We start from the raw sequence: 70,656 nt of genomic DNA on the forward strand, positions 1-70,656 counted from the left end.
TTTTGACAAATTTTTTACGACAGCCAATTTTAGGACTGTTGACTGTGCTAATAAAATATTTTACATTTATTGGCTTCATTTTAATTTTCATTTTTTTATGTCATCAAGTTAGGATCCACAAATAATCGGGGAAAGCATGCTTTAAAGCAATAGTTCTAAACCTTCCTAATGTTGGGACCCTTTAATACAGTTCCTCATGTTGTGGAGACCGCCAGCCACCAAATTACTACGTTGCAACTTCAGAACAGTAATTTTGCTACAGTCATGAATCGTAATGTAAATATCTGATATTTCCTATGCTCTTAGGCAGCCCCTGCGAGAAAGGGTCCTTTGTCACACTCCCAGGGGATCCACTAGTGGAGAACCGCTATTTTAAAGGGTGAGGGGGCGGAGAGTTCAGATAATAGAGTGCTTACCTAGCAGCCAGGAAGCCCTATGTTGTCTGTCTCTGCCACAATGTGGTAACAATCATGTTGATAATCTTAGCACGCTAGAGACTGGGGCAGGAGGATTATTTTTCAAGGTTATTTCAGATACACTGGGAGAAATTCAAGGCCAACCCGGAACACAAGAGAAGAGTCTGGGAAGGGGGCGGGGGGTACTTATTACTCTCCGAAGCACTACTGGAGAGAAAAGCTATTCACGTCGGGAAATTCTATCAAAGTAGATTCTTCTAGGACCTGGCTACCCTTCATAAGACATCGACTATCTCCCCCCCCCCCCCCTTTTCGTTCACTTTGTAATATAGTTAACATAATGTCAAGTATAGGCAAAGAGAAACTACTAGCCCTTTCAGACAGCAAGGTTATGTCCCTGTAGAAACAGAAGGTGCGTGAGCCTTAGAAAGCACGCCCATCTCCTCCCCGGCCAGCAGCCAGCCAAAGCTGTAGCTAGCCCGGGACAGGAAAAAAAAAAAAAAAAGTCTCAGAACTGCGCGTGCGCAGAGAGGAGACCCGCTGGGGATTTTAGGATAACGCCACGCCCCTGCTTCCTCCCTCAGCCGCGCCCGGCGCCGGTCCGGAGGTGGTCACTTCCGCCGCGGCGTGCTCACTGAATCCGGGTCAGCTGCTGCCTCCGGGACTGCAGCTGAGACCGTCCGGGAAAAGCTGGGCCCCGTCTCCACAGCCGACCAAGGGCAGCGGGCTCTGCCCGGCGCCACTTTCTGCGACCTGGCCGTCAGCCCCACGTCGCCGGCCTGGAGGGGCAAAGAGGACGAGGGGGCCGCGGCTTCCTCCGGGGTGAGCGCAGCCGGGGTAGCGGGCCGGGCTAGGGCGCAGCTGGAGGGCTGCAAGAGAATCCGCCAGGCCAGGCGGGGGCGGCGGCCGAGGACTGTCGCGTTCGCGTTCCGGGTCCGAGCGCTGCCGGGCCCCGCCCTGCCTCGGACGCTGGTGCCAGTCTTGCGTCCCCTTCCTTTTCCGTCTGTGGCCGAGAGCCTGGGGCGGAACCTCCCGGTTCCTGGCTTCCCCTAGCCACGTTTGTTCCGTGTTCCTAACCGGCGTCAGTCCGGAGCAGAACAAAGAAACTTGGGCGTGTAGTGCACCCCGTAGCCTCGGGAAGGTGGACGCAGACAGCATACTATCAATCATCAGGGCTCTTTTAAACCTTCCTTAGTGTGATACCTAGGGTAGGGTGTGTACGTCAATGCCCGATGCTTGGTTGTTCTCTGACACTTAACCTCTTCATTTAAATACCGACCCGGATGCTTTGGATTGCTCTATGCATCTGATGCCACTGAAGAATTCTAACTAGGTCTGTTCACGTTCAAGCAGAAACTTATTTGAATCTATAATACATTGCTTCGAAACTTCCTTTGTCCTAGGAACTCTTTGAGGACACAGCTTTTGCAGTATTAAGGTATTTCTAGTGCATTCCATTTGCGATTGCATCTTAGTATTGCTTTCTTTAGCATCACTTTTATTTTCATCAGGATGTTTTCCCTCATACTTGAATTCCCACCTTCAATGAAATGCGCGTTTTCTTATGATTTATTAGAATCTTTTAATTGTAAAATTTTTCTCTCTTTTATTTTTCCTCAAAAGTTTTTTTTTTTTAATGTGTCTGTGGCATGCGACTGCAGAGGGCATTGGAACCCATTGGAACTGCTGGCAATTATAGGCTGTTGTGGGAACTGAAACAGGGTCCCCTGAAGAGCAGCAAGGTTGCTTAACCACTTACCCATCCCTCCAGCCCTCACTTGTAGAAACTCTGTAATTCCTGAGTGGATGTTTTCTTCAAATTTAGAGTTAAAGTTATCTAATTAAGTCACCCATACTTGAAGTTACCAGTGTTTGGTTGCCTTGCACATTTTTTTGCTTGGTTCTTAATCAGTCTTTCTCTATCTCTCAATGCTATCATTAGGTCTTTTCTAGCTGTAGCTTGATGTTGCTGAACTAGGAAATGTGGCCCATGTGTGCATGGAATAGGAACTAAGTTACCATAAACATAGTCACATCTTTGGGTATACCTTTCACACTAAGTATACCCAGATCTGGTTTTACAGACCTATTTGCATGGACAGATCTGCTATAGTTCTGGGAATCGGGATGTGGGGTCTGTCTTTTCCCTCTTGTCTAAGGTTAAGGGCTAATAACATTGCATTCCCACATTTGTTGGTCAGTAGAAGCCCTAACTACGCATCAGTTTTGAATGGGTATAGAAGTAAGGTAGAATACTCTTTGGAGCAGTGCTTCTTTGTGTTCTCTCTGTAGCAATGAGAGAAGAGGGCGTCTGAGAACAAAAGTTATGTCTCTAGACCAAGAGTGGCTTTGGCTGGCACTGGTCAGTTCTTGTGTTAAGATTACATCCCACGAAGCAAGCATTATCACAGATAGTCCTGACTTAACATTGTAACCAGCTTCTAACAAGCAGACTCTTTGAGATAGGGTGTTAGAGTTTAGTCTACTTAAAGGTATCAATACATCTCTAGTACATTCTGCACACTGATAATTTAATAAATCTATTCTTAGAGGTGTTTATCCTATGTTATGTTTTTATAGTTTTGAGAGAAGTTAGCACCATTCTAGTTTGTTGATTGTGTGTATGTGTGTGTGAACACTGTTGTGGAAGCATTTTGTCCTTGAAACCTACAAGGGGAGATGACTCAGTGAGTAAGGGCACTTGCCTAGAAACCCTGAACCCCTGAGTTTGACTCCCAGAACCCACATAAACCAGCTGTAATCCCAGCAGTCCTATAGCGAGATGGGAGGAGAAGACAAGAGAAACTTCTTGAACTTTATGGCCAGCTAGCTTGGAGCTAGCAAAGAAAGTAGAAGACAGACCCTACCTCAAAATAAAGTCGACAGAACCACAACTAAAAATTGTCATTTGCGTGTGTGTGTGTGTGTGTGTGTGTGTGTGTGTGTGTGTGTTTAAAAGATAGAATTTTAAAGGGAACAATGACAAGCAGGTATGAAGGATTTTTCCAGGGACTTTTGTGGACTTTTGTGTGGGCATATAGGCTGTCCGTAATAAATGAAAGTAAAGGAAGCAGAACCTTTCGTGTTAGTGCAGGCTTCTGCCTTTGTGTTTGCTCTCAGCATGCACAGCAGTTACTTAAACCTATCTTAGCAGCAGTGTTTAAAGTATGTAACCGTAAAGTTACCATGAAAACTGTCAAGTCACAGCCTACATAGGTCAAAATAGGATCCTAATACTTCATTCTGTCACCTTCCTAAACTGCTTGTAGCTTCCCTCCTCTAGCTTGTTTGGATAGGGAGGAGTCTATCATCTTTGATTTTTAACCTGACTAGGGGCGAAGGCTGTTGATTTCATTATGACTGCCTCATATAACTGGCATAAAGATATCCTAACAAGCTGCCCAGATACAGATTATTTCTGTGGAAGTATGTTATTTTGCCAAGTAGTGTATTAAAGTACTATTTCTGTAGTCTATAACATTTTAGAGTTCTAGAAGCAAAACTGGGAAGGCAGTGGTCTTGGGAGTCAGAGGCATCCAGATTCTCTCAGAGCAGTTAATGCTTTTTTCAATGCCTTTCTTGCTGTTTCCTGTTCCTTCTGCTGCCTGGTGATAAAGTGCTTCCAAGAACAGAACTCGATTGTTGGCTTTGTTTTCATCTACCTAGTCTGCTACCCCCGTCGTTCTTGGTGAAATTGTGGAGTTAGTCTATTTCTCTCTGTTCCTTCTTTGTTAAACTAGCCTGATAATCGTCCCTCCCCATAACTAAAAATCCATGATAATGTGTGTGACCAGCACATGACTGAGAACATTAGTAAAATTGAGGAAGTTGGCTGCAAGGGCTCAAGGAGTTGGGCTTCCATGTTTGCCTGTGCTGTGGAGAATGGAACCCAGGGCCCCAGGCGCTGAGCAGTGTCTGAGCACCAGCACCGCTCTCCAGGTTTACTTTGTAACAGGGTCTTACATAAAGGCTCAGGGTAGCCTTGAACTTGCAGTCTTCCTGCCTCAGCCTCTGAGGGAGCTGGGATTACAACCCTGTATATAAGGAGCCCCCTTTTTGTTGTTTGGTTTTAGTCGTGTTAAGACAAGGGTCTAGCTACATAGATATCCCAGGCTAGTCTCAATCTCAACAGTAATCCTCTTGTAGGCCTCAAAGTACTAGGATTACAAACCTGAGCCTTCATGGCAGTTTTGAAGGAGTTAGTTTTCAACTAAGAAAGTAATAAATGCTAAGAGAAATAAGAGAAATAAAGAACAACTTTACCAACAGTAATTTACATTGTATATATTTATGTTCCCAAAAAGTATTTTCATAACATTTTTAAGGGAAACTCATAATAACTATTTATATAATTCAGAAAGCAAAAGAAACTTAAGGGTTGACCAAGGCCTGGCCCAGTTCTGGTGCACCGCCACTGTGAAGCCCCGTAACGTGCTGAGCATTGTGCTGATGTTAATGTATTGATTACAACTGCCAGTTCCTGCTGTTACTTCTGAGATTTTTTTTTTTCTGGTTATTTAAAAAAGATGCCCAGAATATTCTGCTTCTCCCCACCCCACCCCCAGTACCCAGGAGAAAGGCAGGACAAGACCGAGGGAACTGTTGTGGTTATTTACCCGCACGTAGTTCAGTAACAGAACGTCAGCACGTTATCTTTTCTTCCCAGTACTAATAAAAAGGTTTGTAAAATTGTAAGCCCTTTGAGACTTTCCCAAGTATAAGTAAATACTCAACCTGGGAGGCAGAGACTCTAGTCATTCATTGAGGAATGAATTTAGTTTGCTGTATGAAACTTAACAATTCAAGCATTTAATTTCCTTTAGTTTGTTTTTAGAATATCATTTGATATGAATGTGAATAGCTCTCGTCTATTAGAAAGGTTTTGGGTGGTGTTTCGTTTTGTTTGGTACATGGTTTTTTAAAATCGGGTATTAGAGAAGGACGTGGGTGCGCTGCTTGGGCATGCTGCCCTTTCTCTGTGTCAGCCACTCGGAACTACTACTTTGTTTTTGTTTATATTTATTTTTGTAGCTCCAGTTATGATGTATGGCTCTTAAGAAAAATTCAAAGGTAGCATCCTGGCCAATACCTGTAGTCCCAGAACTCAGGAGATTGGAACAGAAAGGTCACAAGTTTGAAGACAGTCTAAACTGAAGGGCAAGGATGTGTCTGAGAGATTGAGAACTGTGTCAATGCTGTCTGTAGGAACTTGCTCTGTGTTACTCTGATGTAAACGAGTTAACACTCAGAGTGCCTCCGTGTCAGTGATCTGCCACCTGCTTCTGTTGAACTTCTTACCAACTGATAGTCATGACTTTTTAAAGATTTGTTTGTTTTTTATTTTATGTGTGAGTGATTTGTCAACATGTTTGTGTGCCACATGCATGCCATACTCTCGAAGGTCAAAGAGGGTATGTAGCACCCCTGAAACTGGGGTCTCAAGTGTCATGAGGGTGCTGGGAACTGACCCCTGAGCCATCTCTCTTGCCTCTCTTCATGACTTATACTGTACTTCAGCTGAATTATTCTGTCAGACAGAAAGTGAGTTGGTGCAGAAAAAAACAAGATTAGCGTTTAGGGCATGAATTAAAATAGATAGTTGCACATGTGACAGACAGCATCAGTAGATGGGACACCGAGTTATGAGAAGGGCGTGGCACAAATGGGAAGCACATCATCAACCAGTACAGTCTGCTGCTGGACAGGCTCCACACACTGAGTAGACTAAGTGGCTAGCAGTGGTGAGAAGGAGCCGTAAACACTGCAGAGCGCTGGGCTCCGGTGGCTGTGTCTGTACATGGAACGCACTCCTGTGCTTCAGGATCCACCCTGTGCAGAGGGCAGACAGCCAATTTGTTATTCTATAGTAGAGACGCCATTTGTCTATCTGCAGTAGGTCAAGTCTCATAACCAGACCACTGAGCTAAAGCCTCTGTGGCTGCTGGCATGGAGATGCGAGCTGGAGGGGAGACTGCTGCACCTTTGCAGCAGATGAAGGGCAGAGGTGGAAATGAAGCTGTTGCTCATCTTTCTCCCCCAGGACCTCGGCTGCCTGGATTGCCAGGAGCTGGAAGTTGACATTGAGTCTAGGCTGAGGATGGAAGGTGTGGAACTGAAAGAAGAATGGCAGGATGAAGACTTCCCAATGTGAGCGGTACTTTTTATTAAACAGATTTGGACCAAAGCATCAGGATTCCTTTAATGAAATGTCAGCTCATGAATGCTGGGCTTCTTTAAAGAGAAGGTTACAGTGATCACTGGATACTAGGAGATGAAAGTTATTTTCTACCAAATATGTGACTGACTTATCTTTTCACATTTATTTGAATCATTTCAGCTTCAGGTTTTAGGTTTTTGTGCTTTAAGCTAAAGTCTTAGGTTTTTGGAGGAATGGGCTATCAGCTCTCTGAAAAGTGAATGGAGTGCCAAGCTGGTAGGATCCACTTGTAACCCCAGCACTGTGGAGATGGAGACCAGATCCCCAGGCCTACCTGCCTGGGCCATGTAATTAGTCCCAGGCTGGTGACAAATGCTGTCTCAAATGGTGGACAGCCCCGAGGAACATCTGAGATTTTCTCTGACTGCAACACACACACACACACACACACACACACACACACACACACACACACACACACACTGGTTTGTAGAACTTTTGAAACATAGCTTTAGTCCTTATAATTGTGACATTTTAATGGATCTTTGAGCTTCAAAAGAGTTATTTTTAATTTCTGGAATAAAGAGCTTATCTATGTCTTCTAGACCTTTACCAGAAGATGACAGCATTGAAGCAGATATACTAGATGTAACTGATCCAGACAGACAGCCTGGTAAGAATTTGTGTTACTTTTGAATACATTTCTTTACATATATAGAGAGAAACCAACAACATTGAGCCCCCCATCCCACCCCATAGAGGGCGTCAAAGGGCAAATTTTGGAATTCTTGAGAAATTTAACTTTATAAAATAGTATATCTTTGGTTTTAGAAATTTTTACAAGGAGCAAAAGAGACTATTTAATAAGAAATGACAATAAAGTCTGTCTCTGTTGTTTCAAAGGAAATTGGTACTTTCTTGATCTCTCTCTTTTTTTTTTTTTTTTTTTTTTTTTCTTTTTTTCGGAGCTGGGGACCGAACCCAGGGCCTTGCGCTTGCTAGGCAAGCGCTCTACCACTGAGCTAAATCCCCAACCCCGTCTTGATCTCTTGACAAAGAAATAATCGTAAATAATTCTTTTAAGAAGAGACAGTGCCACTCTCCAAGTCCACTCAGACATCTCACAGTGCTTATAATTAGTTCCCTGAGCCCACTCTCCTCTCCTGGACTCTGGGCGCTGCACTCAGGTGCATCCACCCACACATAGACACACATGTATGCACATACTTAAAAATAAATTGGGTCTGGAGAGATGGCCTACAGTTAAGAACACTTGCTGCTCCTACAGAGAACCCAGGTTCAATTCTTACATCCACATTGCAGCTCACAGCCATCTGTAACTGCCGTTTGGGGGATCTGAGGAATTCTTCTGGCCTCCTCAAGCACTGCACAGAAGTGGCGTGCAGACATAATACGCAAGCAAAACACCCATACACACAAAATTAAAACAAATACAATGTATCTACTTATAAAAGCAGCAGCCGCAGTCACAACCAGGTTTTATTAATTAATACTTTGGAATTTCCTTTTAAATGTTTTTCTGAGGAATGAAGTGACTAAAATGTCTGAGTAGTCCAGTCTTCTTCCTTGTTTTCCAATTTCAGGCTCGTTAGAAGTTAATGGAAACAAAGTACGGAAGAAACTGGTGGCCCCAGACATCAGCCTGACCTTGGATCCTGGTGAAGACTCTCTGTGGTCAGATGATTTGGATGAAGGTGGAGAAGTTGACCTGGATGGCTTAGACACCCCCTCAGAGAACAGTGATGAGTTTGAGTGGGAAGGTAATTCACTCTTTATATGAGCCTTGTGAATGAATGTTTATATTACACAGTGTTTACCATGGTGTTCTCTTTAGGAAAAATAGGATATGGCCAAATCTAACATAAAGCCTGCTAAAGTCCATTGAAGGATTTTGTTTGAAATATGTTATTTTTTCTGCAGTTCCTAAGTTTGTTTCTAAAGTAGAAGATTCTGAAAATACTTGAAGTTTTCAAGACTAGATTATGCAGGTAGATTTCTTTTAGTTTAGTTTTGTTTTTCCTTACTTCCCCAATATTGTATAGTTTTGATTTTTCATAGTTGCTTCCAAAGTATTATCTAATATTCTAGTATATTCTTGTCAGTCAATCGAGGAGGGGAAAAAAGTCCTCAAAGAGACATAAAAAATAGACTAAAAAGCACCTATGGGGCTGGGCATAGTGGTACAGCCCTTTAACCCCGGCCCTCCAGAGGCAGAAGCAGAAGGATCTCTTGAATTCTAGGCCAGTCTGGTCGACATAGTGAGTTCAGTGACATTCAGGACTACATAGATCCTGTCACAAATAATAACACTAACTATGTAAGCGTGGCAGAGAAGGTGCTGAGGACAGCTGCACCTGTAAAGCTGTGCCTTGAGGAGCGAGTGCTCAGCCCCAATCTGACACTGCTGCTCTCCTATTCAGTGTTCAGAGGCATTGGCGTGTGTTTTGCTGTGTGTGCTTTCTAGAATTAGGCAGTAGTTGATTGTGATTTTAGACAGATGTTAATAATCTTTTCATTTCATCTTTAAAGTGAATTTTGCAACAAAACTGTACTTAAAAGAGGTAGACAATAGGTAATGAAGAGTGATACTCTGTAGTTTTTGTTCTTTTTTTCCCTTCCCTGTTTTACTGGTTCAATAAGCAGCCCAGTAAGAAGCAATCTTTTATACAGACACTGAAATAGTTTTCTGCCTGTGTGTTTTGTCTCTTCTCTCCTTAACGCTGCTGTAGTCATTTCCTGGAAGGATATTTTCCGTTAACAGCTTTGTCTTGGAAACAACTAACATGCAGTAGGTTTCCCCTCCCCCCATCTTTTGGTAAGGACTATCGTACTAAAGTTTTGAAAATCATTCGTTTTAAATCAACTAAAGCGCAATCTGCAAACATAAATTACACGTAATCATTGGAGCTTTGGCTGGTGTTAATTTGTGTAAATTTTTGCATGTGTTCTTCAGAAGTCCATGTCTGCTTTATAAAACTGATCAAAGGGAAAACAATCGCCAAGTAGTTAACCACTTTCTATCTCGTATTACAATGTTTTGTAATTAGTGTATGTGCTAAGAAGGCAGTTGGCTCTCGGGTAGTTACTGGCAGTAAGCTGCGTCAGTAACTCTAGTGGGCACTGTTGTCCTGAATGGAATCTGGAAAGGCACATGAGGTGCTGAGGTTCCGATTGCTCTGTCTTTCTTAAGCCTGATGTAAACGTTGCACTCTAACGTAGTGCTTTGTTGAATTGGGCAGCAGAAAGTTCAAGTAAGCTGATTTTAAAGACATAAATTGGCCTTAAGTAAGAACAAGCCTTTTCTTGTTATAAAAGTGATAATGTCAGCTTATATATTAAATTCTCTGTAAATAATTGTATGTGGTGACGTGCACCTGTGCTCCCAGATGCTGGGAGATTAAAGCAGGATCACCTGAGCCCATGAATGCGCGGCTAGCCTGGGAGCCACACAGGACACCAATAAGAAAACAGAAAACTTGGAATAATCTAGATAGTAAAGTGGTTAATATAAATTTTGATTTTTATTGTGTAAACAACAGTTTGTGATTCAAAAGCCTTTTATTTTAACAGATGATCTTCCCAAACCCAAAACTACTGAAGTCATTAGGAAAGGCTCAATTACTGAATATGCAGCTACAGAAGAAAAGGAAGATGGACGCCGCTGGCGCATGTTCAGGATTGGAGAGCAGGACCATAGAGTGGACATGAAGGCAATCGAACCCTACAAAAAAGTTATTAGCCATGGAGGTAAGGGTTAGGGCGGATCCTCTGGATCTTTAGATACTGTTTCCAAAATCTAAATGCTGTCAAAAAAAATGTATCTAGAGATAGTAGCTTATTTTGAAAGAAAAAGGTTTACCGCTTTGGGGATTTTTAATGTAAAGTGTGTTTGGCCTGTATGATGTCTGGACACCACCACTTAGCTATCTCGTGTCTCCATAGAGGCTAGAAAAGGGCAGTAGATCCTCTGGGGCTGGAGCTAGGAATGGTTGTGAGCTTCCATGTGGTTGCTGGAGTCGAATCTGAGTCCTCTGGAAGAACAGCCCGTGCTCATAGCTGCTGAGCCATCTCTCCAGCCCAAGGATTATAAAAGGTTTGAAGTAAAATGATAAAAGGACAACTGAGAATTACTTATATATATAGAACTGGAAAGATGGGTCAGCAGTAAGATTACTGGCTGCTCCCCCAGTGAACCCAAGTTCAATTCCCAGCACCCACATGACAGCTCTCAGCTATCTGCAGCTCCAGTCCCATGGGATCCAGTACCTTCTTTGCAAGCATTTACACTTATCTTAGTTTACTTAACTAATTCAGTTGGATGAGTTTCAACAAAAGTTTGTGTATGTCTCAGTTTATTCAAAATACATGTATGCACACATAGGTACGATCCACGCTCATACAGAACATTTCCCTTTGTCTATGACTCTCCACATTTCCAGTGAGCCCATCCTCTCTAATAACCACTACTTACAATCTAGCCTGTGGTCAACTTTGCCTCTTAAGAAATGTCACGTGACTGGTTTCTCAGTGTGTGTTTCTTGTCATTCAGCATGTTTCTTAGCTACATCCATGTCGGGGTCTAGTTTATTCTCTGTCAATGTCATTGTTCATCAGGAAACTCTGCATTCACATGTACATAGTTAAAAATTATAATCCTATAGAGCAAAATTATGCCAAAGACTTTACCCTTCTTTTTTCTTCCCAGGCTATTATGGGGATGGCTTAAATGCCATTGTTGTATTTGCTGTCTGTTTCATGCCTGAGAGTGGTCAGCCTAACTATAGATATTTGATGGACAATCTCTTTAAGTAAGTATGGCTTTGGGGACCCGTGTTCAAGACAGGATTTCTGTGTATCTTTGGCTGTCCTGAAACTCACTCTGTAGCCCAGGCTGGCCTTAAACTCACAGAGATCTGCCTGCCTCTGCCTCCTGAGTGCTGGATTAAAGGCCTGAGCTACTACTGCCCACCTAAGTAACCGTATCTTAACAAGATGTTTGAACAGAATTCTGAACTGATTAGGCTCATAATTTATGCAAGTCTTGTAAAAATTAGAAAGCAAGAAGCCAGCTTGATAATATGGGCCAATAATCCCAGCTGTTCAGCAGGTTAGGGGAGAAAAGGATCACAAGTTGACGGCATGTCCAAACTATATACAGATCAAGGTTAGGGTCAACCTGGGCAACTTAATGAGACCTTGATGCGAAGTAAAATGTCAGGAAGAACTGGGGACACAGGGGAGTGACTGCTCTGGCCTGGCATATATATATTCCATCAGGCAATAGCAGTAACAACATACATAAGTCGTCCTATTTCTGAGTCCCCAGGTCTTTATATTTTTAGCATTATGAAACTGTATTTTCCAACTCAGTAGAAAAAAGTTGCATTTTAAAATTATTATAGATTATCTTATTCAACTTGAGTATTTGGAAACATTGCTTAAAAAGGTAACTGACCATCTCAAAATTATATGACTAAATTACTTACATCCCTGAGACTTGACCTAGTCACTCTTTTTCTTGGCTTAGTGCAGTTTTCCATTTTGTACAGTGAAGCTCTCAAGCATACACAGAGAAAAGCCGAGCCTGCCGTGCCTGGTCCCCCTACCCCGACCACACACGTGCCACTCAGGCTTCAGGATCTGCTGTGGCTTTGTTTTAAGCAGTCCCACCATCACCTACTGCTGGTGCTTGCTCCGACTGTGGAAGAAGAAGGGAACTGTGTTCCTTTGGGAGCCTGTTCAGTCCTGAAGGTGATGTTTACGACATGTACTTAATTTGTTTTTATAGATATGTTATTGGCACTTTAGAGCTGTTGGTAGCAGAGAACTACATGATCATTTACTTAAATGGTGCGACAACGCGAAGGAAAATGCCCAGTCTGGGATGGCTCAGGAGATGCTACCAGCAAATCGACAGACGGTGATGTAGACTTGGCTGAGAGATTTTTATAGTAGTTTTATTAGATTAAAGTATACTTTCTGTTGGCATTTAAAGATAACATTGATTTTTCAGTTGTACTTGTCAACCTGTGAATGTTTTTATTTTTTTAAAGATGACACTGAACAATGTCATGGCGAATAACTTGAGTCTGCTTTTAGTAAGAGTAGCTTTAATTCTTCAAAACACCCGGGGTTGCTCCCATTCTTTCTTACGCCATTTGGAACACATGATTTAATACTCACCCTCTGCTGTGTACTGTACTCTGGGGCCTGGGCAGTGCACAAGTTCTGTGTAGAAGCCAGGAGTCACTAAGCTTACTACTCTAGTGCTGTCCTCTTGGTTTGTCGAGACAGTTTCTAGCTCAGACTTGGAGCTCTCTGACCAGGCTAGTAAGCCAGGTACCTAGAGAGTTCCAGCACTGGGAGTACATACCTGCCACACCATTCTCTTCTTTTTTATCTGGGTTCTAGAGAATGATAGCTTGGGCCCCGTGCTTACACTATAGGCACTGGACCTTCTAGGCCATCCCCCAACTCTCAGGTTTTTTAAAGATACTCATCCAGCTATAGTTTTTCAGAACAAACACTAAAAATGTGTTCTCTTGAGAGTCATTGTCCACACCAGTGGAGTGACTTTAATCTTGCTAATGGTTCAATTTTACCCTCGTTGATTGAAATGGTTTACCCCAACCTATTAGTAGGTTTTTTTTTTTTTACATGCAAACATACTCACTATCTTCTGAGATTTTTTTTTTAAATACATACAAATATCTAAAAAGAGGCTTTTACTTTGTAGTAAAATTTTTAAATCTCAAAAATGTTACTGGGTCTGACTCTTGTGCTCATTCCTTTGGTTTTCCCTGCCCCGTCCCCCTTTACAAGTTAGTGCTTTTCATGGTATTTGAAGCAAATGTCAGTTTCTCCCTAGACTTGAACAGAAAAATACGGTTACTTTCATGTTGAGTATCAGCTCTTTCCTTGCAGTTCAGTGTGTGTGCTGATAGATTTGAAAGCAGGCAAAATGAGACATGAATTTGGACAAATTAAATAAATTCTATTTCACAGAGTAGGAGGGATATTTAGAACTTAAGAATCTATTTTCTTATCTTTAGAAGTGTTATACTTAAATGAAAATTTTTGCAGACTTTTTCATCTATTTTGTACAGACTTGCATTATACTTATTTATGTCTAACTTTTTGCTACAATTTATAGAAATTTGTATAATTTTTTTTCTTTTTTTTCTCCAGATTAAGGAAAAACCTAAAGTCTCTAATCATTGTGCACCCCTCTTGGTTTATCCGAACACTTCTGGCTGTTACAAGACCATTTATCAGGTAATTTTCTGAGAGTCCTTTTTTAAAAAAAAGTTCCTTGTATTTAAATGTCAGTTTTATGTGTCACAAGTCCTGAGGGTATTGTTTGTGTTTTTGTCCCCAGTTCAAAATTCAGTCAGAAGATTAGATACGTCTTTAATTTGGCTGAACTGGCGGAGCTTGTTCCCATGGAGTACGTCGGCATACCAGAGTGCATCAAACAGTGCGTCTCCCTCCTTTGTTTCTCTTCCTGGATCTGGGCAAGAGGGCTGCTTCTCTGTCTCACTGTGCTCAAGAACACAGGGCTGTAAGGAAGAGGTAGAGGAGGAACCTGTTTGTCCCACAGCCTTCCCTCACAGCTTCCCCTTGCAGCACCAGGTTTGCATAACCGGAGGGGACTGTGCTCATGAGTCCTTCTGTACCTTACGTGCTGTTTAAGTCTGAGAGATGACGTCCTGAGGAGGCAGTCCTGTAGAGTCGCTTCTCTACTTGACATGTTACTCTCACGAGTTTATCGTGTTACTGTGTTACTGAAGGAACTCCTATTGCTAAAGAAACAAGTTGTTGTTTAAAGCAGCCTGGTCTTAATATTTTCCAGAAATTAGAATTTTCTGTTTCATTGTTCACATCCACCTGCCTTCTAAGAGACTTGGTGAGACTCTTGGTGTGAACACTTGTCATCGAATTGCTGTGGTGCAGGAAGTGTTTCTCTTACTGTTGGTCTTAGGGTTTAGGCTTAAGTGTACCCAAACCAGAGTTTACCGAGTTGATTTTTATTTTCTACATCATGTGAAAGTGTTAGCATTTCATACTTGTGCCTACATAGTTACACGTTCAGTCTTTTTTTTTTTTTTTAATCTCAAAATGTGCATTTACTGAAATAACTCTTCCCTACCAAGGTATGAAGAAGAAAAGTTTAAAAAGAGACAAAAAAGGTACATGCACACCTCGACTGGGTTGCATCTAGACTAGTCCATTCGCATCGCACAGACTAACCCTGCTGCTCGTTGGTTAGCTCGCAAACAGAGAATAGCATTTGTAAATATAAATGTCGCCCAGAACCCAGTACAGGGCGAACCCCAGCTCCTCCTGCTCTGTATGAGCATGCTCAAAGCCTGTTCACATCAAAGCCCTCCCACTCTGTGTGCTGGTCTCAATACTGATGCTGAACCCAGAGAAATGACTGGGAGCCCTGGTTAAAGTCCCAGGTCCTTGAAGCCTCGCATTTTGCTTGTGGAATAGGTATACAGATGTTCCCAGCAGCAGCTTGGGCCGATGATTATATTTGCAATGCATATACTCTTTAGCTAACCAACATTGATTTTCTTTATATGCTTAAATAGCCTGCTAACCAGTCAGATCTACATGTGATAAAATACCTAAAATCCAGTGTACCATTTAACAGTTAAACACTCTGCTTTCTTCTTTAAATTTAATTTTGAACACTTCTTCTTTGAGTGTAACAACCTTTCATTTGTTAATGTCTTAGTGTAAAGATGAAAGGCAGAGTATAAATAGTTTACTGTTTTATATAGTAGTTTAGAAAACTATAGGCCTTGGGCCCAATTTATTCATAGTTTAGTTCGGGAGTGTTTGTTTTGTTTTGGAGCTGGTCTTAAATCTGTCTCAGGCTGGCCTCTCTTTCACAGAAGGGCTTCAGTGTCCAATGTGAGGCTGCGGCTCTACCACCACACCCACTGTTAATGAGTTTATTTTTAAATTTTAACAGCATTAGCAATTGTGACTTACTATGACCTCGGAGACAAATATGAGAGGTTCCCATGTGTTCCTTTAACCTCTGTGGGCTAGTTAGAGTCTTTGCTAGTATAGTCTTAATTCTGAACAATTTGATTCTTTTGGTGAGAATTCAGCTAACCATTTAAGAGTTATTTCTGTGTGACACTTTACAGTTTCAACAAGATTCACTGATCTTGTGTAAAGCAGTACGTAAGCAGCTTGAGTAATGGAGTCTGCTTTTCTCTCTAGGCAGTGCTGTGTATATGCCTGACAAGTGGATGAAACTCAAATATCATCGATAATTATAGATAGTAGTTAGAAGCCACCTACCTTCTAGACTTTAAAATGACTTACTGGGAATTGGTGCTGGCAAATACCTTTAGTCACAGCACTTGAGAGGCAGAGACTAGCAGATTCTGTGAATTGAGGGCAGCCTGGTCTACATTTTTCCCCCCTGTTGAGGAAATGCCCCTTTAAAAAGGTTTTAGTATTTAGTTGCTGTCAGAAGTATTTCAGGCATCACATAAAAAGTACAATTTAAATGTTTTACTTCCGTTGTTTGAAAGCATTCGAGGTTGTTCCATCCTGAGTATTCCTCCCTTGGAATCCCCTCTGCTTTCTCACCTGTCCTTAATCTATGTTCCCCTGCTAAAAGATAAACATAGTCATTTATCTTGGATTTTTTTTCCCATTTTGCTTGTGTTCAGTCCTCAGCAGGGTCATTACAGATGTCTCTTAGCACTTAATTCTTATAAAACTTCCTTTGGTCATTAAAAGGATGATTTGGAAATGTTTAATTAGCTCTAAATACAGAAATAAGTTTAAGACAAACTTAGGATAGTGGATATGGCAAGCATCTATTAAGTGAAACCCAGAGAGGTGTTCCCAGTATTTGCTAAGAACTAAGGATTGAAGTATAGTCTATAGTCCTTTTAAATGTTTTACCTGTTTTCTTTCTGGAATGTGGTGTCCTGTGGCCAGGCAACTGTCATACTTCAACAATGCCTACAATTACTTCTTAACAGTAGTTCATATTTAAAAAATCAGTTGTATATTGTAGACCTTCCTTAAAAAGACTTATCTTTGATGCCAAGGTAATATATTTTTGCAAAAGATTTTTGCAATATATTTTGCTTTTTACTTTTGATTGATAGATATTTAGGTGATTGTAGGAATGGAAACAGGTGTGAAAAGGGCCACCCTGCTCTGTGTACTAGTGTGACTTACATATCCCACACCAGCCATTCAGGCTACTACAGAGTCAGTACTGTTCCCACATTATCTTCTCATCTCCATGTGCCTACATTTTCGTAGTACCTCTGGCTAGCCAACCATTAATCCAATGAGATTTTTAACTCGTGTAGATACTTCTGAATGTTGAGTCCATATGGCTTACTGTCAAAATAAATGAAAAGCATTCACACACAGTGTACCAGTGAATTCCAGACAATAGGTGCTATTGTGTAATACACAGTTTAGTTCTGGATTTTAAAGTGCTCATTGGTCAGTTGGTGATGTAAGTGACATATTTAAAGTTCAGTTAACAGTCATTTTTGAGAGAGTTGATGTTCTGTCAGCAGTCTTGTCCACTAAACTTCCTGCTGTAATGCAGTTATAAGTCATCAGCTCTCAGGATGTTTATGGCTATAAACATAAAGTACCCTGTGGTCGTTAAAGAAGTAGTGACGGGTTGGGGATTTAGCTCAGTGGTAGAGCGATTGCTTAGGAAGCGCAAGGCCCTGGGTTTGGTCCCCAGCTCTGAAAAAAAGAACCAAAAAAAAAAAAAAAGAAGTAGTGACAACATTTGTATCCTTGCCAGTGTCCTGTTGCTTAGAAAAATTCTGTTCCTTTTGGGAAATGTTAGTTTGATTTTTTTTTTATTGTTGTTGTTGTTTTTGTTTTTTAACTATGTTTTGTTTGCAAAGCTTCGTTTTTTTTTTTTAACAGAATAATCTGCTAAAAGTAGTAGCTTTCAGAAAGAAGTCATTCAGTTGCCGGTGTCATGACTATTTTTAATTAGCTGTGTTTTTTCATTGAACAGAGTTGATCAAGAGCTTAATGGGAAACAGGAACCACCAAAGAGTGAGCAGTAAGTTCCGCATCCATCCCGGAGGAGGCAGAGCACCGGGGGCAGGGCTGTAGTGCATCCTAGTGCACTGCTGGCTCAAGGGTTTATGTCATCTGTTACAAAATTTACTTGACTTCTTTCCAAATGAACTCTTGTACAAGGGACTGTTCACTGCTGTCATGGTTTGCAACTGTTGAATTTAGCTCTTTAATAACTAATTATATTGTAATCGTTTTATATTGCTAAATAGCAAAAACTACACTTTATATAAAACAATTTTTACATTTGTTTATTTGAAATGATGCATCTTCAGTAAAGTATTTATATACATAAATGACAAAGGAAAGAAATAATATATATTTTTATGTTTGGGGGCAATATTTTTTAGTGTGTACCTATCTCGTGGATGAATATGTACAAGTAAATAAGACCACGATTTTAAGTGTAAAGTGCATGTAAGACTTTGTTTTTGTAAATGGTTGGATACATTTCCTGGGTAACTTAGGCTGGGTTGTCCTAAAGCAGGGGCAGGTAAATTGACGCCAAGAAGTACCTAAGGTCATGCATGTGGTCTGGGCAGTAGCAGCAGCCTGAGCTTCTCCTCACCTGAAAGCACGTTGTATCTTAATGTGGTGGAAAGGCAGGTGGGTGAATGACTTGTTTTCCTCTCTGAAGACATGTTGGAACTAGAACTAGAGATTTTGAAAAGCTAGTAGTTAGGGTTTATTATATATTTGTATATAAGGGACACTGTACTTTACCCAAAGTCAGAACTGTTCTAAGAAGAAAGCAAGCTCTTAAGATGTGTTCAGTCACGTGAGCTGAGTGGTGTCGTGTGTGTGAAGCTGTGAGGTGTGCAGAGGCTTCGATGAGCATTCATGGTCAGCTGCATCTGTAGAGCAGATGGCGCTATGGCATGCTCTCACAGTGGGGCACTTTACCAGAGTACGTCCTCGCCGGCTGTCCGACCACAGTGGTATTTGGCCTCAGCAGATGGGCGTTCTCGCTGCTGTCGGATGGTGTGACAGTGCTGTCCATGGGTCAGTTCTGTAAGTGCTGAGGTGCTACTGCTGTGCACCCGGGATGCCATTTGCTGTATGTAAGCCTTTAGCTCATGTGGTTAAGTACCTTGACTGAACGTTGAAATAAATATTATTTGTGCCTCCAACCAGGGTCTAAAAGTCATTCTAAAACAACAGATTTGTCTAGTCTTGTGTCATGGACTTGCCTGGTGTATGTATGTTTAGTGCACTATCAGCTTCACGACCCCCAGCCCGTCATGTAAATTGTTTACAGAAGTGATCCAGCAAAATAACATTGAACAGGCGTAAACTAAGCTTAGGTTATTTCCTCCCACACTGAGCACATGACCTTCACCATTGCAGTTTTTAGGGTTAAGCTTCTATTGCAATAGGGAATTTTTCTTTATTTCTTTGTCCTTCTTGGACATAAATTTGACCTACTAGATTAAAACCAGTTATGGTCAAGCTGGAGGACTTTGTGGATAAAACATTTCTCCACAACCTCAGCCTAGATCCAGGACTCGTGTTGTTGCAGTGCATTGAGCCAAAACCATTTTGCTTGTGTTGATGAAGGAAACTTTGAGAATAACTATATAACACCAGGCATGGTGGCATGAATTTAAGGGCAGCCTGGCCTACATAGCTGCATAGACAACCTTCTGAACTTACCCAAGAGTCGCGAGTAGCTTGTAGATACAGTGGCTTACAGAGCCTCTCACCTACCTTGTCTCAGAATGGACTGAGCTTTGTCTTTGGTTTTCTTCCACATTAAATACTAAGATCATCAGTTTCAAAATACAGACGATAGCCTCAGCTTTTTACTGTGTTTTACTTTTTGCAGAAATGGTTGGTTTGGGGTTTTTTGTTTGTTTTGGGTCTTTTTAAAAATTAAAAGTAGCCTATATTCAGTTAGAACATGGAGAGCTGGCTCAACAGTTGTAAGAACACTTCCAAGTTTAGTTCCCAGCACCAATGGCCAGCAGCAGCTCACGGCTGCCTTTAATTCCAGCTCCAGGGGATTTGCTTCAGTCTCTGGCCTCTGGGCATCTGCATACACATGCACACATACACAGAATCTTTTTTTAAAAATGAATAAAATTCACAAGGAACAGCTTAATATAATATATACCTTCTTGCCTAGGGAGTCTGAAACAGAATTCTAAGTTGGGGCCTATCTGGGCTACATAGCAAGCCCTTGACTGAAGAAGAAGGAGAACAGTGCTTTAACTGCACTTGAATGAATGTGGTATAGAGATGTGCCCACAGTAAATGTAAACATACCTGTACAGCTGGTGATAAATAGTAGGTTAGAGGAAAAGCCATATTAAGTTGATATTTAATTGGTACAATATAACTTTTTCCCATGTCATATTTTAATTTTCATGATTAACTGAGATGAAAATGCATAGAGTAATTCTTTGACTTTTTTTAATTCTTTTGACTTTTTTTGCAGGAGTCTTAGCTAAATTTGACAGGTTTAATTCAGGTTTAATTCAGGTTTTTGTTACCATCTCTGTTACTTTGGCTCTGACTGCCCTCTTTTTATCAAGTTTTTCTTAGAAAATAATGTAACTCTGTTCTGCTTGTGTTCCTGAAAAAGCACCAAGGGAAGCTGTGAGGTTTCCACCTCACATTGAAGCCTTTAACCAGGGGCAAGAGGGGCCAGGAAGTGTGGTGCTAAGCAGAGTTAGAAGATAAGTGAGAAAATGGGCCATTAAAAAGGCTTGGTTATCACCTACATGCTCTCTTAAGGAACGTACTCTGTATAGCTGCCGGTGGTTTCATTTCCCATTTCCATACAGAAACAGATGTAAGGCATGGATTGACGAGGGAACTGCTGGTAGCCCTGGGATGATACTCTCCTGTCCTTTGCATCTTCAGGCAGAAACAGGTCTGAACAATGGCGTAGCAGCTACAGTCTCCATGTCAAGACCAATCCCACCCTTCACAGTTGGTAACGTTAATGTTGGCTTCTGTGCTACCTGTCATGACTTAAGTGTCACCAGCTCCTTGACAGTATTCTTCCAGAGAACTTGTGTCATGTTCCTGCAGCCATGTATGTGAGTGCTCAGGGAACTTGAAGAGATAATCTCATGAAGTGTGCTGGGAATTAGCACTGTGACACATGTAGCAGAGCAGGCCAGTTTCTTGATGGAATTGGTAGGTCTCTATGAAAGGTGACAGTAGCTTTGGCATTCTTTGTCCCGTGTTTTAAGTAGAGAATTGTTGCTGGAAGATAGTGGTGCACACTCTTTATCCCAGCACTTTGGAGGCAGAGGCAGGCTGATCTCTGAATTCTACAGACTGAGTTCCAAGACAGCCAGAGAAACCCTGTCTCAAAATGTAGAAAAATTGTTAACACTGTTAGAGACACAGATAGTTGACAATAGAGGTAGTCACCCCATTCTGCTTTGGTTTTGTTCTGCTGCCTCCCCTCCCTCCCCTCACCCCTGTTTTCCTTTGGTATTTTAGACATTGATCAGTCATATCTCAGAGGGCTGGAATAAGAAAAATCTATACACAGGTGAACACTTGTACTAGTGAGAGTTTACTTTGTACTAGAAAATGGGAATTGGGTAGTGGGCCTTGCTAAGACCATCAAGAAACTAGGTTTAAGCTGTGTTCTAAGCTGGTACAAATGACCTGTCAGAGGACCCCTTTACCTTCAGCTCCCCTTCTGAGATCCTAAATTCTGAATTCAGAATCAGGATGGCAGAAGACAGTAATGGAGCTTTTAAGTTCTTAATGGTAATTGAAACAAAACAGGATGTGAAACAGTAAGAGGTAACTTTAATTTGAATAGGGCAGTTTGTTGCTATTATATATAATATGTAATGGTGTGGAACCAAATTTAAAATACTTTGAGAAATTCACATAGAACATTTTAGGATCAAGCACCAGGTGAAAACCAATCATTTTAGGACCTACCATGGTCATGTACATGTGATTCCAACACTGGAGGCTAAGGCAGAAGGATTAGGAGTTGGGGGCCAGTCTGGATTACTTAGCAAGTTCAGGACAACCTAAGCGGGTGTACAGAGTGAAACCTGCCCTGGGTTTGGGGGTGGGGTGGGGTGGGCGTGATGGTGGAGTAACACATTGCATTAAAATTAGTTTTAAAATGATAAAAGCTATTTCAGATAACTGCCTTAAATTTCCTACAATAATTAAAACTTGGAATTCGAAGTTTTTGTGTATTTGTATACTCCATCCTACCTTCGTATATAGACTTCCAAAGGTTAATGTCCTAACAGCCGCTACAATGTTTACTCATGAAAACCCAGCTAGTAAATATTGGTGTTCAGGGCTGCCAGCTTGCCCAGTCCTTGGGGTTCTGTTCACATAGAACACAATTCGGAGTTGATCAAACACTGTTGCACTTTGCTTCATACTTCAAAACAACTTTCATTAGGAGCTCACATGCTGTCACTTAGACAAAATTAACTCACTGTGACCTTTTTGCTGTTCTTACATAGTACTGACTCTAGTGTTGTCATTTCAGTGAGAATTCAGTCTGTCTGTCTTCGGGAAACGGCTCTAGTTCTAGGCAGTGAGAAGCAGCTCTTTAGCATCCGCAAAGTGTGCTATTTTCTCTTCCTTTGACTTGTTCGGAATACAGTGGTGTGTCCTCATTTGTTACACGTATTACCATAATATTAATGCATCTTAATAAATCAGTTGGAATATACATTTGTGCCTTGTTTTCATCTTTAATTGTTAACTTTTTATACTGAATTACCTGATGAAGCTTTCAAGTATCAGGCCTTTACAACCCTGCAGTGTGGACCCTTCTGGTTCTTTTGATAACGAGGTCAACCTGTTGAAAATCTTAACACTATTTGAACTTTAATCAGATTTGTATTCCATAGTTTCAAATTGTTTAACTAGTTTGTATTGCAAGGATATGATTTTAAAAGGGGAAACCTACAGCATGGCACGAAGGAGAACATGTTTAATTCCCAGACCTCGGGTGTTTGCACTGACTCCAAAGTCACAATTCATGTACTCAATTGGCCATTTGTAGTGCCTATAGCTGCTGTTTTGAAAGCAGAAAACCAAGTGCCCGGGCTAATATGGAAAAGAATCTGAAATTCTGGAAAGTAAGAATATCCACGTATTTGCTTTTGTATTGGGCACAAAGTTTATGCAGCAGATCTTCCAAGTAAAAAGGATTAATGAGTCACAAACCTCTCACTGCACTACACTGCAGCCACAAATTTTGACAAGCACCTCACGGGACTCTGCTTCCTCAGCGCCAGTGGGAGAGACCACGCCCCTTCTCGGAAACTGAGGTGGGGGCGGGCGGTGGCTCCTGTGGCGTCACCTCCGGGCTGCGCGAGCACTTCCGGGTCACTGGCACAGGGCTGCGGTTTCCGCGGCTGAGGTGGTCGCAGCGGGCTCCCTACCTGGCTCTGCTACCGCCGCGGCGGAAGCGCCTTCCCTCAGGTAGGCGGCGACGGGGCCGGGAGCGGGGAGGCCGCGGCGGGGCGGGCGGTACGGGGCGCTGCGCCCGCCGGAAGCCGACCCCAGGCAGACACAGCCGCGCGGGAGCAGCCTCCTCTCCTCAGGCCGCGCTTAGTAGACCGGCGTCTAGCTCTGAGACCAAGCAAGCACACAGCGCTTGCGCTCCAGCTCCACAGTGAGGATGAGACTCCGAAGTTCTGCAGCTGCCGCTATCTTGAAAGATTGGAGATGGCCGAGGCAACAAGTTTCATTAGACGCTGGAGTCGCTGTTAGCTGTTTTCTAAATGCTTAGATGTCAGATAGAGCGTGGCATGGCTCCCTCCTGGCCTGTTTTAAAAGTTTATATCTATCTGACTGTTTTCGGACCTTCTCCACACACACCTACTGACTGGCATTTTACCTTCAACGAACTAAATGTTTTGTTTGACACCGGTCCAGTATCCAGTACTGTTCTCGGCCTGCAGGTTACATCAAGTGAACAAAACGTAATGATTCATGCCCTCGTGGACTTTACATTTTATGCAGAAAATAAATATAAGACCGTTATGCATCTTGTTGGCAGATGGTGCTATCAAAACAATGTTAGCGAGATAAAGGGTTTGGAGAAGTTTCATGTTGGATGTCGGAGTTCATAGTGTGGTGGTCATTTTAGGCGCAATTAAGTGGGAACTATAGGAGTTGTGTGTGAGCCAAATTAATAGCTGAGCAAGAACATTTCAGGCAAAAGAACAGCCATCACAAAGGCAGTAACATGCCTGTCGTGCTCAGGGCAGTTAAGAGTGCAAAGGGAGGTGGAAAGTAGATAAAACCAAACATAAAGGGTAGCCAGATCGTCAGGCCTGATGGAAGCTGATGGAAAACAGGTTCTTGTCCATAGTTTCAAAAGATAACCCACTGTAAATCATAAGATGTCGGGGACAAGTATAAAGTAAAGGAAATCTGGACACCACGACTCAAATAACTTGCGCAAGGAAGTAATAATGGGAATGTTGAGAAATGGTTAGATTCTGGACTCATTTTGAAGGTTACCCTTACAAGATTTGCTAGGAAGTGCACTGTCTTTATGGTTTATGTGACTTTGAGAGCCCATAGAAGTATAGTAGAAGTATAGTGTTACTTCAGCTGAGATACAAAGGACACATAGAGGTTTTGAATAAATTAGTTCCAGAATTGAGAATCCGTAGGAGGATGTGTGAAATTGGGAATCACCAGCTGATGTTCAAAGTCATAAGAAATGAATGTAAATTTACTTCGTAAATGTATTTAGAACAAAAATAGTAAACAGTCAAATACTGTCTTATGATTGTAAAGACTGGAGGAAGGGCCAGGCATGGTGGTGTACATCCTTGATTTCAGCACCCAGGAGGCAGAGATCCAGACAAGCAAGCCTAGAGAAGGTCAGTCAGCAGGATGAATCAGTGAATCTAAGAAGACAACTCAAAACTCATCCTGTAACCATAAGAAGTCGTTTGTGTCAGAGTCTCCAGTCTAGTAAAGATCAGCCTTAGCGCACCATTGGTTACCTGCAGCATCAAGTTTTATACAGTTAGAGCCTAACGCTTGGTGTGAGTTTAGTAGTGGTGGTGGTAGGGCAGGGGAGAAAATGGAAAACCGTGGAATGACTTTTGCCAATCTGAGGAATACAATGTAGGTGTCAGGGCAGTTGATGTGAGTGGTTGTTGTTGTTACTCCATCTACAGTGAGAGAAGGAGCTGCCAGTTTGCTTGCAGATAGAAATGGTGGAAAAAAGGGAAAGTTCGATTATGAACGGAATCACTTGAAATGTTAAACAAAATCTTCAAGTATGCTAGAGAAAGGGGCCTGATAGGTGGAAAGTTGCATGCAGATAAAAGCATGTTGACTATAATGACAGATCTGACAGAAAGACTGAGTGTATGGGTGCAGGCAGAAGTGAATAGGTGGATGCAGTTGTATGATTCTAGTTTTCATTAATTTTGTCAGTAAAGTAGAAATATGCCCATGTAAATGTATTTCTAATGTTTTATATTAGAACTTTGACATGCCAACTGTTTTCACTCAAATATTTTTGAATGCATACTACATGCATTGTTCTGAGTGGTACATACATAGCTGAACTAGATTTCCCCATCTTCCTGTAGCATCTAGTACAGTAGATGAAGACAGTACCATGTATGTGTGAGCCTTAGTTATTGATAGGAGTGGAACTCTGTGTGAGTGTGCACTTGAGTGCATGTATGTGGGTGCTCATGGAGGCCAGAAGAGGACATGGGATTCCCTGGAGCTAGAGTTACAGCCAATTGAGACCTGCCCAGTGCAGGTGCCTCTAACTGAACCAGGGTTTTCTGCAAGAGGTCTTCTGCATTTGCTCCCAACTGTAGGAGAGGTGTCTTAGCTATTTGATAATTGTTTCTATGTAGAGTACAAAGAGAGAAATGAGGGAAAGAGATACAAGTTTGAAAGTCATCAACACATAGACGGGATTAGATGGAATAACGAATGGGGAAGCAGGTGAAGGGAAGACTTTGGAGCCTTAGGGTAGGTAATTCAGGAAGTCAGGGAGCTGAGGAAGAATTGTCAAAGAAAACAAAGTACGGTTCCATGAGCAGGGAGGAAAGAACTTAGAGTGGTAACCCAGATTCTGTGATCTGTTGGGTCAGTTGCTGACCAAGTATAATGACCTACTGGTCATTAGTTTTGCTAAATTTCATGGTACTCCTTCCTGGATGGGAGGGAACTCCTTAGGATTCAGGAAGGGTTTTTTGTTTTGTTTCGTTTGGTTTGGTTTTTTGTTTGTTTGTTTTTTAGATTTATTTTCATTTTATGTGCATTTGTGTTTTGCCTGCATGTATGTATGTGAGATCCCCTGGAACTGGAGTTACAGTTGGTTTCGAGCTGCCATGTGTGTACTTGGAATCAAACCTGGGTCCTCTGGATGAGCTACCAGTGCTCTTAACTGTTGAGCCACCTTTCCAGCCTCACCATGTCTTATCTGATAATGATTGTTTGAATATGTCTCCCGTCCATCTCTGGACTATAAGTACTATGAGGTCAATAAATGTGTTAAGTCTATACTCCTATAACCCCTTTCAGGTCCCATAAGCCAGATTTTTTACCTTTCTTGCCTGAAGTTTTTTTTTTCAAGGGCTTTTTGTTGCCTTCAGCTCTCTTGTGGGGCAAACTATCTTGCCTCTGCTTCAGCTTCACCTGCTGCTCCTTTCTACTCACAGAGATTTCCACAAACCTTACACTTCACACTTCTGTGGCTTTTCTTACCCTCCTCTCACCTTTACCCATCCTAGGGTAGCTTTCCTTTGAAGACTGGGAAGCTTTTCTAAGCCAACTCAAGCAGCCTACATCATTACAATGTATTATTTCTTTTTACACAAAAATTTAAATTTTTTGTGTGTCCATTACTCTTTGTAGACAGATTCTAGGACCTGTTCATCTTTATTTATCTTGCCTCTGTTTCCTATCGTAGTGCCATCCTTTTGGTGAAAACTCTAATGGAATTTTAAGAAAACAGAAAAATAAAGGTCCCAATTATAGATGTCAAGTCACTATGTGACTGCAGGTAGAATGTATGCTATGTGGAAAATTCTACACTAAGAGAAACCTGTGGGAAAATAAAGATGTACATTTTAATGAATATGTCAGCATACTGAATTAAAGGTAAATACTATACTGGTAAAATCAGAAAAATCAACTTCTTTGAACTTATAAGATAATTAATGTAGTAATCTATAATCGAGTTCTCATAGTTCCATGTTAGAATACATGAAGTGATAGGCTACTGTATACAATTTACATTGTTACAAGTTGGTCTTTTATATTAAATTTGTAGGACATCAATGCAAGCCTGAAGAAAAAGTAATCGCTTCCTTTTAAGCCATGGCATATCAGTTATACAGAAATACAACTTTGGGGAACAGTCTTCAAGAGAGCCTTGATGAGCTCATACAGGTGCGGTCAGACATAAACATGGTCTATATACATCTTCAAATTTTTTTGTTACGAAATTTTAAAGTTAATGGTTTTCCCTTCTGAGGTTCAATGATAAACTACAAAAATGATCCCTGAAAGTAGTCTTCTCATCTCAAATTTAGAAGAAAGGTAAATTATATCATTTTAGAAGTAATTCTGCCCAATATTATAAAGTTCTTTGAAATTTGAGTTAGAACTTTGAATTTCTATTTCAATTTTAGAAGAATTAATCTTACTCAAATCATACAACTAAGAAAGTGCTAAGTATTTCTTTTTATGTTTTCTTGGGGTCTGGAGGGAAGTTTAGGAGTGAAGTTGTTTTTTGAGACAGGGTCCAGGCTGTCATTGAATGGTCTGTAGTTAAGAATGGCCTAGAACGGCTGAAGAAATGACTAAGCAGTTAAGGGTACAGATTACTCTTCTAGACATCCTGAGTTCAATTCTAAGCAACCATATGATGGCTCACAACCATCTGTAATGGGATCCGATTCCCTTTTTTGGGTGTGTATAAAGACAAATCATATACATAAAAATTAATAAATATTTAGAGAGAGATGGGGGGAGGGAGAGAGAGAATAGCCTACAGCTTCTGATCTTCCTGCGCTTGCCCCCACCTGCTGGGATTGCAGCTGTGCACCGCCATGCCTGGCCCCATCTGCTCTGGTGTTATTATATAGACTTTGGTATGATTTGGCTTTGTTTTGTTCTTTATATATAGGTCTCATGTTTTATTAAGGAAAACACTTAGCTGCACAATGGTGGTGCACTCCTTTAATCCCAGCACTCAGGAGGCAGAAACAGGTGGAGTTCAAGGCCAGCATGGTCTATAGAATGAGTGCTCAGACAACCAAGACTACACAGAAAACACTGTCTTGAAACAAAACAAAAGAAAGAAAAAACTTGTTTTCCCATTTGTTGAATATTTTGTCTAGCCACTGAAGAATTAGCAAATCGTTTTTGGCTTTGCAACTCACCACAAGTTTCCTTTTCTTGTCAAGATAGGGCAGTGATTGTCAGGCTTTGCTTCCTTATCACAGGAGACTAAGGGCTGCTTCTTCACAGTTCTGATAAACTTATGTTACTTTTAGACTATGATCAGTATGCTTTGTCTTAAATGTTCTTCCCTTAGCAAATTTTATGTTCTTCATTTTTCTCTTAGTCTCAACAGATCACCCCCCAGCTTGCCCTTCAAGTTCTACTTCAGTTTGATAAAGCTATAAATTCAGCATTGGCTCAGAGAGTCAGGAACAGAGTCAATTTCAGGGTAAGGATATTTTCCTGTATCTGGAAGTCTACATGTTAACTCTGAAAGCTTACTTAGACTTAATTCATCATAGCAGGAAGATTTGGCTAGTCTGGTTTGGGAACTTGTTCTATAGTAGTTGAATGATTTGCTGTTTTTAAGTCAGCTGTGCTAAGTCCATCTATTCCGTGTGATACAGAATTGCTTTTAGATTTTAATTTATTGTTTCACAAATCTTCCTATATATGTTTGACTTTTCCCCCCTGGAGAATTACTGAGATTTCAAAGGCCTGAAACTAGCAGCTGCGAGACGGAAGGTAAGTGATGAGTGATTCTTAAGTTCCACACCCTGTTCTTCAGGACAGCGTGGCTATCTGTGGAGTCTTCCTGTCGCCTCCCACCTGCCCTTAAATAGCTTGGCTTATAAAGTCTGTTCTGGTGGCTGGCTGTCTTTTGGATCATCTCTGCTTTGAACCAAATACCACTCTCAATATTATGGTGATTTAGAATTAAGAACTCATTGCAGAATGTGGCAAAACTGTTTACCATGTGATGTCGGTAGAGCTGCATTGTGGACAAAGATGTTTGCTGTTACCCTGTTATGTTTCTCTAATTTCTTACACTATGTTACAAGATATACAGCCCTACTATACAAATAAATTTAAAGCATATGAAGGCCAATACAGGAAAAGAACCGAAGAGTTACTTTACATTTAAGAAAACCTCAGTGTTGGGGTTGGGGATTTAGCTCAGTGGTAGAGCACTTGCCTAGGAAGCGCAAGGCCCTGGGTTCGGTCCCCAGCTCCGGAAAAAAAAGAACCAAAAAAAAGAAAAAGAAAAAGAAAACCTCTGTGTTGAGGCAAGAAGAGTGTTTTGTTGATAAAATACAAAGGAATGTATTTTTTAAGCATTTAAGTGCCTATTAGGTTGTAGGCACTGAAAATGCAAAGGTAAACATGATAGATACAGTCTCTATTTGACTTATATTTTACTCAAGAGATTAAAATATGTTTATGTTATATATAAATGTCTTATCAGTTTTACTTATTTACAAACTACACGCATAAACAGTCAAATGAAAAGGTATCAGCCAAGCATAATAGCACATACCTCTAATCATAGCACTCTGCCTCTGCCTTTGTCTCTGCCTCTGAGGCCAGCATGGTCTACAGACCAAGTGCTTGGATAGCCAGGACTCAAAGAAGTGAGAAGGGGAGTGTCCTGTCTCTAATAGTATAAAATTTGACAAGTGGATTCTTGAATTTTAACAGTAGAGTTTCTGACAGTTTTTCGTAGTAATCTGCCCAGTTTAAAATTTCAACTTTTATTTTAAATTGATCCATGTTAAACTACATGAGTTTTGGCTGTTTGGAAGTTACTGTGGACTACTTATCAGAGGTAGTAAGAGTCCCAAGACCTGGAAATCTGGGAGAAGTATCTAGTGTAGGTCTCTGGCAGAAGTTAATTGGACACTTTCATTTCTCATGCATGGTGTTTTGTGAGTCTTACCGATTTTCCAAGAGTTGTAATGGCTTGGTGCCCTGACCAGGTCTTAATTTTCCAGTTATTTTTTCTTTTTCCATTACTACTGCTGCAGCCTAGGCTTCTATACCCTGCCCCTGGGTTACAGCTAACTACGTGTATGAAGCATTCTGTTTAGCTTAGTAGCAAAGAGGTAATATATTGCCATTACTTAATTTTCCAAGTCACATTGCTTGACCAAATATAAATATGTATTTTTTATATATAATAATCTTGCTACCAATAAGATTAGGTCTACTCGTTTTAGGAATAGAGTCATCATACCCAACATATAAGCCAACTTTTGATTTCAAAGCCTTAAGTAAATTCTGTATAAGTGATATTAAAACAATCTTTGAATATGAGAACTAAAGCTTTAATAGTTTACATGTTGACATTTCTTAATAAAAAAGTCAAAAATAAATAGCAGATAACTCGTGGTAGATTTTTATACAGTAAATTCACATAGAATTAATATATATACACGAGGCTTTTAAAAAGTCTCTGTATGCACTGACGAGAATGTCTGGCCATAGATAGAAGAAATGGCTACCTAAACATCATAATACTGAGCTTCAACACTAAGCATTAAAACATTTAAATGATCAAGAAAAATACTCCTCCTTTCACCAGTTTCTTTTACTTTAGTGGTTTTGTTGTCTCTACAAATGAGTACTGTAATTTTTAAATTGCTGATTTAACTTTAGAAATGCAGATGCCGGGGTTGGGGATTTAGCTCAGTGGTAGAGCACTTGCCTAGCAAGCGCAAGGCCCTGGGTTCGATCCCCAGCTCCGAAAAAAAGAAAAGGAGAAAAAAAAAAAAAAAAAAAGAAATGCAGATGCCACCTATTGTGTATATGTAGTAAAAGACTCTATTAAGACCATTGGTAAAATCAGTATTGAGCCAAAGGCAAGTGTTCACTTTACAAGGAACTCTTTGAACAAAACGAATGAGTCTAAATCATTTAAAATGGAACTCCTCTTCCAGTTCTTATAGGTGAGATACTAGGTTCTGAGCCTTAAATGAAATACAAGAAAAAACAGATATCTGAGTAACTAAAAATTATACATAGTAAAAGTCCACTGTCCTTTGCAAGCTGATTCTTTGTTGTTTTGTTTGATTTTTTTTGTTTTTGTTTTTGGTTGGTTGGGTTGGGGGTGTTGGTTTTTTTCTTGTTTTCTTTGTTGTTGTTGTTTTGGTTTAGATTTTTATCTAGGAGCAGCAACATATCCTTAGATAGAAGGAAATATTTTAAGTATGAAAAAAGTATTAGTTTAAACACCAACAAAATGGAATCCAAACCTAATATGAATTATGCATGCATGCATACACTCACATGTGAAATTAAGCAGAAGACATTTAAACAAAAAAATTCTAAATTAGTCCTAAAGTATCATCCATATTGATGAAAACTGATTGAACCTAAACATAAGGATGATTTTTTTTAAAAACTGATGGCTGTAAACTAAATAGACATGAATAAGTACCATGTACGAGATTTGTAGACTCTGAGAATACAGAAGAAAGCAAGCTTTCTGCTACCAGCACAGCTCAGCAAGCAGACGGTTGAAACGGATCTGTTAGCAGTGTTAGGAGAACACATTGGAGTAGAGCAGATGTGCAGTTCAAAGGGCTTGAGTCGTGAAGAATGAATCAGTCAAATAAAGGAGTGGTGGTGCTGTAGGAGGAATAGGGTAGGAAGTTCCAGAAAACAGTGCTTCAGGAGGGACTGGTGTGAAGGAGACCTTAAAGAAACTATAAGCTCCAACAAGTCCACACTCTGCGCTAATGTTTTTAGGATGTCATGAAGGACTGTTAACCACATTCGATTTGCCTTTTTGGTGTTGACATGAACAGTGGGTTACCAAGGAATGAGGCTAGAGGCAGAAAACCATGCCTCCTAGCCTGCTGAATCAGAGGGGTCAAAGTAGCTCTACTACAGTTCTAACAAGGGATGGCTAGAAATGGAGAGACTTTAAAAGGCACTTCTAACAGAACTTGACAGCTATGGATATGGTGAAATGGAGATAGACAGATTGGTAATTTTCTGGTTTCAGGCTAACATGACACTATGTAGAGTCACAAAAAAAAAAACTGATTTAGACGTAGTCTCGAAGAATAGATAATAGTAATACTTTTGAGCCAGTAATAGAATTTGGCTTAATTTTTTTTAATTTCTGCTTTTATACAAGTTTAGAAAACGAACACACAATGAAATATGGAGTCTTAGATATTAAATGGAGCCAGGTGCATGTGTTTAATTCTAGTACTCCAGAGGCAGATCTCTTTGAGTTGGAGGCCAGTCTGGTCTATATACTGAATTTCAGGACAGACAGGACTACGTAGTAAAATACTGTCTTAAAAAACAAGAAGTCAGAAGTGAGGGCTGTAGAGAAAGTTTAATGACTAAGAGCACTTACTGCTCTTGCAAAAAAAAAAAAAAAATGGGTTTGGTAAGTACATACATTTAAATTCAGGCAAGCATGAACCAAACACATAGACATATGCATATATCTATAAAGTTTTTTAATCAAATGAGCAGAGTGTAGTGATGCACATCTTTAATCCTAACGCTTGGGAGAAAGAAGTAGACAGTTTCAGGACAGCCTAGTCTACATAGTGAGTTCCAGGTTAGCCAGGGCTCTTAGCCAGATCCTTTCTCAAGAGAGAACGCAAATGGTGGAATTTTCATAATTTATCCGCAAGAGGGCAGTAGACACACAAATTCAAGCTTTCATACAGCTTTTCCTCTCAGGTAAGTAATTTGCAAATTGTTTTAGAGTACTAAAAATAGTTGGCTAGCTAAAATGTTTTTAAACTCTTCCCTGGGCTGACTTATCAGGGTTTTCTCTTGCTTTTTCTAAATAGATGAAATTAAGTAATTAATTAAACATATTAAGCTAAGCACATTGTGTTTAGCAGCTATATACTTGGTAGCTGAGCTTTCTTGAGTTGCTTTGAAATAAAGCAGGAGGGAAAACAATGGCTTCTCATGGCATTTCTCAATGTTTTGTTTTAAAGGGCTCTCTAAATACATACAGATTCTGCGATAATGTTTGGACTTTTGTATTGAATGATGTTGAATTCAGAGAGGTGACAGAACTTATTAAAGTGGATAAAGTGAAAATTGTAGCCTGTGATGGTAAAAGTAAGTACTCACCTAATTACTGTGAAAGCAAACTTTGTTGAAATATTTTCTTCTGCTCTTTAATTATCTTGATCTCTCTGAAAACCTCAAGGGAAAGTGGCCAGGTGACCCTCAGATTAAAAACCTAGCTTCAGGATTCTATATCTGACCTCTTACTGACCTTTCATCTGTACACCCAGGTGACACGTAGACACTTAACACAGATTTGATTCATGTGCAAAGAAAATAAGCTACTTCCTAAATTTCCTTCCATTATTTATTTGAAGCAGTCATTAGGTTTCTCACTGCCACCTTGCTCTTTAAGAAAGTAATGTAGTTTTGACCATTTATCTTAAGATTTCTGTGTTGCTGGATAACCTTACACTTTATATATAAGAAGTTAATTATTTTAAAGTTGATTTAAAGTAATCATGAACCTCCCAGTTACAATATGAGATACTCATTTTTCGGATTTGCACATTTTATACAAGAGAATTTTCCATATCAGACCTTGAAGTGTTTTCAGGTCCTCAGACATTGTTAAAGTGGCACACCTCTACCTGGTGCTTCATGGCCGCTTATTTATATTTATTTTTAAATAGAGCCCAAGGCCGTGTACTTGCTGTATTTGTGTCTAATACTAAGTCATGCCCCAGCCTGTTTTATTGGGGGTTTAATTTAATTTATAATCCAAGCAGCTTGTGTTTAAAGTACCAGTCCCTGGAGTATATAAAAGGGAGGGAGCCATGAGAAGGAAGGCAAAGAGAAATATAGAAAGTAATGTCCCCATTTCTTGTGGATTTTGTTTGTTTTGGTTTTAGTTTTTGAGACAGGATCTCTGCAGCCCTGACCAGCCTGGAACTCACTGTGTAAACCAGGCTGTCTTCAGACTCAGCTTCTCCTGCCTCTGCTTCCTAAGAGCTGACATTAAAGGCATGGGCCACCCTGCCTAGTTATAGTTGGATTTTAAGGAAATATCTAATCACTGAAGAAATGTAGAGAATACAGAAAAGTTCCATATATGTCCCACCTCTACAGATAAGTGTTCACCTTCATAAGTAAAATGATTTTCAAGTATTAGGAATGTATTTTTATAGTAATGCATCTGTGCACAGAGATATGTTTATACATGCATTATTTTTCACATAGATTATTCTTTTTAATATAATTTGTGATGGCTATATAAAATTTTCAGCCTTTTTGACTGATTGATTTTGATTTTTCAAGACTGGGTTCCTCAATGTAGTCCTGGCTGTCCTAGAACTCATTCTGTACACCAGACTGGCCTCGAACTCAGAGATCTGCCTTTCTCTGCCTCTGAAATGCTGGGATTAATGACATGCTACCACACCTGTTCAGGTCTTTTTAAAAAAATTCTTCGAGATGACAAACGGTCCAGGAGATTAGCACCACATATTGACTTACACATCAGAAGTCTAGCCAGGGCTCCTCAGCTGTAGTCGTAGAGACTTCTTTGTATGACCAACAGATGCTTATGATATTTTATTTTTGCTAGGAACAATGTACATTTAGATCACCTTTTATTTTTCATTTCTACAAAGGTGGTACTGTTTCCTGCACTACAAGATTACATTTCTATATTTGAAATAATTTATATTTTCATGTATTTTCTCTTGTAATTTTAGCTAATAACATCATTTTAACCCTTAAGCTTTTAAGTGTTTATTAGGCCATAGAATAAATGCATTAATTGAATTGATATAAATGGGCCAGGTGGCACAGAACTGTAATCTGCTTTATTTGGGACGCTGAAATGGAGATAACAACTTCAAGGTTTGCCTAAGTTGTAGAGCGAGCTCAAGGCCAGCCTGAGCAACTTAAATGAAATCCTGTCTTGAAAGAGTAAAAAGAGGGCTGGAGATAGCATATTGATAGAGGGCTCAACATGTATGAAGTCCTTGCCCTGGGGAAGAAGCGGGTGATGAGCATCATTTCCATAATGAAGATGTTCTGTCTGCATCCTTAGTAGTCACGCATGGCCCTTGAACACTTAAAATGTGAGTAGGGCAACTAAAATATTTTCATCCTATTTCATTTCATTAGCTAATTTGAATTAATTTACATTTTAAACAGCTACATGTTGCTAACCAGTGGCTACTGTACTGAGCAGGAGAGATGTGCATAGTAGAAGGTCAGACTCACTCATTTGAACCAAACAACAAAGCCTCCGAGCCACCTTTATAACAGAAAGAGCCTGGTGTGGATAAATGTGTTAACTTCCAGGATCTTCTGCCTGGTACTTCTTGGTGCTGTTCTTGCTTAAAGATACAAGATAGTATTCCAACCTCAGACAATAAGAAGTAGCAAATTACCTGTGTCAACTCCAGTTAGGTGGTCACTGGGGAGCTGCCTTCATTTAAAGGAAACCATAGTAATTGATCCTCAACCAAGATTTAAATGCTTAAGAAATGGTTGTGGTGGACTCCATTTTTTCTGTAACCACAGGAAAAGATGAAATCATAGACATGGATAAAATATAATTTGGCCTTCAAAAATTAAGTTCAGTCTTCTAAAAATTGGTATCCTAAAATTAAGCTGTGTTTCCACTAAAGCAGCAGAGTTAAGGGCAACAGTAGACAGACACAGAGGGTTGCTGTATTTCCCAGCGGGATGTGACCTGGAAAAAACTTGTTTATACTAGCCCACAGCAAACACTTAGGCTGTATCTTATCTCTGCCTTGGGAAGGAAGCTGTTGACCTTGGCAGGCCTTTCCAGAGTGCCCCTGTCCACCAGCCTCCTCCTCCTTCCACAAACCACTTCTAGTCCCTTTCCTAGTTGTTCCTAAAGTACTGATATTTAGGACTCACTCCTTGACTTGATCTCTTTTCTGTTTCTAGATACCGGTTCCAATACCACGGAATGAGTAGAGAAATTGGGCTTTTTTATGCCACCTTCTATTATTTTCATCACTTTTTGAAGAGAAACATAGAAGAGACTTTTTTTATTTATTCTCACGGTGCAGAAATAACAACACTGTGCTATATATACCTACCCAAGGGTTCCACAGAGAGAAGCATGTGACTCTGTTCTCTTAAATGACCTTTAGTACACAGCATAAAGAAATGTAACTTTTTTTTAATGACAAATCAAAAGTGGTTGCCTTCCTAAGCATATTCTTCAATAAAACTTGTTTTAAAACTTGTTGTGAGTAATATTTGAAGCTGGTTAGCAGGAAGTTGTCAAAATACCAGATAAATTGAAGAGGGACTTAGAAAAGTTGTCCTTTGATTAAAAAAAATTTCCTGTTCACCTTGTCAATTGTAATTTTATCTGACATTGAACATACCAGGGGTGGGGGCGGGGAGCAGACCTGAATGTGGGTGGAATTTTACTAAGAAAATCTCACACACTTTTTTTTTCAAAGAACGTATTCAAAGATAATTGTTGTGTGAGCAACCAGAACTAGGGGAGTGAGATGAACTTTAAATAACTAGTATAGTAGAACCAAACAGCAGTCCTATGTGTCATGTCACTTATTTTTGACCTGGCCCTTATCAGTGATTATACATTGGTAAATGATCTACATCTTACCAATTACTGGAATTCTAATATTTATTCAAAATCCTGGGGCTGGAGAGATGAATTAGCAGTTAAGAGCACTTGTTCTGGTGCTGGAGAGATGACTCAGTGGTTAAGAGCACTGACTGCTCTTCCAGAGGTCCTGAGTTCAATTCCCAGCAACCACATGGTGGCTCACAACCATCTATAATGGGATCAGATACCTTCTTCTCATGTGTCTGAAGACAGTGACACACTATACTTATATACATAAAATAAATCTTTTTAAAAAAGCACTTGTTTTTCCAGAGGACCCTTGGTCCCAGCACCCACTTGGTGCCTCACAACTGTCACTCCAGTTCCAGGGGATCCAATACCCTCTTTTGACTTCTGAGGGCTCTAGGCATGCATATGGTGAATATACATACATACATACATACATGCAAGCAAAACACAGGTCTTTGTTAAAGTCCTAGTATAAATATACAACATCTGTTTCTACATTTTTGTGTACTTGGGGGGAAAAGGTGTCCTTTGTCAAACTAGGAAAATACAATGAAGAACATGACTATAGACACTGGAGTGGCAGATTGATACCGGGTGATTGAGGGATGGATTTGATGCTGGCTTATCCAGGCCTCACATAAAGAAGTGGCCCTTATCACTCAGTAAAAGTGAACATCTGGCATTCCCATGCTACTTGAACTTACACATCAGGATGAAAATTAGTATCAGTAGAGCTGGGGAAAGGGAACTGAAAGACAGCCAAACCTGGTCCTATTTGTACAGCCTGACAAGCTGATATAAAAACTCTGACCCCAACTTTTATCGTAGGCATTAGTTTTGTTTTACATAATGCTATTGTTTTGACTGAGACAATAGCCAAAACTGTCCAAAGATCAGACAAGGCAGACAGGTCACCAAGAGAGATATAGCCATGACTCTGGTAGCTACATTCCTGACACAATGTTAAGCATTCTTAAGGCTGCAGATAAGTGGTTCCTGCTTTATCAAAACTTAAGTGGTACTTGTGACCAAATAAAGGAGTCACATCCTAAAAAAGACTTTGTCTCCGTTATAATTATTAAAGACTTTATTGTTGATGTTGTGTGTGTAATTGGGGACATCAAAGGCAGATGTGTGCCATAGCATACAAGTGGAGGTGAGAGGACAAACTTAGGATGTCTGTTTTCTCCTTCCTTATGTGGGTTCTAGAGATTGAATATACAAATGGTTAGGCATTTTGTGGCTGAGCCATGTTGCCTGCCCCCTATGTTGTGGTTTTGACACATTCCCTTTGTAGGTTTTTCTAGAGGATCATGAAAAATATACCCTATAGTCCCCTACTGGCCTACCATAATTTGGGCATTGTCTTAGTTAGAGTTTCCATTGCTGTGAAGAGACACCATGGCCAAAGCAACTCTTATAAAGGGTTTAGTTGGGATTAGCTTACAGTTTCAGAGGTTCAGTCCATTATCAGGCAGGAAGCGTAGCAGTGACCAGGCAGGCATGGCACTGAAGAAGGAGCTGAGAGTTCTACATCTTGTTCTGAAGACAAACAGAAGATTGGCTCCCACATTGCTAGGAGGAGGGTCTTAAAGCCCTACAGTGACACACTTCCTCTAATAAGGCCACACCTCCTAATAGTGCCACTCCCTGGGCCAAGCATACTCAAACCACCACAGGTACATTCATTAGTATGGATGGGTGTAGGGGTGGAACTAGCCCCAGCAGGTGTCTACTTGTAGGTTCTTCTTGGGGCAGGAGAGGGAAGAGCTTCGGAGGCAGGTAAGACTTGGTCTTATGAGATATACGGGATTAAGACTTTGTGAAATATTTAGGGTTGTACAGTAATAAAAAGTTTACTTATCTAAATCTAAGTTACTATGCTACTGTAGCTGACCTACCTTCTGTGTTCCTCTGAGACCAGAAACTGCAGTCTCTGGCACTTAGCACCTCATCCTAAACAGCAGGAGATTAAGTAAAGGATTAATTGCTAGAGCTTTTTCCCTTTTTCCAGATGCCTCCTGCTTGTGGAGCTAGGGGGAGTTTGGAGCAATAAACTTCAGTTAGTGAACCAGGAGAAAAGAACACTCTCAGAAGGGAAAACCTTTACATAAGCAAATAGCATTAACTCACAAAAGTTCACAAACAGATTTATGTGTGTGAATTTATACATTTCAATTCAAACTAGTAAGGGCCAGCCTACATGCATTCTCACAGTTACATATGAAAACTCCCGGAGTGGGGAGACCCTCACTCAAGTCTCAAGTCTCAGGATGACTCGATCCCAATCCCCCAAGAACTCACATAAGACCGTCTTTGCTGTAATCACATGAGGTTTATAGATAGGAACCAGTGCACTGGGGTCAAGACTCATATCACACACAGGGGCAGAGGAGTTCGACCATAAGTAGCTGAGAGAAGAGGTATTTAAAGGAAGAAGCCACAACCCAAGAGGGTAGGGATGGAGTCATTGGAAAATGTCGAGAATACCAGTGAAAAATCACAAGGAGAAGCTTCCTGTCTCACGATTGCTTTTAAGATTGTAATCTAACTATATGGTCAGCTAGTTTCTGGGAGAAGCTTTCTGTTATCTTTACTAGGTCAGGGTCACCTAAGGGCCGTAAGCACTTTTATCTAGTTCTTGGGAGAGCAGGCTCAAGAAATATGACCTTTTATCTACTCACTGGCCGAGAGCAGGGTCTGGAATTTGAGGTATTTAGGGCTTTTTAGGGGTGAGATAGCATTTCTAAACTTCTGACTTCTTGGCTGTATTTTTTATTTTTTCACATACTTACACACACATCCATACTTACCTAGGCATATGGAGCAAGAAGACCAAGCACCAGTGCAGAAAGCACTCACTCATTCTGGATGAAAAATGAGCTCCAATCTTTATTGCATAGAGAAAGAAAAAGCTTCTACCCTTTTAATGCTAAATGAGGTAAACCTGAGTTTGTAAGAAAAAAAAGCTTGTTCCTTTAATACGACTAAGCCTGTGTTATTATTAAGAAAGGACCTGTTCTGTCCCAAGGTAAGGAAAAACCTGCCTACTCCTTCTGCTCTCTGCAGCTACTTCCTTTTTCCTTTTCTCTCTGCATTCTGCACAATGCTCTCTTAGTATTTTTTATGCTACCTCTAGTTTCTAAGTTATTCTGCTCTGCATTCTCCTACTTGCTCTCTACTCCTGTCACAATAATACTCTTACTCCCAATGCCTTCCCTCCCAATGCTATGCCTGTCCTTCTAAGTTCTTCTTGAGTTCAGTTCTGTCTAAAAACTTCTCCTCAGCTCAGTTCCCTCTCACAGCTCAATTCTTCTCAGTTTAGTTCCTCTCAGCTCAGGTCTGACTCTTCTCTTTGTCCTCAACACTTAAACATCTTTCAGAATACACGGTCACATGTTAAAAAGTTCACCCACAAAACCAAATCATAAATTGAAATAGAAGTTTACAGCAGAGAGTGTTTGCATGCTTATCCATTAGGAGTAATTATCTGGCTAAACATCCATCACCTGTCACAGCTCCACAGGTTCACTGAAGGTTTAAAGCCATAACTAAGTTATTAGTGGTTTTGTATAGATAAACCTAGTCAATATTTTAGTACCTATAATAAATCATTAGTTCCCTCTTAATGACCTTTGGTTACTTGCTTTACAACCTCTTGGAATGTGCTCTGAGTAGGAGAAAGTCTGGTTACCATCTAAGAGCAATTTACTGGTGACACATGGGAGACTGACAGAGTTCTCTGAAGTTTTGAACTATCAGAAAAGGACCTAATAGCAATCCCACTATAAAAAAAAAAAGCTTAATTTTTTTGATATAATTTTAGGAATTCTTATGGTATCATCACTAAGACATGTCATCTGTTTGTCTACATAGCATCACTACATCTTCAGAGATCTGCTCCAAAGAGGTGAGCTATTACCTAGTGATTGCTATATAGGTTTAATAATAACAGGAAAAGCATATTAATAGCAGGAATCTTTCCTAAAACGAATTCTCTTACAGCCTTGCCTCATAGGGGTGAATCTGTCACTCCTATAATTGTATAATAATCCGAAGCAGATCATCTCAGGAAGATCACCTGCTAGCATTCAGCTTGTCCCGTTATGGCTCTTGACAATGGACTTCTTAAGTGTTTCATACAACTTTAAAATTCACAGTGCAGATTATGCCCACCCCAAGCACCCTGGAGTACTTGCTTTGCTAAAACTTCTGCTTAAACATGTGCAACCCAGACTGTGAAGATAGCTCAGCAAGTAATTTGTTTCTGCTCAAAATGAGGACCAAGAGTTTGGATCCTTAGAACCCACACAAAAGCCTCTCAAAGGGTACCTGTAATCCCAGCCCTGGTTAGGCAGAGACAGGATTCCTAGAACTTGCTGACCAGCCGGTCTTGAAAGAGAAGCAAGCTCCAGATTCAGTAAGATAGTCTCAAAAATGAAGAATTGAGGAAGACATTTCGCTGTCAGCCTCCAGCCTCCGTGTAAATGCACACACCCACACAAGCACTATATTGCACTCGCACACACACACACACACACACACACACACACACACACACACACACACACAAAAAGGGAAAAACTGTTTCAATAGAATTCTTTTGTTTGAGAACTGAGAGGACACCTCCGGGGGAAAAAGGTCATTATTTCCCCTCTACTGAGAGATACTAAGTTGGCAGAACTATTTAGCCAAATAGCTTTTCATAAATGTGTTAAAAGATCCTTCCCCGAGGATCCGAGTTTCACCCACAATGCCCACATTTGAAAAATGAATAAACAAGGCTCTCACTGAGACCTGAGACTTGCCATGTAGTGGCACTGTAGTGCCATGTGGACTAGGTGGCTAGCAAGTCCTGAAACTCCTCCTGTCTAGTGCTGAGATTACAGGTGGACTTCAGCACAGCTGGCTTGTTAAGTGGACTTTAGGGTCAAGTGTTTTTCATGCTTATTAGACACTTTACCTACCGAGGTCTCTTCAGGCCCTTACCGATTGTTCAGTAGCTTCTTACAAGGCAGCACACGGGCTAAGAATGATGAAAATAAGTGTATAGTGTAGTTCAATCCAGATTTCTACATAGAACTGTGTGTGGTGAAATGATCTGAACTTGAGGTTTTGCTCAGAAGCCAGAGTGGCCTCTGTGAGTGGAATTCTTGTGTAAGGCTTAGCCACAACACTCGCCTGCTTTGGCCTTGGCAGATTATTTTTATACACCACGTATCATGTGACCAACACTTGCTCTGCAGTGTAGTGTATTTTTTTTTTATTGCATTTCTATTTAATGTGGAGGTCATCTGAGAATTGGCATGTAGAGGTCAGAGGACAACTTGTGGAAGCCTGTTTTCTTCTACAATGTAGCTCTGAGGGATCAACACATGCTGTCAGGTTTGGCAGCAAGTGCTTCTAGCTATAGAGCCATCTTGCCAGCCCTGTGATATTTAAACTTCTCATGGTGCTAATGGGGGCTCTGCTGGAATTAGAGGAAAGGGTCACACAAGAGACTGCACAAGACAAGGCTTCACAGATTGAAGCTCAGTTGTCGTCAGTGTACAAGGGGAAAACAGTTAGCTTGTCTGCTTTCAGGAGGTAAAGAAAGCTGTGCTTTTGAGATCATCCGGATGCATGCTACTTAAGATCCAGACAAAGAATTGCCTTTTCTGTGGCTTTAATAACTGCTGAGTGATTGGTTGGTATCTGTGGTCATCCCCCTTGAGTCAGAGGTGATGGTATCTTAGTTACTACTCTGTTGCTGTGAAAAACATTATGATCAAGGCAATTTCCTTAAAGAAGGAGGAGGAGGAAGAAGAGAAGGAGAAAGACAGAGAGAGAGAGAGAGAGAGAGAGAGAGAGAGAGAGAGAGAGAGAGAAAGTTGGGTGCTTACTTTTAGAAGGTGAGTCCATGACACCATGGCAGGGACCAGGTAGGCATGACATTGAAGCAGTAGTTGAAAGTTTTACATTCTAATCTACAGCCAGAAGGGGATGGAGGGGGGCAGCAAGACTGAGTCTGGCTGTGGACTTTTGAATCCTCAAAGCCCACCCCCAGGGACACAACCTCCTCCAACTAGGCCACACCTATGTCCTCCCCAACAGCTCCGATAACTGGAAACTTGTAATCATTCAAACATATGAGCCTATGGAGGCTATCCTCATTCCAACCACAGTAGTAAATACTTCATCTCTTAATAGTCCTTAAACCTAGTGCTCACAATTTGTCATTAACACATTCTGAAAATCATAAATGTATAGGTATATGAGAAACTATACACAGTCATATGCATACTTTGTGTATAAACACGTGTCTCAACTAAGGAGACCATTTGCAGCATAATAAGGAAATGTGGGTTTGGTGAGATCAAAATACATGACAAGAAGAAGTAGAAAACACTTCATTTCTGTACACCCTGGAGAATCAGCATAGCTTATAGGAGGCCTCAAAATCTAGACATGGAAATCTTAGTCGCTTGGCTAGCTTGCTCTGTCTTCCTTCCTTCCTTCCTTCCTTCCTTCCTTTCTTCCCTCCTTCCTTCCTTTCTTCCTTCCTTCCTTCCTTTCTTTTTTCTTTATTTCTTTCTTTCTTCTTCCCTTCCTTTTTCCTTTTTTGTTTCCTTTCTTTCAGTTATTTTACCCTTTAAGGGAAGACCTATGTCCCTGTGTAGATCCCTGGGCTGGTCTAAAACTTGCTATGTAGAACAAGCTGACCTCAAACTCAAAACAAGTCCTCCTGCTTCTGCCACCTAAGTGCTGGGGTCACTGCTGTGCATCGCCACACATTTGGAGCGTGGGTGTGTGCCCCAGGACATGTTCATGAAGCCAGAGGAGGTCAGATGGCCTACTCTAGTACTCTCCACCTTGTTCCCTTGAGATAGGGTCTTTCTCTGAACCTTAACCTCTCCATTTTACCCAGACTCCCTGGATCCATCCGCCCTGATCCAAACTCTGGTCCTCACTGAGCCATCTCCCCAGCTCTGCACACCTATCTCATTATGGAGCCATTTAATGTTCTTTGTGGATAAAAAAATTACAAAGGACAAAGTTGAAATGCTCCAAAAGGAAAGAGAGATTTAAAAAATGCTCAGACAACGGGGTTGGGGATTTAGCTCAGTGGTAGAGCGCTTGCCTAGGAAGCGCAAGGCCCTGGGTTCGGTCCCCAGCTCCGAAAAAAAAGAACCAAAAAAAAAAAAATGCTCAGACAAGATGTTAAATTAGGTTTAGGAGAATAATTACAGGAATGGGGGGCCCCGGAAGAGGGTATCTTCCACAACAAATCAACAGAGCCTGAAGTTCAGACAGTTGAGCAAGATCTACTGGCTAAGATGCCCGCTCTGGTCACAGATGCAGTTCACCAATCAGAAGTGTTCAAGGATGATGGCGCTCAAGGATGGGTCCAGACTCCTCATATGAGTGCAGGGAAAAAGGGAGATCCTGATAGAAGCTGCTTCCATGGCCAAAAACTCAGTCGGGGAGAAAACTGACCATGAAACCTTACCAGCTAAAAATGAATGCATGAAAATATCCCAGCTATCCTTTGTGGCATTGGTCAACTACAGAAGCAGCTTAAATCTCTGAGGCTCACCAAGGGGCAGCATGCTATGTGGAATGGAGTGAGGACCCACTGGATTAACACGGGCTCTTACTCGTGTGTGTGTGTGTGTGTGTGTGTGTGTGTGTGTGTGTGTGTATGCATATACATACACACACTTGGGGTCTACCATTTCAGAAAACATAAAGGGTAAGAAGTGGGTATTAAAAATAGTCGTTGAAATAGTAACCACCACCCAAGGGACAGGTATGCACCAGTACACCTGGTGTCCGTGACCCTGGGCATCCAACACAGGATTTCATGCACGCTAAGGGAGTGTCCTACCAACTGAGTTCTGTTTCAAAGCTTCTTACAAGACTTTACACACCAGGAAGTATACTCTGCAGCATAAAAGACTGAGGGCTTGCTTATTCCAGTACCACATTATGTTAATATCACAATACAGTCTACACAACTGCTTGCTGTCTGCTACTGTTAGAGTCTAAGGGACTCCAAGATAAATTTATTTTATTACATCATTTTAAAAAATGCCTCGGGGTTGGGGATTTAGCTCAGTGATAGAGCGCTTGCCTAGCAAGCGCAAGGCCCTGGGTTCAGTCCCCAGCTCCGAAAAAAGGAAAAAAGAAAAAAAAATTAAAAATGCCTCTATGTTGGTAAGAACTCATATGTCTATTTTTTTTTTTTGCATGACGTGATAAAATGTTTTATCTTCTGAGTACGTGGAATCTTCCTGGGACTGGGGGTAAGCAAGGTGTGTTACTTTACAGAAGGCGCAGCAGCTTCTAACACGCTGAAAGCATCTCCTGGGCAGCCCCTGGGGCCCTGTGTACTCTCCACGGAATGCTCTTCCACTCTAAGTCTATGGTGCTTCTGACACTCCAGACCAGGAGGAATTGCCTTTAAGACTGTATTTTGGGGCTGAAGAGGGTTGCCCAGTGGTTAAGAGCATGCCCTGTCTCCACAGAGAGCCTGCGTTAATTCCCAGCACCCATGTCAGCTGACTCACAACCACTTTGAACTCCAGCTTCAGAGCTGCTGATACCCTTTTCCGTTCTCCTCCAGCGCCGACAGGCAGAATATTGGACATGTCGGTGAGTCTGTAAAGCAATTAGAACCCGTGTGCCCAGTCAATAGGAAAGTAACATGGTGTAGTGAATTCACTATGGAAAGGGCACAGAAGTACCCTGGGTTGTGAGTCATGGTACATTCCATGACCTGGGTTCCACTTGTACAGGTGTGTTTACTTTGTAAAACTTCTTCCGGCATATATGGGCGTTTTGTACTTTTCTATATGTATATTATATATATATTTTTTTCTATATGTATATTCTATATGTATATAATATATGTATATTATACCTCAGATGATGTGTTAATGAGATGGGTGGCTAGGAAGATGGCTCGAGTTGGTGAAGTGCCTGCCTGGAAAGCATGAGAACTTGAGTTTGATTCCCAACCCATACATTATAAAAAGCCAGGTGATGTGTCATGCACCCTTAATCCCAGCACTGGAGTAGCAGAGACAGAAGGACTCCTGGGGATTGCTGGCCAGCCAGACTAGCAAAGCTGGCAAGCTCCATGTTCAGTGACATACTCTGTCTCAAACAAGGAAGGTGGGGTGTAACTGAGGAAGAAGACTCCAGTGTTCTGTTCTGTCCTTCACCTGTATGGGCAGCCCACCATGTCTGCCCGTCTACCCATGGCTAAGTCTACCCGCTTTGCCTCCAGTCCTGCGGGGGCCTTGTCCCTGGCTCCATTGAAGATAAAGCTTCTATCCTGCTCACTAGCCATCCCTTTCTTCCTCGCATCCTGGCACTCTGGCAAGCCTCTCCAGGATTCCCACATTTTTGCTCTGATTGGATCTCCCCTACACAAAAACACACGATCACTTTTCAAAAGTTCAAGATAACTTCAGTTAGTGGAGGATCTCCTTCCTCCTCAGCTTAAAACAAAACCCCTCAGGTAATTTATCTATACCCTTTTAACCCAGTTTTGCTCCAGCGTTCTCTTCAAATCACCTTCAGTCAGGTTCTTGCCTCCTCACGCCACACACACTGATCTCTATCAAGGTCATGAGGTCACCATCACACTTTTCCTTCCAGTGACCACGTCTTCATCTGCCCTGACCTCCTCTCATTTCTGAGACTGTGATAAAACACCCTTTCCATTAAAGGGTGAAAAGGGCAATTAAAAGGAGGAAGGGGTTATTTGGCTTTCGGTTCTAGGTTACAGTCCATCACTAGGGGCCAGTCAAGGCAAGAACTTTAGGTAGCTACTGGCATCAAATCCACAAGGAAGAACACAGAGCAGGAATGCTTGCTGGCTGACTGGCTGACTGGCTGACTGTCTTAGCTCTCAATGTTTCCTCTTTCTTTCTTTTCTTCTTTCTTTCCTTCTTTCTTTCTTTCTTTTCTTTTTTCTTTCTTCCTTTCTTTCCTTTTTCATTTCACTGTGTTGCCCAGCTGGCCTGAAACTTGCTATGTAGTCCAGGCTGGCCTCAAACTCAACAGAGGGTCCCCTGCCCCTGCCTCCTGAGTTCTAGGAGTACAGAAATCTCTCCACTCTTGTATGGCTCAGGACCTCCTGCTCAAGGAATGGTGCCACTGACACTAGATTAGATTGGGTCCAATTAACTGAATCGACTCCCACAGACACACCCACAGCCCGATCCAAGGCCCATAGTCCTTCGCTGACACTCCCATACAGCCCAGAAGACACTCCCCAGAGACCAAATTGATGGGGCTGCCCAATTGCTAAACTGATCAATCCCTTTTCTTTAGTAGGTAATCCAACTGGCCTTCCACTCCATTCCATGCAAACTAGCTTCCTTGATGTTCTGAAATTTGGCCTGGGCGATCCTGCTGCGAGGCTTTAAAAGTCTCTCCTCTTGGCCTAGAATGTTCTTCTTTCATTAACCTCCATGGATTGTCCCTAGCCTGCTTCAGACCTCTACTAGAAAATGATGTTTTCACTGAGGGCCTCCTCAACCACCTTAGAAAATGTGAAACGTCCTCATACAGCTGCACCCTGCTCTCCCAAGGTCTCCACCACGCCCTTCAATTTCTCTCTAGCACTTGGCACTTTTAATAATTAATGGATAATGTGAGTGTGGGAACTTTCACATTTTGATGACTGTTGTATTCCCAGTGTCCATAACAATGTGTGGGACCAGCCAGGTGACTGATCAGGTCTTGCCACAAAGCCTCGTACCGGAGTTCACTCCTGGAATGAACACAGTGGAAGGAGAGCACCTACTCCCCACACAGTCCCCTGACCACCACGCCCAAGCCATCCCATGTGTGTGTCCTGCCATGCCTCCCTCCATGCACAAATGAATAAATGTGTGGCAAGCACCAAGAACTCGGTTCACATGAGTGGAATGAATTGTTTTATTGGTTGTCAGCACATCAAGGTTTATGAAGAATCATAACATGTTCTACCTTTCCAATAAATTCCAACTGAGTGAGAAACATACAGATAGACCTTTGGTTTGGTCAGTGAAGGTGTTTTAAGGCAGGCAAGATGTTAGTCTCTCCATTTTTAAACACCTTATCTGACCTCTCCAACTAAAATTAGAAGCCCCAAAGTTAGCAACTGCTTTTTCTCTCTCTCTCTCTCTCTTAATAAACTTTCCCTAAACCAAGAACAAAAAGAATGAGCAGAAAAATGTTCTTATCTTGCCCAATCACAGGCTCTGGCCTGTTAGTTAAACAATTAATTTTAATTGTTTAAACTTACTTAACCAATTAACTTTAAATGGGCAAGCAAAGTTTGCACAACAAAAGCTGGTGTACATGGGAATTTGCGTATCTTGGGGCAACCACATCTTGGGGTACAGAATTTAGCATTTGAATACCTAAGAGCACTAGGCCCATGGGCAAGATGTTATTCTCTCCATTTTTAAACAGCATATCTGACTTCTCCAACTAAATTAGATGCCCCAAAGTTAACAACTGCTTTGTCTTCTCTTAATAAATGTTCACTAAACTGAGAACAAATAGAATAAGCAGCAAAAACTTATTTAGAACACAGCTCAGGGATGGCCGTACATCAAAATGAGGAGGAAACTTGAGCCTTGGAAGGTGCCACAAGTATAAAGCTCCAGTTGCTTCTGGGGCTTTCCCTTTCCAGAGAAGGGTTAATGAAACAGAGAAGACTCAAAAAGGAAAGAGCAACAGATGTGCTGGCTTACCCATGTGACCTTGAAAGAACACCAAACAAACCAGGTGAAGTGTGATGCTTCTGATTTGATGACCTCATCCTATTGAACAAACTATTTTCGTCCACCCAACATACTTTCTAGAGAAAATTTTAATGCTTGGGAAAATTACCAAAACATTGCAGGCCCTCAGCCCAGTAGCTTGAATGTATTTCTGTGAAAAGCTGCTGCTCCATTTATTACCAAAGCTTTGCGGGAGGCTTGACTCTGAAGAATCTGGCTTCTCTCCTCAGGATATGTGTCTTCGGGAAGGTGTTTCTACACACATCCCACAGGCCAGCAACCCCTCTACTTTCCTCCTGAGAGAAGGGCCAGGAATAATCACAGCTGCCAGCAGCAGATTTCATGACAGTCACCTCTGAGGTAAGGCTGCAAACAAAGACTTAACATTGCGGTGTTGGGTGAGTTTGTGGTGACAATGCCCATGCCCACAGAGGCCAATCTTTAAAAAAAGAGAAGAAGAAGTTGCTCACTTTGAAATAGAAATTCCACTAGGCATGGTGATGCACCCCTTTATTCCCAGCTCTGGGGAGGAGACAGCCTGGCCTACAGAGTTCCAGGACAGTCAGAGCTATATGGGGAAACCTTCCTTGAAACCAAAAAGGGGGGAAAAAAAGACATTCCCATCACCCACTAACTGTTAAAGGGACAAGGGCTACGGTTGAAATGAAGAAGCCTGTTGACAGTCTAACATATCGATGGGAGCCTCATTCAAATTACGCAAGTTAATTTGTACATAAACCCCTCTTCAGGGGCACACACACAGAAAGTCAGCTAAACCAAGTCAAAGGTTCTGCCTATAGTTTCTAGTGCCCCCTGCTGGTTACAGAATAGAATGCATACTGGCCAAATTTGAGCTCTGGGTCTTCAGAGAGGAAGTGATTTCACTGGGGAATGTGTTCCTGTAAATTTACATATTTTAGCATTTGTACATATGTATTTACACACATCCCTGCGTCCCCACAGGGAAAGGCACAATCTACAAAGTGGCAAATAGTGAGCCTGATATTTACATAATGAAATCAAGAAACTTTGATTTAAGAGGTTTAAACACAGAATCTCAGGCATCTTGGGTTAGCACAACGGTTTCCTTTTACTCCCCAGCCTAAGCATTAACAGTGCAGCTTCTACCCCCACCCCCACCAAACTGAACTCCAGTGAATTTGGCTGCTCGGTACAGGATGCTAAGCTTTGGCCATGAAGCTACCTCTCTCCTAAACACATAATAGCAAACTAGTTAAATCACTCTGTTTTTCCCCTTATGGAAAATTCAGTCTACCAATGAAAGCAAAACTAGGAAGGCTCTCGCTAGCAAGACAATTAACTCTGTGATTCCGTTGGCTATCAGCTTGCTATGGAGACTTTCTTACCAGCCACTACACTAACTGTCCTCAACGTACGAGTAATGTCTCACACATTTTACCTGTTTACATTACTTCTGAATTCATAGACAACACTGTAAGGGTAGGACTTTGGTTTAGAAGCTATTTATTTTAAATTAACAATACAAAAGAGGAGGGTTCTTTGCACTAAAGTTCCCCTCCCAAGACTAAGCCAGGGGAATTTGAAACAAAGTCTCTGTAGAGAACCTGACAGGAAGCCTTCAGCCAGAATCCAGAGTCCCTGGCCACATGTCCCCTCCGTCACTTTCCCAAGTAACAGTATTTCTTTTTCTAGCTCTGTGAGGAAGCTAAAGAAAGCCTGTTGGGGAAAGAACTGGAGAACGGCCACATTCACCAGCAACAGCTCACAAGGGGCAGAGGTCTACTTACCCACTGTCCAATTGCAGCCCCTCATCCTGAGGGACACATGGAGTCTTGAGCCCCAGCTGCCTACCCCACATTGCCCCAGTAGGTCCTGGCATTTTCCTGCCACACAGGTAACAATCATCTTGCAGTGAGTCTCATAACTCGGTCCCATAGATGGCTTTGTGACGTAAATATTCTTCTAGACACTGAAGAACATTGTCATCCACCTTTGGATCAAACTTGTTGGCCAAGAGGTGATGGTTCTGAAGTATCCAGTGCAGGTCCCCTGACCCGTAAACACAGATAGCCCGCTGGTGGATTCCTGAGCAAGACGTATAAGGCGCCCCATTCTCAATGTCTCCCTCATGGTCCTGCCACTTGGTTAGTCTTGCAATGGATCTCATGTCTGATAGGTCAAATTTGGGGTGCAAGGGATCTGATCCAGGCATCCATGAGGCACGCTGGAGGGTGGCCCAAAGGTGCTCATCAGGACTGTAAGTGTCTTTTACCCATTCGATCAGTTGCCGGGCTTTTGAGTTACTTAATACATGTTCAATGAAGTCTCGAGAAGCCACCATGTAGGCATTGCCAGTGAACATGGTTATGTTGTTAGGGGGCGGGGTCTTCTCCTTGCTGGTTCTGTATAGTGTGTCGGCCACCTCATAGTGGTATTTCCAACGGAACGTTTTATGTGGAGGTGGTACCTCTGACTCCATGCTGTTCTGCCCATTCAGTAGCTTGAGGGCCTTGACCATCTCGGCATTGGTTTTGATGGGGAAGTCTGTCCCACAGGTGTTCAGGAGGTACTCCCACGGCACGGGGCTCTGGAGCAAGTCTTCCATGCAGTTCAGATCAGCCTGCACTCTGGACCAGGAGGCATAGACCACTGACACCAGCTTATTAGCTATGAAGACATTGGGGAAGCATGACACAATGGCCCTGACTGCCTGCTGAAAAGTTTCTGAAGACTTCTGGTCCACATGGACACAGTATATGTTCTGAGGGGTGTACACAGCTCGCAGCAGCCTTTCAAAGTTCTCAATCTTCTCATGAATCACCATGGAGTACGCAATGGGGAAGTTGGCCTCTTCTTTGCTCAGTGGGACCTGTATAAACTTCCTCTGGGTCTTGAAGTGCTCACAGTCTGCCGTCATGCTAAGGTAGTCAGCCTCTGTGAAGGACTGCCGCTTCCTCTTAAGTTCCAGGTTATTCAGCAGAGCCTGGGTCACCGCTTTCTGTTCCCCTCGGATGACCCCTGAACAGTTGATGGAACTCTTTGCTGGCAGCTCCAGGGTCTTGTACAGGAGGTCCCTGCAGTACTGGCTTTGAAATTCCTTTGAGTCCAGATCCATGACATCGAAATCACACTTCAATCTGAGGGACAGTTTCAGGGCAATGATAGCCAGCAGCATGTAGCAGCCCAGGGTCCACCCATGATAGTGCCAACAGAACCTCCTCCATGAAACCATCTTCACAGGTGGGAACCATCAAGCCTCGCCCAGCAGAGGAGTGGGTGGGCTCTCTAAACAGAACAAAGAGTCTCTGGTTATAAACCAACTAAACATAGTCCCAGGAATGTCAAAGTTCAACTCCAAACTTCTGACGGCAAAAGAGATCTCTTCTCCTGAGAAATAGCTTGGTGAAAACCAGGCAAGGAGCCCATCCACCAGGCTTACCGGGGGAGACTTAAAACTGCCCTACAAAGCAGGCAGCCCAGACTGCCACGGGGACCAGTTCCACCTTTATCTCTGGACAGAGGGAAGCATGGGGCTGGGCTCTCCGCGTTAAAGGTGCATTAGCTGGTGGAAGTACACACCCCTCATCCCCTCCCCAGCCCTTGCTGCCCTAGAATGAACTGTTATCCAGGTCTGGAAACAAACGACCTAAAATCGACTCTGCCATCAGTTCCAGACTCAAGCCCCTTTAAGAGGAAGCAACATTTCTTGCTTCCGTTTGTAAATCTCTACCTTAAGATTCTTCACATCCCATATCATTCAAAACTCAGATCCTGTCTCTGGCTAACCTTTCATTTTAAAATATCCTTAAAGAAACACTAAATAGCTGGACATGGTAGCTCACACCTCCTAGCACTCAGGAGGCAGAGGCAGGCAGACTTCTGAGTTTGAAGCCAACCTATCTTCATAGTGAGTTTCAGGCTAGCCTGGGCTAGATAGAGAGACCCTTGAGTTTCAGGCTAGCCTGGGCTACATAGAGAGACCTTGTCTCAAACCTATCTTCATAGTGAGTTTCAGGCTAGCCTGGGCTACATAGAGAGACCCTGTCTCAAACCTATCTTCATAGTGAGTTTCAGGCTAGCCTGGGCTACATAGAGAGACCCTGTCTCAAACCTATCTTCATAGTGAGTTTCAGGCTAGCCTGGGCTACATAGAGAGACCCTGTCTCAAAGAAACCAGAAATTAAAAATGATGATGATGATGATGATGATGATGATGATGATAGAAAATAAAATATAAAGCAATTCGGTATTGTCTGAAAATTAACAGCAGTCAAATGCTATCTCTAATTCAAACTCTATCTCTACACAGAGGGGAGCCTGGTTGTACACACAGGTTATTTATTAGCCTGTGGACTAGGGTCATTTCTGTACACCGTAAAACTCACAACCGACTAGTCATCACTAGGCTCTTTTTATGACAGATAAACAGAAGCTGAGCTCTACTCAAATATCACTCATGTTAGAAGACTGGAGACTTCTCTCCGTTCTGCCTTCCCGAGTCTTTATGTCTATGAGGGAGCCTGGTGCTTATTCCACAAACCTACTTTTTAAATACAACGCAAGGTCTGAATACCACCAAAGAAACCAGACTTAGAGGGGAAGACAATCCACCACCACCACCACCACCACCACCACCACCACCACCACCACCACCCTCCTAAAAAATAAATTAAAAGTATAACACACCTTCAGCAGGTTCTTTTCCTCTGATCCATCTCTTTGGGAACATAAAATTATATCCTTTTCAGTAGTAACTCTTGGGAATAAGATTTAAGAAGGAAAATGAAGAAAGCTCTCACCTTTGATACCTTCTTGGCTGCTTAGGGGAGTTCTCTCCAACGTTGTGAGTCTGTGGAGTGAAGGTTAGTTTGGTTCTACGAGGTACAAATTAACACTTTGCCTTCTTACCTCCCAGACTCCAAGGAGCTCAACGCTCCTGTTAGACCTATGCAAAGGAGAGAGCAGCAGGTGGCTCTGTCACTCACCTTTTGACTTCCTGTTCTCAGAAAAGGGAGTGAACTAGGCAAACCATTCAGGACTGTGTTCTCAAGCACTAGTCATACTGGGAGGTGAAGGAGACGGGGCAGTGCTGGCCACCTCTGAGAAAGCAATAAAGCATTTCGATCAGAAGGGCCCAGTTTCTGCCTGTGCTCTCCTGCCCTGACACTATTCACTAGAAACTCAGTGTTCATGCAAGTCTTTTCCTCTCCCACCCAATACACAGCTATCATAGATGGACCTTGTCTCCTTTAGTTTGGGAGTAAAAATGTCACTCCTTGTACTCCTGGGACATCTCAAGAGGCAGAGATAGCATAAATACCATAGGATTTTTTTTTCTTATTTCTCTCTCTCCTTCTCCATCTCCCCCACTACACACACACACACACACACACACACACACACACACACACACACACTCCCTTGTTTTCAAGTAATATGACCCTACACATGTAAGACCTGAAACGCCACTAGAAGACTTAGATCTAGTAAACACCCTGTACAAAGGAGGAAGATACAAAATCAACAACTCACTGTAAAAAAAAAAAAAAGTCAGGAAGCCAGTACCAATCATAACAGCCTCAAAACCGAACAAATCCAACAAGGACTAAAGCTTAGTTAACCAAAGACATTAACAATCCGGAGGATGAAAAGAAAGAGTTGGCCGGGCATGGTGGTGATGGAGCCGTTAATCTCATCACTCAAGGGGCAGAGGCTGGTGGATTTCTATGAGTTCAAGGCCAGCCTGGTCTACAGAGTGAGTTCCAGGTACCCAAGGCTACGTAGTGAGTCCTTGCATCAAAAAGACAAATGAAAAGAAAGTATTAGGCGCTAAATGTATGCTAGGTTTCCAGCACCAATGTATGTACAGTAAAGAAACTGCTGATGTGACAGCTCCATGGTATGGGTGAGGGAAAGGTTTTTTGAGACAGAGAGGAAGAGGGGGAGGAGGAGGGAGAGAAGGGGAGAGAGAAAGAGAGAGGGGGGAAGAATGGACATGACCCTGAGAGAGAAAATATCCAGATACATCTGGAAGAGTTCTAAGAAGAAACTAACAAGTTGGACCTGGCCAGGGCTGGACAAGGGTGACGGGAGGGGCAGAGGGAAAAGCTTTGTCCCTTATAAAGAGGATGGAAGCCTGGGGAAGTGACAAGAGCTAGTCTGAAATGTCTAACAATTAGGGACTGAGGAACCCTGGAGGCCAGCATAGACATTGGTATGCAGCCACAGATAAATGTCAATGGCGTCATATGCCCCTTCTGCCAGAGGCAAGGAAAATGGCTCCTTTTGGCAGATTGGAACTTGCTTCTTAAGCCCCTGAGGAATGCTGGCTTTTATCTAGAAATTTTCCTGTAGTCCAGCTTGAGCTCATTTCTAGACATATGGACAGCCTGACGTATAAGCACACACTGTCTGGGACCAAACATTAAAGAAAGACACTTGAAGATACAAAGGCTTCACATGTTTGGCAGAATATTGAGAAAACTTCCATTTAGAAAAGTGACTTACAAATTCTTTGTAATCTTCATCTAAATCTGAATGGAATTCTAAAGAGAAATGTGGAGGAGGGACCTCTAAAATTTATGTGGAAACACAAACGGCCAAAAGAATCCCAAAGTGAGGAATAAAACCGCAGGCACTAGAAATAGCAGAATACCTGACTTCAAAGTATACTGCAGAGACATTGTCATGAAAACAGCGTGCTCCTAGTGTGAAACAGACAGCAGTACAAGGGAAAGAAGATTTACAATAAGTCTACACTAAGCTCCGTGTGAAAGGCAGGTCTTTAATTACAGAACATGGGAAGCAGAGGCAGGTGGGCCAGCTCGCTCTACAAAGCAAGTTTCAGTACAACCAGGACTACATAGAGAGACCCTGCCTCAAAACAAAATGAACCAAAACAAAACAGAAATCTACAAGGAAACTGTCATCGGATTCTTGATATAGAATGGCCAAAAGTCTGCATTAAAGAAAGACAGCCTCATTCACGAGCGGTGCTGGGAAAAATGGGAAGCTGAAACTAGATCATTATCTCCCATCTCCCAGAACAGAAGCCAACTTAAAACAGGTAAGAAGCCTTCATGGAAGATCTGAAACTTTGAACCGTCTAGAGGAAGGGCAAGATTTTAGAAATAAGATCAAAAAATTGACTGACAGGTTTAAAAACTTCTGCATAGGGGCTGGAACGGTAGCTCAGTGACTAAGAGCATTTGCTACTCCTTGAAGAGGACCAGAGTTTTGTTTGGTTCCCAGTGCCCACAGCTGCCTGTAACACCCTCTCCCGAGAATCCAGCGCCCTCTTCTGGCCTCCATGGTAACCTGCACTCACATGGCTTATACTCATACAGACACATAACAAAAAACAAATCTTTAAAAAGAAATTCAACAGTAAATAATTTAATCAACAAGTGGGCAAAGAACTTAACAATTTTCCAATTAAGGAATACAAATAGCCAATAAACACACGAGAAAATGTACCCATTCGTTAACCATCCATGAAATGCAAATCACCGAGATTCAATCTTACTCCAGTTGGCATAACCAGAATAAGAAAACCCAGAATATGTTGGCAGGGTTGGTGAACCCTTGTACATTGATATCGAGAATGTAAATTAGTCCAGCCACGATGGAAATCACTATGCAGATTCCTCAAAAGAAAAAAATAAAAGTGGAACTATATGACCCAGCTATACCATTTCTTAGTATATACCTGGAGGTACCAAAGTCAGCTTACCATGGAGACACTTGCAGACTCATGTTTATTGTATCACAACTTACAACAGCCAAGTTAAGGAATCCACCTAGATGCCCATCAATAGATGAACAGAAAAGGCGGGCTCATAAAGGCAGGTACAGCCTGTAAACTCTGTCATGGGGAGGGCACCCGGAATGGGGGTTTATGGAAGTAACAAGGGGCTATTAAGGATATGGAAGGACAAAGCAAATACGGGGGGAAACACAAGGTAATATAATCAAATGAGTATAATCAAAGCACTTTACGTACATGAAATGACATAATGAGACTCTTTACTTTGCACAGTGTACACTAATTTGAAAACTTATTTGCCCAAAATCAAGAGTCCCTTATGTCTGCTTATGGTGGCTATAGAAACCGGCGGGTCACAGAAATACCCACAGCTATCCAGGGGGTAAGTCTCATTTGAAGCTGCGTGTGGCTTATAGTCTAAAGAATAAATTGCGCTAGGGGATATTGGTCTTCACTGAAAACCTCTGATGTGGCTTTTACAATGAAGTGTGGGCAATGTCTTCAAAGCTGCTGGCATTTCCTCAACCCCATATGTCTCTAACAAAGGGCAGTTTCCCCTGACAAATGTCTGAATAAAAACAATTGAATATGTGGGACTTATCTAGGAGGTTGGGCACACAGATCTGTGGCAAACGTGAAGTTCTGGGTCTAATCACCAGCACCCCAAACCCAAAGGAACTAGGTAATAACTGTTATGGGGATGACATTCAGGCAGGAGCCATTGGAAGTAGCTATTACTCTACCACTCCTTGGCTGGAGAAATCAAGAAATGGAGAATAGCGAAAATTGAAGTTTGCGTAGAGAGCCCCTAGAGGCTTAAACTTGGAGCTCCGAGGAAGGGAGCACTGCTCAACTAGAGCTAAGGTCTCTAAGCTCGGCTGCCCGAGGCTGAGATCCAGACCTCTTAGAGGTGGCAGGGGTCATTCCTGTAAACTGGTCCTAGTTCAGGTACAAAAATAAAATGAACGTCTTTCGAGAGGTCAGCAGGCGTTGACAAGGTGATGCTCAAGCCGGAAGTAGAAAAAGAACCGGAAGTCTCGCCTTCAGCCTAGCTATCTCATACTAGCGTCCTCTACTGGTAGAGCTTAGCAAGGATACGTCTGGCAAGCCAGACTGGTTTTCAGTCCTGTTGCCAGTGTCACAGACTGGGGAGGCCGTCTGGTCTGGAGACTGTAAATGTATCATTTCTGCTATGCTCAGTGCAGGAACTGATTTTTTTCTTGTCTTCCCAGCACTTTCTGATCAGAGATGGAAACCCACCCAAAGCAATTGGAGATGTGTAGATTTCTCAGCACCCATTCTGTCATTGGCCCAGCTTCATGGGTTTTGTCTTCTGCTAGCTTCCGGGGTTTATCCTCGTGACTTTTCATTGTTGGCTTATAAAGATGTCTGGGGCAAAAATATTAAAACATAAACACCTGGCTCCAAAAACCCAAGCCTATAAAATCCCTCCAGTATCTCTTTAGATGGCTTTTCTCGGCTAGTCAGTCTCTTCTAGTTGCTTTTCTCCCAAAAAAACAAAAAACAAAACAAAACAAAAAAACAAAACAAAAAAAACTGCACCGTGCAGTCAATAAAGAGAATATATTTTGAATATTTTATTCTGAATATAACCCAAGTAGCCACTCTTACTTGTGAAGTATATGTGAAAATCATGTTAGCCAGTTATGGAAATATTTTGTGGAGATAGTCTGCGTGTTAGTGATACCACATGCACAGTAGTGAAAAGTAAACCTAGGGCTTGGCTGAACAAGCTGGGTCTGGAACCTGGTTCTGACGGTTTTTGCCTGGAGCAAATGCTTCTATCAGTCTGGGACCTGGTGACATCTGCACCACGGGTACCAGCATTAACACCTGTCTTACAGGCTTTTTGTAATAACTATTTTTTTTTTAAGATTTTTTTCTTGGACTGGAGAGATGGCTCAGCGGTTAAGAGCACTGACTGCTCTTCCATAGGTCCTGAGTTCAATTCCCAGCAACCACATGGTGGCTCACAATCAGGTCTGGTGCCCTCTTCTGGCCTGCAGGCACATACACGCAGGCAGAAAGCTGTATGATGTATATATACATAATAAATAAATAAATGTTTAAAAAAAGATTTTTTTCTTAAAAGTATGCACACGGTTAAATTTATATATATATTTGGGATGTGTACTTGAGTGTAAGTGCCCAAGGAATCCAAAAGAGAGTATCAGAGTCACCCCTGGACCTGGAGTTTTAGGTACTTGTAAGCTTCACGGTGAGAGTGCTGGAGGTGGAACTCAGGGCCTCTGCCAGAGCAGGGTTTGCCTTTAACTGCTGAGCCACCTCTTCAGCACGTAGAGATTTTTTTTTCTTTAAGTATTCAGGTGTATGTCTGTGTGTGGGTATGTGCATGTGAGAGCAAATGCCTTTAGCAGCCTTTAGAGGGCGTGAGATCACCTGGACCTAGAACTACGGGTTGTTCTAAGATGCCTGATGTGGGTGCTGGGAACTGAACTTGGTTGCTCTGTGGAAGAAGCACGTGCTCTTAACCACGGAGCTCTCTCCCCAGCCCCCGCATGTGCTCTTAACCATGGAGCTCTCTCTCCAGCCCCCGTTGTAACAACAACTCTTGAAGAGCTTGGCCCATGTGACCTCACCCTGGCCATCCCTCAGTAAGGATTATCACTAAATTGGCTCCAGGGTCAGCACGCAAAGACCAAATTTACTCGCGGAATAACTCGAAAGGTGTGAATAGCATCTGTGAGTCTAGACCAGTGGATCTCAACCTGGGGAGTTGAAACCCTTTTGGAGTTGAAAGGCCCTTTCACAAGGTCTATATCAGATATCCTGAATATCGGATATTTACATTAGAGTTCATAAAATAGCAATGTTATGGTTATGAGGTAGCAATGAAGGTAGTTTTGTGGCTGGAGGTCACCACAGCATGAGGAATTGTATTAAAGGGTCACCGCGTTAGGAGGTTGAGAACCGCTGTCTAGAACACAGTACTGATAGCTGTGATACAGTGAGGGACGAGACCCAGATTTCACCTACCCTCCTGGACAGAGAGCCAGGCATAAGCTGTCGCTGTCACACCTCCGGAGAGAATGAGATCAGGGATGAGCTGCAACTGGCTGTAGCAGGGATAGGAGAGGGGACAGAAAGCGTGCAAAGGGACACAGGAAGACAGGGACCAGGACACCTGCAAGGGATTTGGAAGACATGTGGAGAGATGGTCGGTGAATCCCACATTAATTTCACGTTGGCTCTGAAAGGAAGACATAACGCTGGCAAGAAAGAAAAGGGCCAGCTCCTAGCTGGACTCCCAGACACATCTCAAAGGCAATAGCCATACCTTAAGGATGAGGTCCGTCACTGGGGTCCTTCGCCCCTCTGAGGACCGAAGATGGAACTGAATGAGCCTGAAGGTGGTCTTCCAAGGTCTGGGAAGACAGGAAGATACTTAGAAACGTCTTTTTAAAACATGACTGCATTCACCAACCAGGAGTATCCTAAATGAAAGCTACACATGCTGAGTACAGAGTGGGCTTAGTATCCCCACCATGATGATCATCTTGCTGCTGCTTCTGAAACTCTTCCTAGCCAGACTTCCAAATTCTTACCTCCCCACCCTAAGTTTACCCTAAGTCTGTATATCAGGGAAACAAAAATCAGTGTGTTTCTGTGGAAGTCTAGTTGTAAGGAACGGAAATAATGTGCCAGGCTCATCATGGGGGATCCAGGAAGACAGCGAGGTTTAGTATTAACCTCCATGGAGGTTCAGGGGATACTACAGACCCAACAGAACAGCAGCCAAAAAGGGCCCCGGCCTCAGGACTCTACCCAGCTGGCACTGAATTTGTATCAGCAATCACACTTACCATTTAATTTGCTGCGGCAGGATTTGCTTGGGCCAGATGTGAGCTTCAGGGTCATAATTTTTGCTTCTGCTTCCTCTCAGAGCTTAGTCATAGGCAGTAGAATTCAGAGGCTTTCCAAAACAAAGGGGTTGTTTGCAGAGTGGGTCATGGGTGTCAAGAGTTGTGGGTAGCAAGGGCAGTCCCAGTTTTCTTTACAGAGGAGGCTGTGACTCAAAGAGGCAGTATCTCAAGCTAGATACGCAGGAAAACCAAGTCTGTGTGTTTCTAGTTACACTGGGGCTGGAGTTTTAAGCAGGATGAAGACAGAGGGGAGTAGGATGATGAAGCTGGAGGAAGGGCGTTTTGAACTCTAATCTCAGAGACTCAGGATAGAGTCCCTGGCCAGGGAAGTAGTTAACAGACCCAGTGACATCTACTTTGTAAGATATAACAGTGCAAGCTTGAGGCTGGACTGATGGCTCCGTGGTTGAAAGCACTGGCTGATTTTCCAGGGGACTCAGGTTCAAGTCCCAGAACCCACAAGACAACTCCCAAACTGACTGCAGAACTCCAGTTCCAGGGGGGATCCAACACCCTCATCTGGCCTCTGTGGACACTGCATACAAACAGTGCACAGATATATATTCAGGCAAAATATCCATACACATAAAATAGAAAATATGGAAAGAAAGAAAAGAAGGAAGGAAGGAAGGAAGGAAGGAAGGAAGGAAGGAGGGAGGGAAGGAAGGAAGGAAGGAAGGGAGGGAGGGAGGAAGGAAGGATGGAAGGAAGGAGGGAAGGAAGGAAGGAGGGAAGGATGGAAGGAAGGAAGGAAGGAAGGAAGGAAGGAAGGAAGGAAGGAAGGAAATTAAAAGAGCATGTTCTATTGTCCTTTAATGAGTATCAAGGGCACCTGGTAGCTCTTTCTCCCCCTCCCCCCTCTACCTTCCACTCCTGGACACACCCCACATGGCCAAGGGTGAAACAGAAAAAACTTCCAGGAAGTAAAGCACAAAAATCCACACATCTCAGAGCATCTGTTCCCTGCACACGGAGGAGTCAAGAAGTAAGAGGGATGCTCAACCCAACCAGCAACGTCTTCCTGTGCACTTGGCCAGAGTCACTCATTCACCAGGTCATAAAGGGGCCTTGGTTCTTCTCTCTCTATCCTCCTGGACTGTACAGTTCCCAGTTGCCCCTGTTGCTTCTGTGTACCACACCCAATGGTGGCCACACCCATGCTGTTTTCAGGCGGTCTCACGCCAGCTCATTTCCCTCCCTATACTGTCGAGAACTTTCCAAGGACAATGACCGTGTGGCCCCTATTTTACCTTCCCAACAAGAGACAAAGAACTCACTTTGCTTTTGCTGGCTGTCTTGAGCAGTCATCTCAGCATCCTAGGAGAATGAGCAACCTCTCAAATCCTAGAACTGTGGCTTATTGATAAATCTATGAATTCATAGACAATGGCTCCCTGAAAAGCCACACACACACACACACACACACACACACACACACACACACACACACACACACACACAGAGAGAGAGAGAGAGAGAGAGAGAGAGAGAGAAGCCAAAATATTGTAACTAACACAACATTAAATGGATTGACTTTTTACTTAACAGACCATTCTTAAAGACATGGTTTCTCTCACTTTATAGCCTAGGCTACCCTAGAATTCCATCTTTCTGCTTCACTTTGGAGTGCTGGGACTACCAGTCAATGTACCTCAATGCCTGGTTATTAACCAACATTCTCTGAAGTCTCCCAAGATGGGATTTGAAGCTGTGTTAAGACTGACATTAAGCTGACTCCTTTTGGGAAGTGACCTTCTGAACAGACCCAACAGCAGGTGATGTGGCCTATGGGCCCTGTTTGATCCTTTCATCCACTCCCATGACCTACAGTCCTTCTGAGGGAGAGCTGCCAAGCTGAGGTACATCTGAAAGACTGATGACCTCAGTCCTTGTTCATGAGGAGCTCAGAGTCTTACATTAGCGGAAGCCCTTGAGAACAGATCATTATAAAGCCATGTGCAAGGTGAAGAGATATGCACTGGATATCATGGAAGCCAAAAGGTGAAGAGTAAAGAGACAATTCTGAGAACTATAACTGCAGGATGACCAGATGGCTCAGTGGATAAAGGTGTTTGCCTGATGACCTAAGTTTGGCCCCTGAAACACACACACACACACACACACACACACACACACACACACACACACACACACACATGGCAGAAGGAGAGAACTGACTCCTGAAAGCTGTCCTCTGACTTCCACACAGGAACCATGGCAGAAACATGTACATGCACACACACACACACACACACACACACACACACACACACACACACACACTGATGTAACTCACAAGGTATGCAGAACATTAACAACACTAATACAGTGGAGGCACGGCACGTCACCAGTCCTAGGCTGCAGACTTCTGAGCTTCATTTATGTGAGGGAGAAACATTTCCTACCATTATCTTTCTCGGTACATTCACACATTCCTAGCTCATGCAGACTCATTTTCTAATGAAGAACATGCAAAATCACATGTCTGGAAAAAACACATTTCAGGGTAAAAATTCAGGCCAGAAGCAAGTGCTTCCATTCTCTCTGCCACCACCTCCTCTACCCCAACACGTGCCAGCTTTCTTTCTTCTCTACCAACACATGCCAGGGAAGTCAGTCTGTGTATGTAGAGGGGCCCAAGCACCAGCCACAATGCTGTGTTGACTGGTGGCTTCTGCCTTAATGTTTTGCTCTTATCAGATTGCTGCACCATTTTTTAAAAGTCGTCTTGAACTCATCTTAGGAAATACAAAAGAGTACTTCCCTTAACTATGGGGACCTAGCAGGGTTTTTTTCCTTATTTAACCTGTCTGTGGTAACAGGTACGTGAGGTAGCTCTCGTCTGCTTTACTGGAAGGCAGGAGGATTTTATGGGTGGGTGTGTGTAGGGAAAGCAGATGCTACTAGAGATCCTTTTTATGAAATCCAAATGTTTTATAATGATGAGTAACAGCCACAGACTCTAAACATGGCACCCAAAACCATCTGCACCAACCGCCACTCACAAGGTGTGACTTCATGCCCCTGTATCTTAAGAACAGTATTATAGGGTAGAGGCATATAGTTCAGTGGTAGAATGCTTACCTAACACACAGAAAACACTGAGTTTATCTACACCTACACACACACACACACACACACACACACACACACACACACACACACACTGTCCAGTAGCAAATGAAGGAAGTATTTCTAGTGCCCTCTCTGGGATGGGTCCAGCCTGTGAAGTGCCATCAATGAACCCTCTGGGTATCCTAGATGGACATGTCTGGTGGGGTACAGACAGGAGGGGAGTGGAGGACTACGAACCCCTCTCTCATCTCTACATACCTGCCTGTCAAGGAGGCACAGGGTCGACTCCTACTGGGGGAGGAAGTCACACAGACTGGTCATGGTCCTTTCATTAAGCTCATTTCTCACTGCTGTTATAAAATATCTGACAAAAGTAACTTGAGGAAGGATGGGTTGTCCGGGGTCATAGTTCAAGGCATGGCAGTGGAATGTGAAGCAGTGAGTCCTCACATTGCATCCGCAGTCAGGAAGTAGAGAGACATGGTGCTCAGTTCACCTCATTTTTATTCAGGCTAGGACACCAGTCCATGGGGGGGTGGTGCCACCCACATCTAGGGTAGGTCTTCCCAACTCCATGAGCTTGATCTAAAATCTCTTTCATAGACAAGCCCAGACATTTGACTCCTGGGAGATTCTGCACCATGTCAGGTTGAAAATCGATACTAACAATTAGAGATCCTGTCTCCAACTTGCCTTCCAATGATATAGCTTCAGCTCAGGACCTATGTTTCCTGCCACAGGCCTCTCAGGGATCTCTGGAGATTCAACTGGCATGTGGCCTTGGTAGGAAGCTAGAGCTTGACTTGTAATGGCCATGGTCCTTCAGAGCTGGGGACACTCTTCCTGCATCTGCCACCTTATCTATATGACGTACAGGAGTGCGTTGAGAAACATGCCTCGGAGAACAGACCACAGAGTTATGACGTTTGAGAAGCAATGAGCGATAAATAAGCAAACACAGGCGTGTATGTGTACTGGGGACTTTCCTTACCTCGGTGACAGGAAAAAGAGGTTTGTTTGGCCTCCCAGTTTGGAAGGTTCAACTGTCATGGAAGGGAAGACATAGTGGCTGTGATGGCTTCACCTGTGCTTGTGGGAGCTTGGGAATTCTCATTCATATCTTGGTGAATCACGAGAGAACCTGGCTCAGAACCAGAGGTAGATATTGCCTTTGGGGCCAGTCTCTAGAGAACCACTTCTGAGAGCTAGACCACAGTGCCAGATCCCCCATAACCCTTCAGAACAGTGCTATCTGCTGGGGACATGTGCTTAGACACTTGTGGAGGCAGGGAGGGGCATAGTTTACGTTCAAACCAGAACAGTGTGGGAAGTACCAAGAGGAGCCAGGGCTCCTATGACCATGTGACCTAAATTGTCTCCATGGGAGATTAGAGATCCTGGAGGGCATCCAGGAAGAAGTGGTACTGAAATCCATACCTGATGGGGAACCACATGGCAGCCTGACAGACAGTGGTGGGGTAAGGATTGCCAGACTGTAGGCCTACCCACACTGCACCACCTTCAAAGCCACATTTTTTTTTCTTTGCCCCCATGGGTACGCACATAATTTAATAATCTGTGCTGAACAAGGGGAAACTCAAGAGAATAAACAAGTGGTTCAATCATACATGTAGCATTTTCATTAGATGAACCACCTATAAATACAGTAAGCATATTTTCTATGGGTTGCATGCACAAATTTACAGTAAATACAAAAGCATGCAAAGAGTAAAATTATCAACTTTGCCTGAAAAATTTGTATGTGTGATAGGCCAAATATCAGTATTGTGTAATAACCAATTCAATTGCTGTTTGGAATAAGGTATGTTCCACCAGGTTTCTTTTTAAAATACTTCCATGACTCTAGCCTACAATTCTGTATTAACACAACTGAAGCTTTATCTCCAATGAGGATAACAAAGGCCTAAGTCCTCTGGTAAGGTGAGGTACTTAGCCAATTAACATATCCTTAGAAGCTTGAAATTAGTTTCAAATATTAAAAAGGAATATTGAATCTTTTCTGGAGCAACAGTTACTCCCCAAATATTAAAGCTCATTTTGAGAGGTACTTTTGTCACTTCCTGGACAAGGTCAGGCTTTTTCTGAACTCTGGACCTCGTCTTGGGCCAGTCTCTCTCCATCTGTCTCCTCCGAGCTGTTGGGTAGATTGTACTTCCACGAGTGGCCTCTTGCCCTTCCCTTGCTGCAGGCGGACTCCTTCCAGGGCTTCTGGCTCTACCATTAAAGGTGAATCGTGTAAGGGAAGAAAGCGGCTTGCCTAAAATGACAGAGGTTCACGTAATGGGTTCACCTCAGGCAATGCAGTGCGCATGTGTGCAAGCGTGCGTGCGTGCGTGCGTGTACTATACTGGGTAACAAATCCAGGGCCTCTAGCATGCTAGACAAATGCTCTGTCTCTAAACTTCACCCTCAGCCCACAAATCAGCTTGGAAGTAGTCTCCTTAGCCTTACCCTCGTTGCCTTGGGTGAAATGTGTAAGTGGTTAAAGGGACGTGCTCTGCCCAGCTCTGTAGGAAGAAAGGTTGAAATGCATTTCAGCCAGGCTGGGTGGCTTGCACCTGTGGTCCCTGCATTCCAGAGTTAGAATCAGAAAGATTACTGGGATTTTTACGGCTACCCTGGGCTAGACAGCAGGTTTCAGGTGAATCTAGACTATAGTCTGAGACCCGATCTCAAATGAGAATGAAAAAGCCCTTCAATCCCTGCAAACTGGCTCCACAGAGGAGCTCGACGCCAAGGCCATGACCTGAGTTTAAACCCCAGGACTCACAGGGTGGGAGGCAGGGGAAACCGCCCCCCCACACACACCACCAGTGATCTTGATAATCCTGTCGCTAGGGAAGAGAGCAAACACATCGATCTTAATTGCCTTAAAAGCCTTTATTTCCTCCATTAGGAACTAGTTTATTTTGGCCAAACTGAAAGAGCACCTTGTGTGCTAGTTAACCAAGAAACTCTTGTGGGCTCTAATTACTTTCCTACTTGCAGTGAGGCTGACAGAAAACTTATTGTGACCTGTGTAATTACTCAAGGAATGACAAGCGATGAATGGCACGAGGCAAGCACTGAGCGGTTACATCACAGGTCGTTGTCGGGTGGAACATTTTAACTAAGAATTAACTTGATTGCTGGTTCTCAGTGAGAGAATAGTAAAGGAGGAGGAGAAGAAACAGGAGAAGGAGGAAGGATGAGGAGGAGGAGGAAGGACGAGGAGGAGGAGGAGGGAGAGGAGGAGGAGGAGAAGGAAAAGGAGGAGGAGGACAAAGAGGGGGAGGAGGGAGAGGAGGAGGAGGAAGAGGAGGAGGAGGAAGGAGGAGGAGGAGGAAGAAGAGGAGGAGGAAGAAGGATGAGGAGGAGGAGGAAGAGGAGGAGGAGGAGGAGCTAGACAATTCGGCTGCAAAGGAAGACAAAAGTGCAACTGAAAGGGCCAGGTGAGATGGCTCAGTGGTTAAGGTCACTGGCTCCTCCTCCAGAGTGATCCAGGTTCAATTGTGAGCACCCACAGGGAGGCTCAGGGATCCAACACACTTTTTGACCTCCTCCTGCACCAGACACATGTGGTAGATGGATATACACTCGAGTGAAACATTCATACACATGAAAAAAGAAAATCTAGAAAGAAGTGCAACTGGGAGGTCAGAGGGGTGAAGGGAAGCAGAGGAGCAGACCAGACAAAGGATGGGGTATGGGGGCGGGGTGGGGAGGACGGGTACCAAAGTTTTCCCAGGGGGAAGCAGGAAGGAACACTGCAGGATGTTGACTGAGCCAGGAAGCCATTTTTCATGACTGTTAATGAGACCTTGGTCTACTGTGGACTTCCCGAAAGGAAATAAATGAGGAACCAGATAATATCCATGCTTGCAGCCTAGTGTCATTCCAGGAGACTCTTTGCGTGCCAAACAGGATTAGTCACCTCTACATGGCTGAGTTCTTGGGCTGGGGATACAGCTCAGGGCTAGATCGATTTCCTAGTATTTGCAAGGCCCTCTGTCCAAGGTTCAGGGCTGTAGAAAGAGAGCGCCTGCAATGCACTCTTTCTAGATATCCATTCATGTCCTGTGCAAAAACCAAACCTCTGACTCTGAGCCTGAGAGACAGCTACTTGCTTCTTCTCTTCACTCTTTGATCCTGCTGCCCCACGTCTTTGTTCCAGAAGCGTCACAGCCACAACTTCAGAATCCTTCTGTGGCAGCAGAGAAAGAAAATACAAAAGACCAAAAGCCAGGGGGCTTCCTGGGGAACCAGTGCCAAAGGCAGGAAGGACATGGACAGAGCATAAAGCAAATGAGCCATCCTGGGCACCGGAGGAGGGAGCTGGGAGAGAAGGATGTGTGTAAAATCACTGCAGAGGGAGGGCTGCAGGGAGGGCTGCAGAGGGAGGGCTGCAGAGGGAGGGCTGCAGGGAGGGCTGCAGGGAGGACTGCAGAGGGAGGGCTGCAGAGGAAGGGCTGCAGGGAGGGCTGCAGAGGGAGGGCTGCAGGGAGGACTGCAGAGGGAGGGCTGCAGAGGGAGGGTTGCAGGGAGAGCTGCAGAGGGAGGGCTGCAGAGGGAGGGCTGCGGAGGGAGGGCTGCGGAGGGAGGGCTGCAGGGAGGGCTTCAGAGGGAGGGCTGCAGAGGGAGGGCTGCAGGGAGGGCTGCAGAGGGAGGGCTGCAGGGAAAGCTGCAGAGGGAGGGCTGCAGAGGGAGGGCTGCAGGGAGGGCTGCAGAGGGAGGGCTGCAGGGAGGGCTTCAGAGGGAGGGCTGCAGAGGAAGGGCTGCAGGGAGGGCTGAGAAATCTCCAACTCCAAATCTGAAAACGTTTTGACCCCAAAGTTCACAGTGGCAACCTTGAGCTCAATGCCCAACCAGAAAGGAAAAGACACTTAAGTTAAAATACAATCGCCAAAGTTAAAAACATGACTTCCTGCAAGTTTACACTGGGCACACAAAAACTGACTCAGTTTGCTGATGAATGAGACAAGCAGTTAGGTGGCAGGGCTGGTTTAAAAGCATGCCGAGAAACCGGATCCCTATAGACAGTTGTAGAGAAAAGTTCCTAGGTTAGATCCAAGGCTGATAAATATCCTATGGGGTGACACCAAGCAATAGTGAGGTCTTCCACTGGGCAGAAGTCTTCTGCCTCTCTAGCAAACAAGATGTAGACATTAACATGGAGTTTGACTACATGTGAGCCTTTGACTAACAGCAAATACCGAAGTCAAACAAAAGCGTGTCTTCCGAGGTCAGCAGCTCCCTATTAGTCATGGGACTTTAGTCATAGGCACACAGTCATGCAGAGGCGTAAGAGGGTAGAGAGGTGACTAGAAAACAGTTCAATTTCACTGCACGTGCAGCAAAAACTATTTTGTGCTGGATCAGCCTTCTTTATCAGGTTTTCTGTATACCCGAATGTGCTGACAATACTGTTGCATAGACAACGTCTGCATTTGATTGTCACCAAGGGTAAGGACACTTGAACCATTGTCCAGAGATAAAAGTACGTGTAGTTAGATGTGTGTTGGATAGAGGAGGTTCTGAAATTGCTGGGTGCATTGCTTAGAGAGGAGGGTATATGCATAGTATATGTAGGCGAAGGAACTAGGCTCTCAATGCATATTACAAGGTGTGTGTGTGTGTGTCTGTGTGTCTGTGTGTCTGTGTGTCTGTGTGTCTGTGTAAAACACAAACCAAATAAGGTTCCAGGCTAATCTACACACACACACACACACACACACACACACACACACACACACACACACAATGTAACTGAAAAAAAGAATATCCTTGGGTTGTACAGATGTCTCCTCTGGATCCCTAAAAACCCACCCAGTGTTTCCCCAGTGGGAAGTGGGGACAGGTGATCCCCAGAGCAAGCAAGCTAGCTAGAGTAGCTGAAGGGTTAGCGCAGAGTTCTGCTAGAGACTGCCTCACTGTGTAAGAGGGGAAGCTACTAAGGAAGAGATCCAACATCAGTGTCTGGCCTACACATGCACGTCCACATATATGAGAATGCACATTGTCTTAGTTAGGGTTTCCATTGCTGTCAAGAGACACCATGACCAAGGCAACTCTTATAAAGGACAACATCTAATTGGAGCTAGCTTACAGGTTCAGTGGTTCCGTCCGTTGTCATCAAAGTGGGAACATGGTAGTGTCCAGGCAGGCATGGTACTGGAGAAGAAGCTGAGAGTTCCACTTCTGAGGCAAACAGGAGAAGACTCTCAGGCAGCTAGAAGGAGGTCTCTAAGCCCACCCCCATAGCGACACACCTCCAACAGGGCCACACCTCCTAATAGTGCAACTCCCTGGGCCAAGCATATTCAAACCACTGCACACATACGTATATACACCACACACATAAACACACACAAAGGATGCCCTTACACGATAACCAACAAACATGTTGCCGATCTTTTGTTCTCATTTCCAACTTTTAAGTAATTATCTTAATTGTGATAATGTTGAGCCATCTTCCTTCAGAGAAGAGTACATTTCTAAGAAGGCTGTAGTGGTTTGTTACTGTGGTTGAGAGTATCGGCCAGTCAAGGGTGCACAGCAGGTCCTATCTCAAAAACAAAATGAGGTAAACCAAAAACAGAGGAAATTTTGCGTCCAGCCTGAAGTCATGTTTAAGAACACTTAAGATGTCCCATCTTGAATTGATGATAACATACAAGGACTGTTCAGGATTGGCCAACCAGGTGGTTCTTCAGACTGGACACTCTTTATGTTGGCTGTGGCTATGCTCCTAAGACCAAAGTTGATGGAGTCCAGTGGGTCTCAGACATGACAAGCAGACTCATCCAATGGCTTTGAAACTCTTCTGTGTCTGTTCCGATTTGTCACACTTCATATCTGAGCACACCCCTGGGTTATAATAAGGAGCATCGTTATCTAGGATGAACACTGCTGACTAAGGCTTGCTAGACACCTGGCATGGTTACTTTCTGTTTCCATGCATGCTTAGGTGTCATGGCCCAGAACCCCCTGCTTGTGCATGCGCTCTCTCTCTCTCTCTCTCTCTCTCTCTCTCTCTCTCTCTCTCTGTGTGTGTGTGTGTGTGTGTGTGTGTTTCTCTCTGTGTATCTCTCTGTCTTTCTCTGTCTCTCTTCGTCTCTGTCTCTCTGCCTCTCTGTGTGTTTCTGTCTCTGTCTGTGTGTGTTCCTCTCTGTGTGTCTCTCTGTCTCTCTATCTTTGTCTCTCTCTGTCTGTCTCTGTCTCCCCTCTGCCCTTCACATCAACATGTGACTTGAGGGTTCCTGGCAATCTCTGGAGCATAGTCAGAATTTCCTATTTGGCTGCACTTGAAATATTCTTGAAAACACCTTATGCTGGAAGTCAGTGGACATGTCTAACAGACTCATGATCAACCTCTCAGTGATGGTCTCTCGAAGCCCATGAATCATTTAGGGGCATGTCGTCGTTGTAAGACTTGTGAGAAATTCATATTCTTGCTGTCCTGGGGATGGATTTCACATGCTCGGCAAAAACTGGGCCAGTAGGACTCAATCCTCAGCGCTGTTCCAAGGACCTGGTGACTCGTTCCACCTTCATTTTCAGCCTTGGTTCTAGGAAAGTATGGAGTTTGCATTCGGTCTTAGCCAAAAAATCAAGAAAACATTGCTATAAATTTTGGCCAATCTT

General features: G+C 42.8%; 3 protein-coding genes across 13 annotated transcripts; 2 read left to right on the forward strand and 1 right to left on the reverse strand.

Moving 5' to 3' along the window:
- The first annotated feature begins 1,047 nt into the window (after positions 1-1,047).
- Positions 1,048-18,821, forward strand: Bnip2 (BCL2 interacting protein 2). 3 transcript variants are annotated; one of them, XM_006243370.5, is made up of 11 exons: positions 1,103-1,238; positions 6,457-6,563; positions 7,179-7,246; positions 8,178-8,354; positions 10,165-10,341; positions 11,300-11,402; positions 12,383-12,514; positions 13,783-13,869; positions 13,973-14,071; positions 14,748-14,783; positions 17,627-18,821. In XM_006243370.5, the coding sequence occupies exons 2-11, from the start codon at positions 6,514-6,516 to the stop codon at positions 17,676-17,678; spliced, it is 981 nt and encodes a 326-aa protein (XP_006243432.1). In that variant the 5' UTR covers positions 1,103-1,238; positions 6,457-6,513; the 3' UTR covers positions 17,679-18,821. The 3 variants fall into 3 exon arrangements, with proteins under 3 accessions (NP_001100305.1, XP_006243432.1, XP_006243433.1); XM_006243371.5 differs by lacking the exon at positions 14,748-14,783; NM_001106835.1 differs by lacking the exons at positions 14,748-14,783; positions 17,627-18,821 and having other exon boundaries at positions 1,048-1,238; positions 13,973-14,444.
- A 3,533-nt stretch (positions 18,822-22,354) lies between these two features.
- On the forward strand, positions 22,355-36,157 carry Gtf2a2 (general transcription factor 2A subunit 2). 8 transcript variants are annotated; one of them, NR_178067.1, is made up of 6 exons: positions 23,028-23,121; positions 26,963-27,081; positions 28,262-28,366; positions 28,615-28,662; positions 32,889-33,015; positions 35,854-36,157. NR_178067.1 is itself a non-coding variant. In NM_001412186.1 (6 exons), exons 3-6 carry the CDS (start codon positions 27,010-27,012, stop codon positions 35,877-35,879), a joined length of 330 nt encoding a protein of 109 aa, NP_001399115.1. In that variant the 5' UTR covers positions 23,028-23,121; positions 26,600-26,790; positions 26,963-27,009; the 3' UTR covers positions 35,880-36,157. The 8 variants fall into 8 exon arrangements, 7 of the variants coding, with proteins under 7 accessions (XP_063122291.1, XP_063122289.1, XP_063122292.1 ...); NM_001412186.1 differs by lacking the exon at positions 28,615-28,662 and adding an exon at positions 26,600-26,790; XM_063266221.1 differs by lacking the exon at positions 35,854-36,157 and having other exon boundaries at positions 22,355-23,121; positions 32,889-33,018.
- Positions 36,158-49,753: 13,596 nt separating this feature from the next.
- Positions 49,754-57,062, reverse strand: Gcnt3 (glucosaminyl (N-acetyl) transferase 3, mucin type). Of its 2 annotated transcripts, XM_006243366.5 has the most exons (3): positions 56,934-57,062; positions 53,067-53,116; positions 49,754-51,552 (listed from the first exon to the last, which is right to left on the reverse strand). In XM_006243366.5, the coding sequence occupies exon 3, from the start codon at positions 51,497-51,499 to the stop codon at positions 50,186-50,188; it is 1,314 nt and encodes a 437-aa protein (XP_006243428.1). In that variant the 5' UTR covers positions 51,500-51,552; positions 53,067-53,116; positions 56,934-57,062; the 3' UTR covers positions 49,754-50,185. The 2 variants fall into 2 exon arrangements, with proteins under 2 accessions (XP_006243428.1, NP_775434.1); NM_173312.2 differs by lacking the exon at positions 56,934-57,062 and having other exon boundaries at positions 53,067-53,230.
- Positions 57,063-70,656: the final 13,594 nt, after the last annotated feature.

This window comes from Rattus norvegicus, chromosome 8, assembly GCF_036323735.1.
Source record: "Rattus norvegicus strain BN/NHsdMcwi chromosome 8, GRCr8, whole genome shotgun sequence".
NCBI classification, from domain to species: Eukaryota; Metazoa; Chordata; class Mammalia; order Rodentia; family Muridae; genus Rattus; species Rattus norvegicus.

What these genes read in the sequence shown, in the direction of transcription:
- Bnip2 (NM_001106835.1), top strand. Translation starts at nt 6,514, where the DNA reads ATGGAAGGTGTGGAACTGAAAGAAGAATGGCAGGATGAAGACTTCCCA. An exon ending in TTGATGGACAATCTCTTTAA is followed by an intron (nt 11,403 to 12,382) that starts GTAAGTATGGCT and finishes TTGTTTTTATAG; the next exon opens with ATATGTTATTGGCACTTTAG. An exon ending in TACCAGCAAATCGACAGACG is followed by an intron (nt 12,515 to 13,782) that starts GTGATGTAGACT and finishes TTTTTTCTCCAG; the next exon opens with ATTAAGGAAAAACCTAAAGT.
- Gtf2a2 (XM_063266219.1), top strand. Translation starts at nt 27,010, where the DNA reads ATGGCATATCAGTTATACAGAAATACAACTTTGGGGAACAGTCTTCAA. An exon ending in GCCTTGATGAGCTCATACAG is followed by an intron (nt 27,082 to 28,261) that starts GTGCGGTCAGAC and finishes TTTTTCTCTTAG; the next exon opens with TCTCAACAGATCACCCCCCA. An exon ending in GGAACAGAGTCAATTTCAGG is followed by an intron (nt 28,367 to 32,888) that starts GTAAGGATATTT and finishes TTTGTTTTAAAG; the next exon opens with GGCTCTCTAAATACATACAG.
- Gcnt3 (XM_006243366.5), bottom strand. Translation starts at nt 51,499, where the DNA reads ATGGTTTCATGGAGGAGGTTCTGTTGGCACTATCATGGGTGGACCCTG.